Source organism: Ixodes scapularis, unplaced genomic scaffold (genome assembly GCF_016920785.2).
Source record: "Ixodes scapularis isolate PalLabHiFi unplaced genomic scaffold, ASM1692078v2 PGA_scaffold3__209_contigs__length_174095766, whole genome shotgun sequence".
Classification (NCBI taxonomy): domain Eukaryota; kingdom Metazoa; phylum Arthropoda; class Arachnida; order Ixodida; family Ixodidae; genus Ixodes; species Ixodes scapularis.
In genome coordinates this window covers 120,258,060-120,330,148 of record NW_024609868.1, presented here as the reverse complement: position 1 = coordinate 120,330,148, position 72,089 = coordinate 120,258,060, and the positions used below count along the sequence as shown (strand labels likewise).

The 72,089-nt window shown below is 44.4% G+C and overlaps 1 protein-coding gene and 1 pseudogene across 1 annotated transcript; one reads left to right on the top strand and one right to left on the bottom strand.

The window, feature by feature from the left end:
• The first annotated feature begins 19,563 nt into the window (after positions 1-19,563).
• On the top strand, positions 19,564-59,501 carry LOC8036043 (protein obstructor-E). The gene is made up of 5 exons (XM_029990612.3): positions 19,564-20,037; positions 52,467-52,676; positions 55,430-55,618; positions 57,208-57,406; positions 58,994-59,501. The coding sequence occupies exons 1-5, from the start codon at positions 19,998-20,000 to the stop codon at positions 59,097-59,099; spliced, it is 744 nt and encodes a 247-aa protein (XP_029846472.1). The 5' UTR covers positions 19,564-19,997; the 3' UTR covers positions 59,100-59,501.
• Positions 59,502-71,427: 11,926 nt separating this feature from the next.
• LOC115329084 overlaps positions 71,428-72,089 on the bottom strand; it is a 16,031-nt pseudogene continuing 15,369 nt past the window's right edge.

The window sequence follows — 72,089 nt, the reverse complement described above, 5'->3', positions numbered from 1 at the left end:
TTTCCAACCGTACTTTGTTGAGTGCCATTGGAAAAGCCAGATGTACACGGCTCTTGCGCAACTGTGAATTTCATGCGCATAGTTAGCAAATTTGCAGAGTGGGGCCGGTTTGTTTTTGTGAATTGTAAGCTAATTAATGGTATTCCAGCTCAAAATCTCTTTTCGGCGTCAGTTACACTCACCTATTTTGAAAAAAATAGAATTCGAAAAATATAAAATACATGCCACAACTAACACTCAAAATGTTTGGTGCTGTGCGGCAAAGCCGCTATGACGAAGACGTCGGCTCGCTCCGAGTGAAGGTTTGTCGTAGCTTTTCCCGTTTGGGGGTCAGATGTTACTCGACGTTTTGCCATCACAGGTTAGTTCAAGTCACTGCAAAGTTCGAAGGGGAGTTTAAAAAATAAAAAAATTTAGTTTTTTTTAAATATCGACGCCCAATCTTACGACTTTTGGAAAAATCAGCTGCATTTCCGCGTTAATAACAAAAAGAAAATTGACGGTGGGCATAAACGTCTTACATATTCGTAAAGAATCTTTAAAGACGCGCATTTTGGTATGTTTTGTAAAGTATTATGAAAGATGGTTTATTTGCAAATAAAATTTAAATGTCTCTAAAACGCGACTTTATTTCTGTGCAACCAAAAAAATCAAACATGGCATATGTTGGATGTTTTTGTTTGCGCAGAAATATTTTATTGATATTTTTAATTGTGTATGTGTTGTATATTGTTGGTAAAATGTATAGAAAAAGTAATGGTGACGTGAAAGCTTTGATAAGGGAAATGACAAGTGGGCAAATTAGCATCGCGAAATCTTCTCAATTTCCACGCCTCAAGCTTCTCTTTTTTATATCTTAGCAAAAACCAATGTTACGGTGTTCACATATAGCAGAATGTTCCTCCTAAGAACATGACTTCATATATATTTTAAAATAAACCATCTAAATTATGACCCGCACATTCACTGCATGAACTGACGTGGAATCGCCCTACAATAAAATTAATTTGAGTAGAGATGCCCTAAACATTTAATAAATAAATACTCTCCAATCAAAATTTAAAAAAAATGTTTGCCCCATATGCTTTTATGGCTGTCAATACAAAGCAGCGCCGCGGTACTTTGTCAACAATCGTGCGCCTGCCTCTCTACTTTGTTTTTGTACAAAAAGTCTTTCCTTCTCGAAAAAAGCCCTGTTTTTGGCATCATTACGGAGCCAGGACATGGGGATAAAATTTAAATAAAGATTATGTTGTAAAAATATACGCTCAAATTATATTACTGTATAAAGTAAGCCTTGTTCGTTAATTTCGATCATGCGTACAACTTGTTTTCATTCCGATAAAAGGCAATTAATGTGAAGCATGTTGAGCAGCACTAGTATATTTGCTACTGAATTCTATGCATAGTAAGTAATGGCCGTTTATAAAAAATATTGTACATCGCTGCACTGTGTGTCCGCTTTAAATTTTATATTTTTCCGCGTGCCATGCAGCTGTATTTTCGCCATCTTCTTTCCTGAAAGAATTCCGCAGAGACACTTAAGACTGCTTACTTGTAGGAATGCGAAAGCATTCCTACAAGCAGAGCTCCACGCTTTCCTTTCGCACACGGCGCTCCGGTGGTGACATCACGCTCCCCAATGCGCAGGCGCGGCGAACCCCACCGGCCTTGCGACGGCTTCCGTGACGAAGCATTGCGTTGCTGTGCTTTTCTTTGTGTTTTATTGGGAATGAGAATGGTGCTATTTCGCTCAGTCAATCGAAATTTAGGTGCCGTTACGCTCAGCCAATGGGAATTTACGTGCCGTTTTTCGCTGCTACAGACAGCGATAACGCCAGTTTCACTCTGATAATGCCAGCTTCGCTCTATGGGGAAGTTATTGCTTTCGCATTAAAATCTAGACTCTATAAAAAAGGTATGTTCTTATACCTTTTGACGCATATACGACCCCCCAAAACTTCAGTTCGACGTACAGCGCGTGGACGTCGAACTGACTGCCCCAAATATTGTGAGAGTTGATAACGGTGCGATATAACATATTAAACAAGTAAAGTACGTATCAAAGTCTACAGAAAAAAACAACAGAGATTTTGTAGTTGAGCCAAGTAAACTCCGATAACGTTTTCGCTGCCAGTCACACTTACATTAGCTATATTAATAAGTTGTTCAACTCGCCTGTCTCGCCGCTCGTAAAATTTGGTAGCGCCGGTAAATCGTCAGTGCGCTGTACATGCAACTGAAGTTTTGGGGTGTCGTATATTTGACAAGGGGTGTAAGAACATGCCCTTTTTTTTTTAGAGTGTACATGATTAGGAAAGAAGACGACATCGGGCTTCGCTGATACTGTTCGTCAAGCCCTCGTCTTTGAGTCTGGTGCCACCTGCCTGCTGACCCGGGTGCGGACTGTATGAGGGATCTGTGGCCGAGTGAGTTAGCGCGTACCAGCTCGGAGCACGTGGAGCGAAATCTCGCCCTGCGGAACTCAGGGGTCCTGGGTTCACTCCCTATACTACTCGCCGTTTCAATCTGGATGAGCATCGTACCTGCGTGCGGTCGTGTGCCGCTACTACGTGGTGCGCGTTAAATATCACAGGCTAGAGGCCGTACCGCACTTGCTAAATTGCTCATCTACAGTTAAAACACTAGACGCTCATTGAGGCAGAATAACTTCCGTCTATATAAACATACACACATTATATATTTATTTTTGCTACCAAGCACCAGGGGTGGTTATCATACGAGTCCGTTTTAGCTTAACCTTCGCATTTGGTCCCTCCAAAAGAAGAAACATATCGAAATATTCTTCTCGGCGTCCGCCGCATTTGGTCCGTTCTAGTTACATCCTTCGTGATATATCCCAAATAAATAAATAAATGGGGGCTATTCAAGGTGACTCTGCTGTGACTTGGTCATCGAATATGCCGGAAAAATCTTCTTCATGCATCGCCCCCCCCCCCCCTTTCAACTACAATACACGCATGCTCTCAGATACAAACGCACATGTGCTTTGATGCGGTTTGGCTAATGGTTCATGAAATACTTCAGTTCCGCGCATAAAACATGCGGCGAGGACCAGGCCCCTCTCGTAGGGTTGTCCGGAGTCGTCGCTTGGGCTAGTAGAACACCGAACTGCTCCTCTGTGTCAAAGCGCGGCTTCGTGTCCCCCTCTTCCTGGGCCGCAGGAGGGCGCACGCGGACTCGTTACCCCACCCCATACAATATTTCTGTTTTCTCAATAAATTGGGCAGCCGCCCCCGCTCTGAGCCGTCTGAGCCTATAGAGGGCAGAGAACTGTTCCTCGTGCCATTCGGTCATAGCGCAAATAGGACCAAATGAAAATATTCTTAATTGCGAAGAATCGGGTTTGGATGTTTTGAGAAGATTCAAACGGGAAAGTCTAAACGAGAATGAGGCGAACTGAGAAACGGCAAAATGCGAATGGGATGTTTCGACATACACTCGGCCACCCGTGCTAGATTCTCATAATCACAACATGGAACTGACCTTACATCGTCTTACAGGTCGGTGAAGGTGTGTTCGTTCTCTCGCCTTTCGTACGCCTCTCATAGCGCAGCCTGGAGCTACGAAGCGGACAAATGACGGAACACGTCCTGCTCGACAAAATAGGCCACACGTCTTGGCCTCCCAACATCGGCAACGAAGTCCGCAGGTTTTAACGAACCCTCGGAGGTAGATGTTGACGACTGGGTCAAAAACTGCAAAAGGAAGAGAGAATAGAATCGCTGGGACGTCAGTTTTCAGCTAGCAGACGTTGTATTTTTTTTTCAAGGACACCGCGCTTCGCTAGATCGATAACCACGTGGAGACCATCAATTCTTGGGGCGGATTTAAGATGGCCTTCACGGATGTCTTTGCAAAGCCCCGACACCGCAAACAACAAATGTATAACTAGCTTTTCGCCGCAATCAAGGTTCATCTGAAGCCTCGACCTCATACATCGAAGACGTGCTTGGCCTATGACGCCAAGTCGATCCTGAAATTTCAGGAGACCACACAATTCACCACCTCTTTAAAAGGATTTTCCAAGAGCTATTCTCCATCATCGCCCCGAAATCACCGACCAATGTTGCGTGGCTTTTCTCAGAGTATCGCCAGTAGGAACAACTCACCACCACTCGAATCTCCAGAACCCTTTTGAGCGACCTCTAGATGTTTCCTAAGCAGTGACCTCCGACTCAAGCCTCACATCGCTTACCGGTACAATCATACGCGAGGAACTCCGTGGCTTCGTCGCCCAGTTACAGCCACCATGATATCTCTCTCAACCAAGTGACGACTTTTACGGAATCAAAGAAGTAATTCAAATATGCGCGCCGTTTTTCAGCCTACAAAACCGACCGCTTCCTATGCACCTCCAGTACCCGCCTCCATTTCCCATCTCCTCGCCTCAGCCGTGCCCTTCCAGTCATGTCTGCCGAAATTCTCCGACATGCCAGGCACAGCTCAGGACATGTGTATAAAGAACTGAGCACCAACGCACCCAGTGTTCCATTACTGTCAAGCGCCAGGACACATTATCCGATACAGTCGTCAGCGAACGAACAACACGACATGATCTTTTTAAATCAATCGCGCAAGCTTCGATGATTCTCCTGTTCGTCGAGACGCTAAACCCAGCCGAAACACCGATACCTTTTTGTAAGACCGTTATCTATCCAACACAGTCAACGATAACCAGCCTTCAAGTGACTGTCGCTCTCACAACCCTACAGGTGCACTGCCATTCCGCCGTACTCACGCACCATCGCCATACCCGTCACGCCACCGTTTCGTATCACCCTTGAATGCCGCCGACCCTATGCCTTCTCTAAATTCAGACTCAATATGGCGACCCGCAGCTACAGTGGAGGTCAGGCTACACATTCATCACTTAACTAGTATCCTCTTTACAGTGATACAAAATCCGATCGTAGTAGAAATTAGGAAGCAGTGCTTGACCGCCCAAGTAGACACGGGAGCCGCCAAGTCTTTCATTCCCTGCCGCATCTTCCGCCGTTTACACACAGTACTTACTCTGACTTTAGAAGGAGACTTGATGCGATTCGGCAACTGTTATTTGGTTTTGCCTCTTGGACATCCGATACATTCGATCCACATCGGCGAAAATCGTTACATCGTAATTTAATCACTCCTGCATCACCAATATTATATCGGGATGTGATCTTCTGTCCTCAGCAGAAACATTTATTGACTTTGCCAGCCACGAATTGTTCCTCAAAACTTCTGACGTGGCCAAATCTATTTGTGAACGTTCTGTAGTCGTTCATCTAGCTGGAATTGACGTATTGCTTCCACCACGCTCCGCCGTTGTTGCCTGCCTTGTGCCTACACTACTGCTCACCGGAGTTTTTGGTCTTGTTGAACCCAATTCCACATCGCATGCAACAATTGTATTGTCATATCTCTCTCCTTTGCCACACTGGCCAACAGAGAACTAAACCACTGGATAACAAATGCATGTTCATAACCTCAAATCATTCCACCTAAAAGTCGGGTCGCCACACTGCGAAGCAACAGAATAGGCAATTTTGCCTCTCTTTTGACAATCATCTTTGACAAAAAATCAACGTCCTCTTATGATTTCACGAACGTTGACAAAATGGTAGACTGCCACCTACCAGTGAACCACCGACACTTATTAAGCCACCTCCTCAAGAAGTGAAAAGACATTTTCGACTTTCACTACCGTAATCTGGAAGAAACATCATTTGTCAAACACCATATTGACACTAGCCTCTCAAAACTAGCCAGAACTAGGCCGCGCGAAATTTTTATAGCAGAACGTCGAGTAATCAAGACACATACAAATGATATGCTTCAGAAGAATGTAATTGAACCATCGCCAACTCTATAGTCGTTTCCCTTTGTTCTCGTTAAGACAAAAGATGGACCTTACAGAAAGAATACAAAGTTACAAAGAAGGGCGTGTACCCCATGCCAAGCATAGACGACACCATCGATTATTCAGGAATCGTTGCACTCTCCGTGAATCTCCAAAGAGGATACTGGCAAATTTTTCTCGCCAGTGACGATGATCCAAAAGCAGCATTTGTTACTTCAGATGACACGCATAATATACGAAATTCCCTGTGGACTTTGTAACGCTCCACTATATGTCCGTGCAACCTTGGCGATGACATAGTTTTTTCTACTTTTGACGAGCACATGTTCACACTCCGAAGAATCCTTGACTCTTTCCCCACCGCTGGCTAGCAACTGAATTCCGAAAAGTATGCTTTCGCTGCCCAGCAAATTAAGGTATTGGTTCACTTGGACATTTCCGTCGGAATCCGCCGAAACCCGGACAAATGCAGGTTTTTAATTATTTCCTGCACCAAACAAACTCAACGACCTGCGGACTTTTTTTTTTCAAATTATGCACTTACTTTCGTAAATTCCTTCTCGGATTTTCTGATGCCGCCGAATGACTTAATTGCTTACTTAGGTACTGCGCGAGTTTTCAATGGGGCAAAGGGAGACACAAAAGCAAAGCAGCAAGCGCCTTCTAATTCCACGAAACGGCATTGACTTCCGCTCCGATTCTTGGCCACTTCCTCGAAGGCGCTGACGCGAAAATAAGAACCGACGCCAGCAGCCACGGCCTTGGAGCAGTTTTGGCTCAGACCATACAAAATAAGCAACTCTTATTGCTTATACTAGCAGAACTGTAAAAAGCTCAAAACAAAAGTTCTAAAAAAAAAGCAATGCAAATTTTCGATCATATTTGTGCGATTTCTTATCACAAATAGTAGCGGATCTCAACGCCCTCTGTTGACTAGCCGGCGTAAAAGACCCCACCGGTGTCCTAGGGTGCTGGTCCTTCAACTCCCAGATCACACTTTCACCGTCGTTTACAAAGCTGGTGAACACCATCCTGACGCGAACAGTTTGTCACGCTGTCCGCTCCCAAACCACACCATGCTACTAGCACGCCTTGGCACAGTGGATAGCGCTGCGAACATCGGTCACATGAAAAAAAGAATGGTGTTTTGCGGATATATTCACAATCGGAAGTTAGTCAGCCTCAAGCGGCGTCTGGTGTCTCATCTGTAGATGAGCAATTTAGCCAGTAAAGAACAACCGCTAGCCTGGGGTCTTTAAAGTGCACCACGCAGTAGTGATACACGACCGCACGCCGGTACGATGCTCATCCAGATCGAAACGGCGAGGAATGGGGATTGAACCAAGGATCCCTGGGTTCTTCAACACGAACTTTCGATCCACGTGCTCGTGATCAGTACTGGCGTGCGGAAAAGTCAAGTGTGCGCTGGCCCACTGGGCCACCGATCCCCCTGGCAACATTGACATCCAAGGAAAGGTACAGTCAGACGCTTCGCTGCAACCTATCATTGGTCCCCTGCAAGACGCGTGCACGAACATTACTACACACACAAAAGGCCGTACGAGCATATTCACTTTTCGAGAAAAAGTTATGTACAGCCGTAATTATGACTTACAAGAACTATTATGGTTACATATGATTCACAAAATTAGCGCAATGGACGAACAGAGAAAGGAGTATACAGGACAGAGCACTTTGGCAAGGCATGTAGTTGGGCTAGTTGGTGGTACATACTGTTTGGAGGGAACAGCGCAAAAAGGACGTAGGATGAGGTCGAGAAACACACGGACAGGGGGCTGTCTGTGTGTTTCTCGACCTCGTCCTACGTCCTTTTTGCGCTGTTCCCTCCAAACAGAGCACTTTGTCCTGTCTACTCATTGTTTCTGTGTTCGTCTATTGCGCTAAGTATGTGTACTATGTTTAAGCAACTAGGCCATAAAACTATTTTGTTACTTTTGCATCTACGCCATCTTCAAAAAAAAATAAAAAATCGTCCTGCGCACCACGACGACCCACCGCTAGCCACCTCGAATTTGCGAAAACGTTCCTCAGAATTCGCACAAAGTACTTTTGGAACGGCATGCAATGCATCATCGCCTGATACATTAGAACACGCCACCAATGCCAGGCACAAAAAAAAAAAAAAAACCTACATCAAAATAACAGGACGTAGAGCCGCATGTGAGCTGTTGTATACTGAACATTTCGAAGCAACCCGAGACTGAGGAATACGAAAGTTGACACCAAGAGAAGAGAAGGAGAACGAGAAGGAGAACGCCAAGACAAGAGAAGGAGAAATAAAAACCAAGACCTGCAGGTACATCAGTCCTATTCTACCTCCCAACTATCAATTTCAGCGTATTGCTACAGGCTTTATCCGTCCCTACCCATCCGTCGCTATGACTAGCAACTGTATAATTGTAGACATAACAAAACCTGAGACACCGGAAGAAGGAAAAAGAAGGACGAGAAAAAGAGGACTACACAAACAACGTCTCCGCTGAAACAAAGGCGGTATAAGCCGCAACAGCGCGCGAAGTTGCTAACTTATTTTCTTATTCCATCTTACTTTGCCATGGTGCCCCATAATACATAAACACCCAACACAGTACTCCTTTTATGGCTTGAGGTCCTTCACGAAGTTCTACGTCTCACCAATTCCGTTCACGGCAGAAGTGCGTATCATCTGCAAACGAATGGCCTCACCAATCGTTTAAATCGCACGTTAACCAACACGATCACAATATATCTAGCAGACGACCACATAAACTGGGACACAAGCCTTCTTTCTATCTGTAGCGCACGCTTACAACGCCAGCCGCCAGGTCGTGACAGGATACTCCCTCTACTACAGTACATCGCACGAGAATCGACTCGATGGTTACACAAACGAAGTCCTTTATCGTGCAGAAAAAACAAGACAGCTTGCCAGAGTTCACATGCTTCAGTCACAGCAACACCAAAGGCTTCAATAGGCAATGCCTAAGAGTGATCAATCCTAGAAAGTTGGCAGGCAACAAAGGACTGATTTGGAAATCCAGACGTTTCGCCGGGGAGCGGCAGAAACTTCAGAAGCAATTTATCGGCCCTTTTAACACCCTACAAGAACACCTTTCGACTGCGAGGTTCGTCGTTGAACCTCGCAGTTCGACTACAAACTGCGAGGTTGCTCCAGGCGCCCCGCCTCGTGACCAACGATCCAAGTCAACCAACACCGTTCTCGTAGCCCGACTACAGTCGTCCCACCGCCAGTCGCTGTAACCCCTCCTGACGTCTGCCGGTGGACTGGCTCTTTTTCTGCCGGGGGAGGTAACTGTTAGGAAATAAGACGAAGTGTGGCTCCGCCGATCTCGCTCGACTTGGCTGGGGATCTTGGAATCTGGGGCCGCCTTCCTGCCGACTTGGCTGCTGACTGACCACTTGTGCTACACACTCATAATCGCTGCATTAAACCAACTTGACATCATCTTGCATTATATACGCTCACGCTGAGGCGTGTAATTTTTTTTACTTCAAGAAAACTATAACTGTGTTACTGTAGGAATCTGTCTCAAAATGGCGGGTCTAATTTTATCGCGCCGCGTTGGAACAAGGCCGTGGATCTATTCGACAGACGTGACGACTATTCCAGTTTGAAAAAAAAAAAAAAACAGCATAATACATCACTTTCCCTTTAGCTGCAGTTTCCCGTAGTTCGCTTCAGGCATACAAAATGCTATTTTATTTCGCCTTTCTCTACCCTCACGATCATTGAACTTATTTTCTTTTTGCAGCTGAGCGGTTTTTCCTAGAGTGGTAACACGAACTCATCTTTCTTTTTTTCTGCAATTTTATTAAAATTATTTTGGGCAGTTTAATAATTATGTTTTTTCTTGAATAGAGTACAGTATTCGCTGTCTCATGTTTTTTTTTCGTACAATTTCTGGTATATTGCTTGAAAGTTCTAAACATTTATATGGTTATTCAATGACTTTAAGAACTTTTTGTTGTTCATTCAGCACCTGAAGTTCCTTTTATTATTTAAAATAACATTAAAAATATTTCATCAACCTTTCAATATCTTGAAACAGAATCTTAGGCATGACCGGAGAGAACTATGCGTTTCCTGAGTTGAATGGGTGACAATCTTGCAAGACACTCACTTTCGCTTTGAAATGTGCGCTGCACGGCAGTCTTCCGCCCCAAATAAAGAATTCTAGTCTTGCGTTGAACTTCATAGAGTTGTGTTGCGATGTCATCTCTTAATTACTGTGGTAACTCCAGGCAACGTCAGTGTCGAACCTAGGGTGACCACCTTCCTGCTAGTTAATTGCGGGACACGCGGAAAGGGGAGCGGGGAGGAAATTTATAAACACGGGTACCACGAACCGAAGCTCTGTTAAAATATTTAATATCCTGTGCTGTCTATACACGTGCAAATTGTATTGTAGCAATTAGGCCAAAAGAGTGCGCTCCCAGTAATATTCCTTTAAGCCAAATATGTTATTTAATGTGTTGAAGTTGAAAGCAGAAAAATCAACTGCAGCAGAACGCAATGCAAAAAATGAAGTTAAAAAACAGTAAATTTTTTTCGCGTTATTGTTTCTTGTAAATGCTTACTTTTATCAACATGGTCCTACACATATGTTTTAACATTATGTTGTTTTTCGACCGTTCTGAGTTGCAGGCTTTTTGCTTGTATGACTGTCTTCACTAAAAAAATCCACAGCAACCCTTTCGGATTGACACAGCGATATGGAAATAAATACAATATTTTATATTTAAACTTTCGGCGAGCAATCTTACGATAGTTTTCCACCAAAGGGAGAGGCACAACGGTGCATGCGCGTCGGGTCTCCTGCAAGAACGACAGTCGCTTCCCGCAGTGCTTAAATTGAAAATGGTGTCCCACTAGGATCCATACGATTACCAGCGACCTCCGCGCTTCCCCGTGTCCCCTTGTCCGGCAGCGCATTAACTTGAAGAGTGAGTTTTACGACAATGTGAAATGCGGGACATTTTAAAGATGTTGGTATTTCTTGCGGGACGCGGGACACGAGCCCTCAATGCGGAACTGTCCCGCGAGTCGCGGGACGGGTGGTCACCCTAGTCGAACCATGGAAAGTTTCACGCTAATTCAGCGTGTGGTAAAATTCAAAATAGCACATCACCTTTGTTTTTGTTGATCACAACTACTAATATTTTCGTGACGATCCGTGTTGTTTTTGGATGACAGTCTGCTTGAAACACCGCTTCACCACCCTCGTAGCATCGAAACAATTCGAAAAATAGCTTTCTGGCACTTTTTATACTGTTTTGTTTTCTTAATAATGATATACTCATGGTTTTGAGATGACGTCTATGTGGTAAATCTATGAAAACGCATAATAAAAAAATTTACATTATACGTCTTACATAATTTTCACTCATCTGTCACCCCGCAAATTTAATGCACACAATAGTAAGATCGTAAGAAATTATATAGAACTGAATTATTTATTCTACCAAACAATGTCGTGTCTGTGTGGGACTTCACATTGACATTTAAAAGTCTAAAACAGACAGGTAAACTACGCATAGATTTCTTTAAGTAATTTGTCCAGGTTCTGCTTGACAAACTCTTACTAAAAGCACCTTCATGAAGTATAAACTAAAGTAGTATTTCATAAATACCTCCCTTCTTATTGTAATTTTATAAGCAGATCAATATACAGCATGGTTCCGCTAAAATGCAAGACAATATTAACAAGGTGACGTGGTACAAAGAAAATAAATTAAATAAAGACAACAGGACCCTATGTTTTGTTTTAGAAACCCACGGAGCAACGTTTTCATGAAAGGGTTCAAATACAAAGCGTTCACATACAAAGCGTTCATATACAGGAACGCTTTGTATAAACATCTTGTGGGAAAATCAAGAATTTTAGTTTCTGGTAAAATGTTCAGGACAAAAAACTTGCGAACACCTCATATAAAACCAACATATTTACCCTGTTTGCTAACGCTAAGATTACTAATAATTACCCATTACTCTATAAAATCATTGCGTACTTCACTCAGTTTTGAAGACCATGTTTGCCTGCTGGGAAAGTAAACGATCAAATATACACAACAGCGTACATTTATTTTTCAAACTACTTAGAAAGCAAGATATAATTTATAACAAATAATAAAGTCAAATATTTACTCTAGTGATAGTTGTATTTTTTTTTTTGCTATTTATCGGTAATTAGACATTCACCCATTTCGTAACCTGCACTATACCAATGTTACTTAACACACTACTTTAGCGATTTAGTGAAGAAATACACTTTCAAATATGAAGGTTAAGGCCCGAAATCGTGCTCGACTATTCGTTTGCACTCACAAAGTACAGAAGACAACCAAAGCATGCAAGTACTGTAAGCGATTTAGTTTTCGCGATGACCTGATTTTTCCGAATTTCGTGAATCGCCTACAATTCGCGAAAAATAGGTCCCGAGAACAATTACAGTAAAATTTATACACATTTGAAGCTATATTGAGCTCCCACCGCGTAGCGAAAATTAGGATCTGCGAATTATTCCAAAACTTTAACTTTGATCTAAATCGCGAAATATTGAGCTCGCGAAAAATAAGTCGTTTACATTATCTAGATTACATAAAAAACCTCTCACAGAAATATTACAAACCTCCTTATTAAGTGCGTTCAAATGGCGCTATAGCATTGGTTATGAGGAAGAAATGAGAAGCCAAGATGGTGGTGAAGGAAAATGAAGGAAATATTTGTATTTGTGTATAAACAATACGCTGACTAAAAAAAAATGATAAAATATAGAGCTGTATTATTTAAACATATCATGTACACATTTTATTACAATACATTATTGTACATTTTACTATGCACACATTACTTACTTTATTTGGGATGTAAGTATGATATTAAACCTACACAAACCAAATAAAGTAAAGAAGGAAATTACAATTGCATGGTTCTTTTATTTTGGCTTCAGAAAAGTATGTGATACAGTATATGTATATACGTGTATTGAAATCGTGTTTCTTTAAAACTCTTACGAGACCCTACGCACTAGCCGCATAAGCTTAGATGGTGATTTGTGTGTGTATGCGCGATCTTTGATTTCTTATAAGATCTGATTGATTGAAAAAAACGAAAGACCCCGAATGAAAAATAAATCCATCAATGTAACCCTGTTTGGCAGTCAATGTTTTCTAGTGGACCGCTGACTGTGCCTGACTGTACGTCAAGCATGTATGACTGGCCATCAAGTTGCTCTGACCGACAGTCAAACTCCAGTCAGGCTCCGCTTGTGGGCTTTCTGAGGGTATCCTGGTGGCAGCCGGCCGCCGCGAAATGCCGTCAAGATTTCTTGGTGGCGATTCTGATTGTACATCGATTGTCTTTGGCTGGACGTCAAAAAGCTTTGACGATCAGACAGACGTACGGTCAAAGGACGTATAGTTTGTTCGGATACCACTAATTTGTCAAATCTATGAATACGAAAAATAATCTATTCTCGAAAAACGATTTCGGGACGCGAGCCCCGAAAACCGCTGATGATAGAGATATGACAAGCAGGGCACCCGACAAGCCTGATCAGAAGCCCGCCGAAACCCCGAACACGCCGCTTTCTACTTTCGCTTCGCCCACAGAGGCTTCGCCGAGCTTCCATGAACGATCACTCTCGACTCGTTTTGTTTGCACGCTTGCTGCAACCTGTCAATCCTGCCTGGGCTCTACAATGTCTTATGTTTTAGTACAGTGGTTCTCAGCCATGGCAGTGCCGGGGACCCCTTGCGGACCGCTGGCAGTGATGGGGGGGGGGGGGAGGGGGGGGGGACGTTAGTAAGTTAACACATCTGGAGCATGAAACAGGTGCCTTTTATTGCTACGTAGCAGAAAAACATAAAACAAAGGTGCCACATCACTTTATTTCGGTCAGTTCATCAAAACGTGCCAGCTAAAAAAAAAAAAAATTTGTTGAGGGTTTTCCGGACCCCCATTTGAGAACCACTGTTTTAGTAGAATTTCTCCTCGACAAGACCCAGTCTGTCGTGAGTCCCGACTATGTGAGTAACTTTAGCGGTGTAGTTGAAGACGACAAGGTGTACCAGGTCTATTGGGCCGGAGACGCGCGAACGAAAGGAGGGTTCTACGACGCGAAAGTACTCTACATTGCAGGTGAGTAGAACTGAAGTACAGCGATTGATGTACGACTGCTTTGCATAACACGCTGAAGGCTTAACTGCATATGTAGCCAAAGCATTCTTTAGAGCGGTGACTCATTGTCGGAACCTCGCGCTGCAATACGGAAATGCTCTTGACTTGGTTCGAGAGGTTCTGGCTCGAAATTTTACACCTTTCTATCTGGTGTGGGCTTTTGGCCTTACCGTTCTGTCGAAGCTCATTATTATTGTTTCATGAAGAGCGCAAACAAAAAGCATCCGCGAGCGTAGTTCAGGTATGTCAGCTGCTCGTGTTCGTCCGTGGAAGCCAGGGCTGTCTGTCGTTAGCAGAGAGGCACTCACTTGATCAAATGACATTTTAGCGAACGCCCACGTTTCATCGAACGACACTTTAGCGAATAGTCGGACGCCGCGAAGCGGCGTTTTCGGGTGGGCCAAGTGGGTTCATCTTTTTGTAATGAGCTGCCGCAGACTGCCGCCGCGAAGCGGCGTAAAGCGCAGCGCCACGGATGGGTTAACGCGCGGCCCCGTTATTCGCTAAAACGTCGATTCGCTCAAATGTTGCTGTTCGCTAAAATGTCATTCGCTCTTGTGATGTGAACCCGTCCTAGCATGCATGCTTGCTCTCTAGCTTCAACAGAGTCGCATTATTTTGTGAATTAAAGTGTATACGGTCGTCCCGAAAGGTTGGTTCAGACATCGAGGGCGTTTCTCTGAAACATGCTTAGGGAGCATGTGGTCCAATTTGTAAACGAATGTCCCTTTTGCCCGAAAACGCAAACTTCAAAAGTGAAAAAGAAAAAATTAAAATAAGGGCGGGTACACACTTTTCCTGATTTTCGATGTCGTGAATTACGTTCATTTTAAGGATTGGTGAACCGTTTCACAGCCATGCCAGATGGCCACCTCGGCTTGTGAACCATTTTATAGCCATCCAAGATGGACACCTCGGAATGGGAGCTTTTATATAGATGCTGCCCTTGATGAAATCCCCATGGCAGTGGCAGTCAGACGTCATCTGATGGACCATCAGGGCACGGTCCACCAGGGCTGCTGACTGGCAGTCAGTGTCCCAAATTACGTGTGTTGATAGAATTTTCAATAGGGACGTTTACAATTCCCTGTAATGACGAATTAAAGCGCAGCCCTTGAGGAGGAGGGGGGAGGGTACGCAGAGGAGGGTGCCGTGACGTCTGACGTCACGTCACGTCACACGTGGCATTACACGTGACTTCGCGTGTGACGTCAAGAGGCTAAAAGTTTCCGGCTAAATCAACCAACTCACCCAACTTTTCATCTCATTGGCGGAATATTTTTCTGCTAAATTTAGCGGGAAAATATTTGCGCTAAATTTTCTAGGGAAATTTTCCCCCCAAAATTTAGCGGGGAAATTTTACCCTTGTGACGTCACACGTGACGTGACGTCTGACGTGACGTCACGTGTGACGTCATGAGGGTAAAATTTTTCCACTAAATTTGGCGAGAAAATGTTTCCGGAAAAATTTTAGTAAATATTTTACCCTCGTGACATCACACGTGACGTCACGTCTGACGTGCCGTCACATGGGACGTCACGAGGGTAAAATTTCCCCCTAAAGTTACTGGGAACATTTTACCCTTGTGGCATCACATGACGTCACACGTGACGCCACTCAAACCGGGAAAATTTAGCGGGAAAATTTTGCTCTCGTGACGTCACACGTGGCGTCACGTGTGACGTAATTATGGGAACCTCCCAGAATGCAACGCGCGGTTACGTTGATGGCGTCGCCGCTCAAGCCGGAAACGGGCGCCTAAGAGCTGCGCTCTAAAATAAGACTGGATTCTAAATTCAATGCATGCTTTGTAAATTATTGACGTATGCTCAAATGATCCCCAAGGATTTGTATTTGGCCCATTATTTTTCTTAATTAATGTTAATGAATAAAGACCGTTGTTCATTAACCTGGGCAGCTCAGTTAGACTGGGTTAAACTCTACCACAACCAAAATTTATTCAAGAAATGTTCAATTGATCATTATACAACGTAAGCGCCGTGTGTATAAAATGCAAAAGTTGATTCACTTAAATATTTCATTTCAATTCATTTTTATTGACTCCCGCTTGGAGAAGGAGACAGGAAAAAAGCTACATTACGTAGCTTAACAGGTACCTGCCTCCCATACAGACTTGGACAGATCAGTCGGCACTTGCAAAAAACAAGAAAAAAACATACAGAACATTATACAGCTTTTGGTGTTGCTATTCTTATTAACGAATAGCAATTAGTTTTATTAAAATTATAAACCAGCAAGCCACTTGCCCGCTCAGGAAGTAGCACGCTTGTATGTGGGAACCGGAGCACATTCGGAGGTCTTAAAATGTAGATATTTAAAAGAAAGAAATTGCACAAGAACGCATAACAATAATTTACAATTAACCCAGGTTCGTGCACAATGTATCTTGATACATATCAATGTAAATTTCACGAATCCTTTGGCATTTCACGAAATTTTACATTCCATTCCAACAACTAACAGTGAAAAACAGAAGACACCATCAACAAACAATAGCATTCCAGAATATGTCTATTCATATTAGTCAACATACTTAACATGTAAAGTGATTCCTTAAACGCAACTTGATTGAAAGGCAAAATTAACCTTTTTATTTTTTCGTCTGCTTTCGAGGTAAATCATTTTGAAGGTTTTCGGGTGCATTGTTAAATGTAGCAGGATCCTAAACCATTTCAATCTTTTTCACAATTTTTATATCTTTAATGGATTGCCTTTTTGTTTGTCTAAATGTTTTGATCCTGTTGACAAGTTTACTGAATTATTTGGAGTATTATTTTTTGTTAATACAGAAAATCTAAAATCATTTTCAGGCGAGAATACTGCAAGCGCCATTTACACTCTCGTTTGTTCCTGGAGATTAATATTTCAAACCGTAAACTGTATTTTTAACAACCATTAACAATTGAATAAGCTCTTGTTGATTATATCTAGAACATGTCTCAGAAGACGTAGTTCTCTGGCATATGAAAGATTCTCTTAAGGACTGGTGCACATCGCACCTCAGTTACAAACAAAAACACTGTAAGACCGCCCCAAAAAGCAGGTTTTTTTTTTAACAATTCAGATATACTATTGAAGGGTGTTTATACATCGGAGAGTCTGAAAAGGTCTGGAAGTAGCTCGAGAGTAATTGTTTAATTCTGTAAGAGCCGATAATTGATGCCTGTAACCTTTTAGAAACCATCTTTCTGCGTTTTGTCGCCGAAACACGTTTTCTGATGAGCGAGCGAGTCAAAGCTCATAACTAAAAGAGGCGGTTACTTTCGCTAAATATTTTTCATATCATTTATCATTGATGCATGATAGTATTGAAATCGGTCTATAACTCAAAAGCACACTATTCACGACTGTATTACCAATTATTTTTGAAGAAGTCGGAAGTCTGCAGCTTTCCTTAACTTTATGGAACAGCAGCAATGTTTGATGATTCAAACGTTTAGCGGTTAAATAGTATCTAATTTGAGTATTGATTCAAAGACTGTATACATGATAGCTTATATATATTTTGTAGCATAATATCAGATTACTGATCATGTGAAGAGTAGCGTCCAGCTCACCGTACAAAACTCATATTTCTAAACCAATTTTTCATGATGATATTCCTTCTGTTCTTCAAGAGTGCCGTGAAGCTCAGTCTAAGCACTCTGTCATAGTATAAAAAAGCTCAAGACAGGAATATTTATATAAAGATGAAAGTTGATAATGTCACTTCAGTTTTGTAATTGAGATCTAGAGTGCACGTGATGGTTAGCCGTATTTAGGTTATTATGGTTAGTTAAGATTACGGACGACTTTCGTGGAAACAGAGAATTCATATTAACGCGGCATGACTGTATAGCATTTTACGTTTTAACTTCCCTTTAAATATAAAGAACATTACAGTAATGCTTAGAACTACACGCAATGCATGCTACGTTAAAGTTCAATCACAACCTTATAAATTAGTTACGAACTTTTCTGGCAAAATGGAAACCCGTGTCACTCAGTGACTATGGTAAAAACTTGAGTGCCTTCATTAATATATTTGGTGTCCTTGGTGTATTTTATTTATGCGATGAAATATATCATTGAGAACTAAAGAATTCAAGTAAAAGTTTTTAGACAGCTGCAATATACAAATGGAGGTGAATCGCAATATATTTTTACTGTACGAGGAGGTTTAAAATATTAAGCCGATTTGTTGAATCGTTCCGTCTGCAAAGCATATAATCGGATGCATTGATTGAGAGGTAAATTGAAACGTTTTGAGGGAATAAAATGAATGGCACTGGCTGCGATATTTTCTCAGTGCATAAACGTGTAAAAATGTTATTTTAACATTTCATAAACTTGACTCATCATATGCACATTACTGGAACCTTGCAAATAAACAAAACGTCTTTTCTTTTTTCTTCCCCGATAAGTTGGTGTGTTCCTAAATGTAAAGCAACAGTGTAACGCACAGCATTCATTTTATGCCGCGTGTTCTATATTACTCTTACCTAATTAAGAATTATTATCAGTGCTCTCATAAATTAACTCTAGAGACTTTGGAATCGGGTAGCGCTCTCTATTCATTATAATGACAGCCTTAGCTTTCATGCCAGGAATGAAAACCGTGAAGGCTTGGCAAGTATTACACATCGGAAGAAAACAATAGGGCTATATATTCTATGACAGCTTAAAAAATGCAGTGCGTAACGAGTACCAACCATCCTCTTATTCCTCCATTAGCCAATGAGATTGGGACATTAGCTGAGACGAATGCCAAAGGACGAATCATGAGGCGCGAAAAGCGTAAGCATAATGAGTCACACCCTGCGAGGGTAGAATGTTTGCATGGACAAACGGAACCCCGTTGTTAATTATATTATTATTTTTTTCCGTTCATCCTCATTGATAGTGTTATTGGCCGACAAATATGTGAACAATGGGCATATCACAAGCATCGATGAGGTAAAACCAAGTGTAAGTCAGACTGTTCCTTGCAGTTTCAGTGGGACACAGGTTGCCAGCACCCGAATCGATCTAGCAAGATTCCCTCTTCTGGACGGGAAGTTCAAAACCACCAGCGTGATCACCTACAAGGCAAACACGTAAACTAAGTTAAGAAGTTCTTCACCAAGCACTTTCTCTAGATTGCACCCCCGTTATCTTGGAATGGTTCAAACCTACTTTTGACCTCTTGGGTGAACATGCCAAGCGTAGTAGTTGTTCCCACGACGCGTGACCATCCCTTGTAGTTTCTGCTCTTTGTGAGGTGCTTTCTCGCTAAAAACAATCAAAACCGTTTGGTAGACTTGAAAGCTAACATTAGAAAGCCTTGTCAAAGCAACTGATGACTACCGTAGACAAATCGCAGCTTTTGGCTCGCGTTCTACCCTCGCTGCGGTCAAACCAACGCACGTTTTGAGGAGGAGGTAGGACAAGACGGAGCGAGTCACGTGAGCAGCCAAACGGATCACGGAAGGGATCGGCGGAACCACCTAGGAAACCAGTTGACAGAGCCCGACTCGATCGGCCGGTGCGACAGTGAAATCAGTTGGCCAGTGCCCTTCGAGCCCTCGGCTGGGCGGAGGTGGAGCTGCGGCAAGGGCCCTGCCCGGGTGTCCGGCAGCCGCGTCCTTGATGGACCATCGCCACGTCGGACGGTGGGATGGCCGGGATGGCAGCTTGGCCGGCGACGCTTATCGTCGCCCCATCGGCGCGACGACGATCTCAGTGGCCCTGCATTCTTGCGTGGAGAGCGAGAAAGAAAGCGTGTGGGGGCGCCCTCCGCCGCTGTCTATGGCCAGAGAACGTGACCAGCCCTAGGCGGCGCTGTCCTGGTTTTGAGGCTAACTCGGAAAGTGAACCGGTATGAAAAGGCGGCCACCGTGGCAGGAAGCCGTATTACGTCTCTTGCCAGGCTGCTCTGCTGCACGCTCGCCATGATTGCCGCTCTCGCTCTGGCTGCCCTGCTGGGATCCGGTAAGTCCCCGCTTGTCGGAGCTGCCCGGCACCGCAGGGTTTCGCCCGCGTCGTTGTACAGTCGCCCCCTCGGCGCTTCCTCGCTTTCCTCCCGGGTCTCGTCCTCCTGCCCCCGTCGATGCACAAATAGCCGCCGAATCGACGCTCGTGGCGACCCCTTTTTCGTCTTCTCCGCTCAGCGTGGCCCAGCACCGGAGCTATGGAGTATTGCCCGACCAGCGTGCGGTCGACTGAGGTTACTCCAGCACATGGATAGCTCTTCCACTCATTCACCGAGTTTTAATGGCGGGCTAAGAACGGATGACTGCAAATCGTGTTCTCGAGTAGTATAGTATCAAGATTCATTTTAAAGCGACTATTGCTGAGGTCCGGTGCGGAGAAGAGGCCTGCTATCTGCAAGCTGAAGCTTCAGTAGACGTGAAACGACTTTAAAACTGAGGCGATGCCCCAGAACCGCGCGGCCACACCTTGCCCTGGATACTGCAATACACATTCTTTCATCCAACAGGTGGTCAGTCTCTCGCGTCCTTGAAATGACATCCCGGCTCAATAGTGGATTGATTTCAAAAGCAGAGCGTGTTGAGTCATGACACGAAATACGCCATACATCCACTTCTGTCAGATTTGTGGCGGACTACAGATGTTTATTCTACCAGAAGAACGCGGGCACATGCGGCCCCGTAAGTTGGGCTTTACGTTATACCAGCGTTTGCCGGTCTATGTGATTTTATAAAAAGAGGGGTGAGTATTGTGCCTTTTCTGCCGACGCGTCGCCAGAGACCAATGCGGCAATATTTTATCTATCTGCTCCACTGCTGTAACGTAATTCAACCGCTGATAGCTGGAGATTTCTCAGTACCAGGAACTCGGGAACCTTGCGGTCAAAACGTTTTACTCAGGTCAACTGTTATAGCTCTGCACAGGTTATATTTCCTTGATGCATGCGCACTAAATGTCAATCAGTCACAAAACATGAATCACACTGCCGTCAAAGTGAACTTAAGACGTGTACTACTATTTCTACCACACTGGCCTCTGTCGCACCACCTTATATCTGACACGGTTTCAAAACCTTTAACAGTAGAGCAATTTATCACATTTGCGTAATATTTCGCCACTAAAGAAATTTAGAATACCACGTATATTTAAAAAAATTAGAGACAGCCCGCTTGCTCAGTTGGCCGCTCATATTTCCAACATCAAAAACCACAAACGAAAGATGTACCTTCACTTGCAGTATTTCAATCCGCATTCAGCGTATTTCTGCTCAAATATCCACATATTGTTTACGACACAGACTTGATTACGGTTCAAATGCTTAATTTTTGCTCGCCGGTATTTGCAAGCAGAGATAGAATTTTAATGAGTCTTCTCCTTTTGAGAATACACAATTCTACATGAGAGGTGCATGCATTCTTTCCGAAACTTTTTCATTGTTTTTATCTGTTTCATACAAGTCTATACTACGCAGGCCCTTTCGAAATTTGAATTCAGTCATTCCAATGTGTCTTTAAACTCTCGCTGCCCATTACCTCAGCGTGAACGAGGCCCGCACTGCTAGCTTCCACTCTCTTTACTGCCTACGCTATTCCCACCGCAGTCGAATTCCCCGATGACGCCAACAACTACTCATCATGAATCAGCAAGGGCGCTCTTCAGACGCCTACGCTAGCGCCCTCTCGCGTATTTCGCGAACCTTTGCATCACGGCCTATCCCACGCATGGAAATGACTTAATTTGCGTTGCAAAGTGTACTTGGTTTCACGCACAATTGCACGGCGGCAAAGCTTTGCTGTTAAACCGTTGTCATCCAGCGGAAATCGATCTCTTCCGCTTCGTGAACCAAAGGATTAAAATGTCACCTCTCATGTCCACGCTCCTCGATGGTGTTGCCATGCTGTCTAAACCGGCGACTGTCCACTGAAGACATCAAAGCTGACTGAATGGTTGTATAGATCGCATTATGTCAGGTCACGTGACGTCGGTTTACCCGCTAAATTTAGCGGGGAAACTAGATTGGCGTCTAGGTCACCAGACGTGAATTTTCCAGCAAAACTTAGCGGGTAACTGAATTGGTGCATAAGCCACGTGACGTCAATTTCCCGCTAAAATTAGCGGGGAAACTGAATCGATGTTTTTGCCACAAGAAGGGAATTTTCCTACTAAATTCAGCAGGGAAAGTGTGTTAAAGTATAGGTGACGTTCCGTCAATTTCCCCAGGGTGTCTAGATCACGTGACGTCATCTAACGTCACTTGACGCTACCTTTCCCGCCAAATTTAGCGAAAAATGCACGAACGGACTGACGGACAAACTTTTGGGATATGGGGGTGGGGCGATAGCGTTAAAAAGCTTTTCATGCTTTAATAGATAACGGGCTTGTGTCCTTCTTGCAGTAGACCTTAGGCGTTTAGCGTCTTCGAAAAAAACAGGCAGTATATACTCCGCTTAATAGAGCCCGAAGTGTACCGTGACGGCGCCCATAGTGTTTCTGCATCTGCAATCAGGGGCTAAATAAATTACGCACAGCGACTGCGTATGACCCTGGGAAGTTTCTGTGCGTGATTTATTCAGCCGAAAATAGTAAACGCACAAAGGTGACGACTGACGTTTGCCGCTGCTGATTTGTATCCATCGGATCGTAGCGGTGGCTGCGGTTGGACTCGATGTGAGCTCGTTGTGTCTTTGGGGGACATTTTAGTTCCGAGCTTTTAAATAACGTTGATGATAATCGTAATCCCAATGTAATGTTAGCAGTAGCAATGTTATAACAGTAATAATAACAATGAGTTTGCATACACAACTCCCGAGGGAGAAAGAAAAAAGCGGTTTTAGGCAATTCGACGAGCTTTCGTTCTCTATAAGGTGACGGACAATAAAGGTGGAAGGCAGTCAGTGAAAGAAGTGCTCCAAACGGATTGTCTTGAAATGCATACGAAGGGAAGCGCTCCAATCAAGGCACATTCAACTATATACAAAATAATTAGAAGTGCGAGTAAACAAATGAAACAGGAGTTTCAGGTAGCTTAACGTGCGCCACTCGTCTTTAACCTATAACGTTTCCTGTATATCAGGTGCGACAGTGTCAGTTTTTCGTATTAGCAAGCCTGCAGGTGCGTACATTTCGAGGTTGAAACGTTGAACCAAACAACGCCATTCTTATTAAATACGGTAGAGGTAACTTCATAAAAACGTTTTGTACGCTTAAGAAGGCGTGACCTTTCTGTTCTCTCGAGAACAGTGGGGCTTCGTCGGTAATGAACGGTTCGATCACTTTCGGCCTTGTCATCATACCTTTAACGGTCGTACCTTCGAGTTGGTCGTGAAGTTACCAGAAACTCTGCCATTGTAAATGCTTTTTTATTTATATACATTTTTTTTTATTTACAACGCGAAAGCGTGAGAGTAACTGCCTTAAGTGCAACTCCAACAACCGTCCGACCTAGGGCGCCTCGATTTTTATGTCTTACGGTGAGAAGAATCCTTGTTGAATTGAGTGCTAATAGCACGTGTCAAAGCAAGCTCTACCCGACATCACCTTTATGCATGCCGCACCCGAGGCTAAAAGGGTGAGCTTATAGCTTTGGCACGTGCTCTTTTTGGAATCTGTGGATCTTAGCCCTGTTGCAAAGCAAGGAGCCCCCGCCTGTCGCATCTGCTGCCATACATGTTAAGGTACGAAGGAGAGAAGCAAACCTCGAGCCGCCAAATACTTTTAAAATGGGAGCCAACGCTATGCGTTTCCGCCGAGAAATGATGATAGCGTGAGTGAATTTCTTAAAAACGTGATAAACAATCACAAGGGAAAGCCCAGATGTCATCGGAGTGCACAAGCGCGTGTGCCAGAAAATACCTTAGCGCGGACAGAGGCTCCCTTTTTGAAGCTAGGGGAGGGCCCTGAACAAAACAGATTTTTATAAACAGCCGAATCAAGCCTCACCGTCGAGGGAGGTTACTTAATGGCGCTCGGTCAAGGGCGTATCTTCGAGGACGTCCGTATGTACACGGCCGCTCGATCGCTCCCCTTGTATAAGCCAGACGGAGTGCACCTCTTTCTCGAAAAGAGAAAAACAGCGATAACAAAGGTGTCTCGATCAACGTATTCGATAATATGACGCACCGTGAACAAAACAAGAAACTTGCTATCTATGCAGTAGAGAGAATTATTCATTCGCTAGCGCAGACGCGAATGCGTTGCTGTGAAAAAAAAAAAAAAAAAAGAAACAAAACATCTACACCTGCAGCGGAGAAAATAGATACGACAGACCCTACTTCGGAGCAATAGACCCTTTAAGAAATTCAGTGCGATGTAATGACTCAGAGTCTAACCTTTCGCATGCTAATGGAGGTAAAAGTCTAGTGTCTTATCTGGCGTCGTCACTACCTACGTCAACGGCACGCAGGTATGTGCGCTTTGCCGTACAGTTCTTTCTCTCTGTTTGCCGGAGTAAAACTCTCGATAAAAGTTCCCACGTCGTAGGGGTTAGGAGCCTAGTCTGTTCCAACAGATTTTCTGCTCCCGAGTCATAAATGAGCGCAGATTCCGGATCGCTTGTATCTGATTTATGGGTTTCATTAAACTAACCTCTAGAATGACCAGGCTTTGTTTTGTTTCATCAAGTGCACGTAGTTAGCTTCTTCCTTCATCGGCCAGCAGTAGGCTGCCATTAGTCTGCCGCAGATGCCACACTTTCAGATGGTGATAGTTATCGACGTGAACAGAAAAAAATTTGGAAAGGGTCTATAGAGGTGCCGTGATCTAACAGTCACATTCGCGGTCAGATTTACCCGACGGCAATAACAGTATTACCCCGATTAATTCGCAAATGAATAGCAAACAGTATATACCCGTTAGGTAAGAGCTTATAGCACCATTGTAATCAAGTCAAGCAGTAGTTCCAATAAATTAGTGTAAAGAAGACCCATTCAAAGTTACCACTGTAAGGCCGCAACGTTATGCGAGGATAACTTGAATATCTATAAGCTGTGGCATACGTAAACGTGCCCAGTTCAACGTGTCGACCCACTGACTGTACCCGAACAATGAGTGAAATACGCACAATTCACCCAAGCTGAGCTTACAAATCAGTACTTGTGTGCGGCAAAGTGTTCGAAGAACGCGCGTGCTGAACGCGACCTTGAAATTGTTGACGAGGAAGGCGCTTACCCCAGCGCCGTCTGAAGACCTAGAAAAAAAAAAGCACTGGCGCTCTTCAAGGGTGGCTGACCCATCGGTTCTTGCTCCGCACGACCGAGCACGCGATGCAAGCGGAGCTACGATTATGCCTCCCGTGTGAAAACAAAGGCACTCATTCATGTCGACTCCTCCAGCCGGGCAAGCTAGCGTACAAGGATAGTCTCAAGACTCGAGAATATCCACATCACGCACTTTCATGGAGCCAGTAGAGCTTGCTAACCTACCATTGTTCGCTTAAGACACCACGCCAGACAGGTGTTCCTTGGGCTCATCACAGCGATTTGTCACTTTCTCTTTTTGCCATTTTTATTGGTTGAGGTGAAGTGTAGCAGTTGTGTTTGAACGCCTCATACTGCTACTAAATTTAATTAATTGATTTACTGGGCGAATATACCTAGGTTCCAAATGAATAAGAGCCTCTGTCCTTTGCTCAGCAATGTTACTTCGTCAGTTGAGAGTCCGTATAAGTTGACTTTACAAAATAAAACTTCAAGCTCGCTCGTTTATGTACCACCTTTATCCAAATATTCTTGTTAACTCGAAGCATACATTATTTATTCACATAATTAAAATGAACCGATGAGCAGAGCGCGGTGTGTTTTTTATCAATCTACTTCACAGAAGCAAGTCCCACGACGCACTGCTCTCCTCCAGTTCGCATATCGGTCCCATATAATGCAGCTCTTTACGATTGCCTTACTCTGCATTAACCTGTTTTTCTGCTTCGTGTTCCAAGCCTATCTCGCATTCACCGTTGATTCCTTGAAAAAAAAAAAATGTAAAAGACGTGCGCTCACAACGTCTTTTTATATTTCATATGCGAGCGAGTACTGTCGGACCGAGTCTGCTAATTTTGTTTCCTAGTGGGATATGTTAATATTGTGCGTTACTGTTCTTGTCACATAAAACTTTGGTTAACGTGAGGTAATAACTGCCTTGTGCAAGTGCGGAACACGGAACTTTAGCGGGAAGTGTGCGATTTCGTTTTCACTGCCCTTTTGGACTTTACGAGCAGGGTACGCTGCATATGTAACCATGGTTATGAGCCTCTGTTAAGTACCGCCTGTGGTTTAGGTTAATTGTTACTGGTTTTATGCTGCTTCCATCGCATTTAAGTTGTTCAGGGGGTAAAAATATTTTGTTTCTATTATTGTTTTCTTCACTTTCAATGGTCCTTACATCGTCAACTTTCATTGGTGAGGGGTCAGTAAGCAAGACAGTTGTTAATTTTAGACGTACATAATGTTGACAAGGAACGAAAAAGGGGCAGACACCGCGTTGTTTTTCCTGTATTCAGTTTCGTTTTCTTTCGTCTTGTGGTTTAATTTCCCTGTCAGAGCGACACCCTATTCTCCTTTTAGTAGGGAGGATTTATTTCCATAAACAGAATAATATGTCGTGCGAAGCGGCACCATAAATGCCGTTTTTCTTATAATAACAGTTTCGGGAAAGGAGCTTGCCGACGTCTTTAACGTTCAAAAAGGAGCCCTCCTAACTGCAGTATATGCCCACTAAACATAGATATATCGCGTAAAATTTTTGAATAGCAGGAGATACAATTTTTCAATGCTTTCCAAGTCTACGCAAGCAGGCAATTATTTGGTATTTCCGTGGAGGCTGCCAGGCATATCCGTAAATTTCCACCAGTTAGCAGCTGACTGATATCTGGTTATGATGACTTCTAGCTTCTGGCGAATGTTTTGTATTTTATTTCTAGGCCTTTAAAAATGTCATTTTTATTACCATCAGTAGCGTATAATATTTATAATGGTCTAAAACGTCTAAAAAAAGACTTATCAGCGCCTCAAATTTTGGTTTCAACTGGTGTAGTCCCTGACAAGGTGAGGACGGTGGGGTGGAACTTCAGTTGTCTCGCCTCCGCCGCGAACTTCCTACCTTCGACAGTGCTTCTGCGTCTCATGCACCTCGGGCGCGCAGCCAAAGCCCGACGATAGCCTCCTATATACTGACAAAGCCTGGAAGATCGCCACGAGTAGCGGCCGCCGAAATGGAAAAGGTGGAGCGGCAGACAACTAATGAGAGGAAAGCCACGTGACCGGCGCCCCGCTGCGGCGAGACGCCTAAACGTGCACTTGTCCTGAGCGAACAAGTGTGTTTCGGGTCCTCGGCGCTGCAAATGCTGTGAGCTGGCGTCCAGGTTCCCCGGAAAATGGCTCTTTGATGCTCTGTGCTACCAGATCCTTGCGCTCCCAATCTTCGACCGGGCACTTTATGGCTCCGTCGTCGAAATGCCAGGCTTTGTGAGTATAGAGGAGGCTATGACCCGACGGAAGGCCTGGAGTGAGTGCTGGAGGCCGCGCGTGCCAAAGGCATGCGCCCTAAAGCCCCTCGATGTGTTCGCCTTTGACTTTCAAGGAGCGTCAAATGCGCCAGTGCACGAGTCCAGTGTCTTTAGTGGCCCTCGGAAGCAAATGGCGGCGCAGCACTGAAATGAGCGGCCCTTGGAAGCGAATGGCGGCGGAGCACCGGCTCGTGGCACGTGTTTTCCGTGTTTCTACATCAATGGTTGGCGGTACTGGTAAACGAGCTGTGCAACGACATTGGGTAGGAATATTTTTTACTTTACACCAGCTTCATGGCACTAGTGGGACCCAAGAATACTCGAACGCAACACCACTGACCAAGAAGCGTCTTCGTCGCGGCGGAATTCAAAGGATGAAAGCGGAGCCTTTCTTTCAGTCTCTCCTTCCAAAGCCGCCTTTAGCTCCTTCGCGAAATTTAATGACGGAGCTGTGGGGACAATGGCAACAGTACGATCCCCGGGAATGCGTCATCAAGCTTTGCGGTGACGATATTCCAATGCTGCTCACATAGTGGACGCGAAGACGGCGTACGCATTTGATCTGGGTGACGCCTCGACATGCATTCGGGTAGTGAGTGGCCCGTGTCCAATCGCTGCAACGACAACAATAGTCGAGCCATAACAATGTCTGGAACTCAACGCGTGTCCTGTGCTTTGCCAACCCCAGCGCGTGGCTATAATCAACATTGGCGGCATATAATCGGCTCCATATCACGTGGCCGCTTGTTCATGCTGCGAGCTGAGGGGTGAACGGTTAATTTTTTTTTCTGAAACTTCTATTGTGTGGGGTGAAAAACGAACGCGTTTTTTTATAGGTTATTAACGTCAGAGATCCGTTATAAGCGGTATTTGCGCAAAGTACAAAAATTGTTGCATCGCCCCTTTAGAGAATGCCTCTATCAAGGGGCCTTAATGCGCCCCAGCAATTCTCACTCTCTGAGTGAAGAGAGCGGTCAGTGCTAGGGTGCCTTAGTGACCTTCTGTTTAGAGTGATGCCACCCTTTGTAGTACCCGATGCCGACGGCACGTGCTCACGGAGAAAATACAAAGAAATCGACGAAAACAAAACGTCGCCATAGCACAGTCAGCGCCACAGACGCGTGCAGGAACACGCTCTTTCACGCGCTTCTGAACAAAAAATAAATGTAAAAGTGGGAACAAAATGGTCAGATGTCTCCACCCTAAGCAAAGTGCGCATGAAGGCACCCTAGTCACTGCTAAAGCAGCCAACATCAGTGCTAGATGGTATTTTTTCGGCCGTCTGACAGCAGTAAACTTATCAGTCCTTCTGCGAAGCCTTTACATCTTAACCAGAAATTACACTCGCCAATACGTTTTTCTTGTGTGTGTGTTTTGCTTTTACGATCCATAGAGATAAACTTTTTTGTCACGAATTTTTTCGTGACGTCCAGCTGCAATGTCTGAGCGCGTTCCATCGATGTCCCGTTGCGATAAGTCGACGAGGAATGCCTGGCTCATTACTCGAGTCGCTGGAAGACACTGCTTCAAACATTTGGCAATTCGAGAAACTTCCTCAAGGACTTTCGATAATCGCGTTCCGGCATCGGGGCACCGGGGGATTTTTTGCCTGTAATTTAAATAACCGAAACGACACGTGAAGACCTTGCGCACTCGAGGCACTTCCAATGCCAGATAAGGGCCTTCGACAACGGCCTCTCAGACAATGATTACATGTATTACTCGGAAACCAGGCATTATCGCACTTTTGCCGGGGGTCGATCACTTGTTCCTGTGAAGGGCAACACTACTTTCTTTGTATGCGTGATTCAAGTGTACTGTGCCTTACGACTAATTTCCTCTAGCTCTTAGTTAAACGAAACAAATTATTATTACTGTTATTATTGTTTTTATCATTAACATTATGATTATGATTCTTTTCCAACGACAATGAATAGGTTGCCTCTGCACACTATAATAACTATTTATTGATTTTTTGATTGATTGGTTGTTAGACTGAATATAGCAAACAAGGAGAACCCATATATAACACAAACAACATCGGACGTAATTTACACATACTTAAAACAATACACAATATTCACGAAGAAGAGATATCGTTGCTTGAAATTCAAAATAAACTATCCCCGAATAACGTACGGGGGGTGACACGACACTGTCAGCGACAAACTTACAGGTACTTTTTCGTATTTCACTCGGACTCAGCTTAAAGAACAGGCGAAGTATACCTCTGAGATTGATATCTTGAGTGGGCACTTCACGTCTACATATTCTAAAAAAAGAATAACTAGGCGGCGATTGTTTTTTTGAGCTAGCAATGATGGGCATTTTATACAATCGATTTTCCGTATAATGAAAACATCACATGTTATAATATTTGTATTTATTAATCTAAATCAACAGCTGAGACGATGATTTTATTGTGCTTACTGAACATGTTAAGAAGTCTACTAAAAGTCTTTCTATTACAAAGAGACGAAAGTACCGTGCAACAGTCAAAGCGCTTGAAGCGCAGCAGCACTTGTGGAAGAAAAATGTCCCGAGCAGGGTGTCAATACCTCGCAGCTTCAACCCCACTATCTTGTCCGTCGGAATACAAGCTTTGCACGTTTCTGTAGCAAAAGCAGGCATTACCTTTTTGTCGCGACAGAAGCCACATTCAAGTACAGCTCTAGAAAGGTAAAAAAAACCACATGGAACAATCCGCTCGTCAATCCTAAGTATCGTCCGCAATCTGAGTTCATTTAGGACTCTAGGTCGTCACCTCCTCCTCACTGCTTAATAGCGCTTACTTCCAGTTAACGACATCAATAATCACGTGAGAAAAAAAAAAGCGCCTGTCTCTGTTTGCAGTCATCATGCCCAACAAGCGGCAAGGACAACGTTGAGAGATGTTCAATCAAACTTGGTGTCTCGACGAACTCGGCCAAGCGATTGCCTCGGAAGCGAGCGTTAGCGGGAACCCCTCGACATGCGGGCCAAGGTCAGGAACGTTGTCTCCGTCCTTTCTACGAGATCGACGCGGGGCTCATATAGACGCAGGAATGTCGGTAGCAAAAAAATGCATTTTCCTCGTTCCCCCGTGCTTCGTTCTCGCGTGAACAGAGGAACTAAGATCCCTTACGATAGACTTGAGTCGATTTATCCCTCCGCTACACCGACACAACACTGTTTAAAAACAAGCCCGCTCCGGGAGAGGGGAAGCTTCGGCGCATGCGCAGTGACGACATTAGCGCCACCGCTGTGTCGCTGTGACGTCAGAGGATCGAGTTGCTGCGTGGTCACCGACAGTCTGAGAACCAAAGGCTGTGCCGAGTGCCGTGCATCTCATTATCGTCCGGCAACCAATCGCGTTGGGGCACGAGCCAATAAGAACGCCAAAGAACCAATCACGAAGCGAGGAACATAATAAACCGCGCCTTCCACTTTTGAAAGGCCAACAAACAGACAGGAGATTCTGCGAGGCAGAAGATCCTCCTAAGCCTGGGGGTGGAGGAAACAGGCAACGGTGGACAGGCTAGAAGGGGGAGAGGAGGAGGCGGGGGAAAAATTGAAAGCGCGAACTGGTCCGTCGTCTTTAAGGTCAGAGGATGGGGTTGATCTGTTTGCGAAACAAGCTTCGCCGATACGGCCAATCAGGAGTATGAGAGTTGGACTTTTCTTGTGTGTGTGTTTCTTTATTGTTTTGCTTTTAAATGCTTCGTGCTCATTTCGTCGTACGAATAGTAAAAACTAGACTATGCGGGTAAAAATTAAGAAAGTACGGGAACGTCAGAACGCCGATCTCCACTTGAAACGAATAGTGGGTAGGCGCAAAGCTGAACTTTGACTCTACCCGCTGTTTGAACGCAAGCGCCAAACGCCGGAAGCCGGCGTTCAACGTTTTGACGCGTTCGAAGATTGGGTAGAGACGAAAGTCGCTAGTTTGGTGCCGACCCAGTCATAGTTTAACCAGTGCTTCGTATTATGACGTCCAAGCGCTCTCTCATCTCTTGCTCTCCTTGAGTTTCTGCCCGTAAAGTTACTGACCAAATAAGAACGGCAGGGCGTGTTTTTCAAACGCCCGGCCCCCAGCAGGTGCTCCATGCCTTCCACCGTGCTTTGGTCTCACGTGCACGCTCGTGGTGCAAGAAACGCCGAAGCGTTGTCGAAAGCAGAAAGGTCGCGCTGGAGGCGGGACAGTTGAAAGTCCTTACAAAGAGTTATGGCGCAAACAAGCTGGTGAAGGTTTAACACTTTAGACAAAACCCCGAGACTGAGGGGAAGGAAGGACAACACAACACGAAGTCTCAAAAGTTTTGAGACTTCATGTTGTGTTGTTCCCCCTAGTCTCGGGGTTTTGTCTAAAGTGTGAAACTCCTTCCTGCCGATCTCGCCTCTTCATTGACTGTAGTGTACGCCTGCGAAGTGTAGGATATTACTTTGAACTCCACGGAAAGATATTCGAACCGGCATCTGAAACGTCTGCCAACTTGAACGGTTCGTACATGAGCCACTTGGAAGTGTGAGGTTATCGGATGGCGGGAATTTCGGCCTGGATGGTAATTCTCCACCTGGGCGTTCGTGCGCCGGAACTTTACATCAAAGCGGCCCTCACGTTTAAGTCTCGAAGTGTCAGGAGGTTCCGATGTGTAAGCGTACGACAGCGCGAAGCAGATCCTAGTCTGGCAGCGCGGCAACGACGCACGAAGTGCTCCACATTCGAGCTCGGAAAAGAAACAACAACAGAGAAATGCGCGGGAACCAAGAATGGTTCCCGCGCGCGGGAAACAGCACGGCCCAGACAGCGTCGGCTTGAGGACCTGCTTGTCGGTGTTTGGGGCTGCACGAGTGGAGGGTCTTTCTGTTGCGCGGGAAAGCGCACGCCCACGGTCGTTCTGGAGATTGAGGCGCAGACACCGGAAGGCAGGCGACCCGAAAAAAAAACTGGAGTGCTTCGAGTGTCACGCCCCATGTGTCATGACCCGCCTCTGAATGTTGCAGGAACGCCGCTGAGACAGCTCCTCTCGAGACGCGTTTCCAACTTTGCTTTCGACCTCCTTGCGCACCAGGTGCTACGCCTGGTTTTATGCACTAGCTTCAGCCTTTTTGCGCGTTCCTCCATTTTACTCGATTTGAGAATAAACTAACGAGCAAACAAAAATACAGCAGGATAGAGGTCTAATTTTAGGTGTGGCTAATCCTGCCAGTTTCGCTGATGCATTTTTTTGTCTTGGGGTTTTCAGGGTAAAATAAAACCATTTGAATCCTTTAAAACTTGGGTTTGGGCTAGTTGGTCCATTACTGAATAAAAGGTTAAAAAGCGCGAACAAACGAGGACAATAAAGAAACACGGACGACAGGACAGGCGCTTCACTCTCAACTGGTTTTTATTAACACCATTGTCACCTATATATACACATTGCCCAAACCACATCGGATTCAATCGCGACAATCAGAGCCAACCTTCCAGAAACACCATCTCACTCTGGAGCAAATTTTATTGCCTCTTTTTGATTTTTATTGCCTCAAACGAGGACAATCTTTATTGTCCTCGTTTGTTCGCGCTTTTTAACCTTTTATTCATTTGAATCCTTTTTCCAAGCTTCTCTCGTATAATACGTATTTTATGTCCGAAAACGTTTTTGCGAGTGTACTTATATATAATCTGAGTATATCTTACTTACATTGACACGAGTGATTAGTGCACTCAAGTGTGAATACTTACCTTGATAAATACATTTTTTAAATTAAAATACAAAATACAAAATTCAAAGTTTGAGTAATGTACGTACCATAAAAGTTAATCTACACTGTGTTAATTTCTGCGATAGTCCGCACTGTTCTGCTGTATCAAAGGAAGTTTGCTATTAGAGTCCCCGGATTTCCCAACTCTTCAGCTAACATAAAAATAAATGTCAAGTTCTTATGTCCCAGTGTTTGTCACCGAGTAAGCTTTTCGAACTAGTAGTGCTAGTGGGTTAGGATGGTTTTGTGATTTCCACATAATGTGATAAAAAACAGGAGTGCTACAACAAAATGCTGCAAAACAAGATCCACTAAATGACAGCAGCGACTTAATTCGTAGATCACAACACGTAAAGAAGGGCACTGAGACAATTAAGTTTAAACATCACCATATTAAATACTTTCCTAATATTATGATTCGACTTTATTGTCAATGAACATGAACATTGAAAATAAGCAGCTGACGAGAGCCTTCTTTTAGGACGCTTTTGTTTCTTGCATGAAAGTAAAATGTTGTGAAGCGAACTAGCACCGGAAATTGCGCTCATATCAACTCTCTCACTACACATTCAAAAGCAAAAATATATTGTGAAGCTTACCACTCTTAACTAGTGCAGACGCTCACTATACGTATGGCATAATAGAAAGGGGCAGTTACATTCCAGTCCGCAATACGTAAAGAACGTTTCAACCGGAAAAATTAAACTGCCAAAGACAGCTGGTCCAATCGACGCAATCCCGTTCCTTGAGAACGCAGAACTTGAACGAATTACTAAAAGTTACAAAATTAGGTTTTATGAACTAACAAGAAACGCCTCTGTATTCGGTATTCGGCAACTGACATATGTCAACGACATATGTCAGTTGACAGTTAGGTTTACTCCGGAATAATAAAGATGTTCTTGTATCTAATTTGATCGGATACATTTTTAGTAAAATAGGAAGCAAGCTCGAGACCGCGTTGCGATACGTAAAACGTTCAACTTATTCTAAAAAGATACGGTTAAAGCTCTCCAGAATCGTGCATCATATTCGGGCCTGTATTATTTTATTCAACATTATGATACCCACGTTAACATATGAGCAAAGTAAATTACTTCCCACGTTATATTTGTTTTGAAGTATGACATAAAGTAGCATATTTTCTTTGTGCTACCGACCAAAAATAGTATTAATTCCGGTAGAACCGTTTTAGTGTCACGCGTATTGAAATGTAGAGTTTTGATTTTTGGTATTAAAAAAAAAGATGGTCGACGATTCAGCTGATCTGGTGACAATACTACTTCGAGGAAAGTGTCGCTGAGATATCTTGCCTAAAGTTCCGAAGGCCAACTGCGCACAAGAAGGAATCCAACGGGCATACTTTGATTTACGTCCTCAGTTGTCTTAACAGGTATTTGGTAACCCCCCCCCCCCCCTTCCACGTTATGATACCTGCAGTCTAGAGCTGCGGTTACACTGCCACTTCATCGCACAAAAGACAGTCTGCGGGCACCGTCTGAGGCGTGTTTCTTTCTTGTAGGGACGGTCACATCGGTCATACAAAACACTGGTTGCCATGGAGGTAGGAAGCTTCTGGATTCTCGGCTGGTGGCGTCATGTCACCTTGAGAAGCTTCCTACTTCTATGCTGGTTGCAGGTATGTTCTAAGCCCACATATATCTACGAAGCGCATATGTTTCGAACATACTCGAGGGACGGATAATTTTGTCACGGTGTCTACAGCTAGCACAGTGTCTGCCGTATGATATACGAGCAGAGTTAGTTCGGCTTACACGTACGGCCCTGAGCTTTGAGGCTCCAGCCAAGGACAGGATGAGAACACAGGGACGTCTCTTTCGAGTGCCCCGCCTCCACCACAAGCTCGTTTCCTTCGGCCCTGCATTGACTGCGCGTGAGTCCTCGAGGCCCATAATATGGCTAAGTGCTATCGAAGGTGGGAACCTCGCTCTGAATACGGGTCTATACCGAAAGACGTCTCTGCTTTTCTCCTCTTCACGGTGACTCTAGGGGACTGGCGGCCATAGCTGTGTGCTCTGAGGTTATGCGCGTGCTGGCAGTGAGTGTTTGCAGGGATTCACCCTTGGCACAAGCTGGTGGCGACTTGGGAATACTTTCTCTAATAATCATCCTTTTCAGAATTGCAACTCCCCATAAACTGGAAGGAAACTGAACTCACGAGGTCCTTGAGATGGCCTCATCCGCAAATCCCATTCCGAGTGCGCCATTACCTCCGGTGAAGCAGAATGCGATCCTATTTCAGAGCCGAGTTTGAGCGAAGCGGCGAAAAAGAAGTAAGAAAACTTCCATGAAGGGGAGAACCGTTGAGGAGATCACCGTTTCCGCGTTTCCATACTTAAGCAATTTAATGGTTGACAATAGCGCCTCTCTGGAACCGCAGCCGCAATGCGCATTCCTGTCGAAGCGGCTGGCTACAAAGAGGAAGACAGGGCGGAAGTGCGCGAGCGGGTCGGGCGAAAACGCCGCCCAGAATGGCGCGGCGGCGGCGGTGGTCTGGACTATTATGGCCCGGGACACCGCAGCCCTTGAGGCCGCCTTTGGTCCTCCGCTAATGGGGCAGCCACGCTGCTCGGACCCGAAACTGCAGCCGGAACGCAGTGCCAGGAGACGCTCGGACAATGTCGGCCGATTTGAAGAAACCAGCCGCAGTGTCCTCATCCCCATCGGCCGGTTACGCCCTTTCTTCCTTTCAACTACCGAGGATGTTCGTGAAGAATGCGACTACCGTTTACGAAGAAGCCAATGACGCGAGCACACCTCAAAGTGACACTATGACTTTCAACCTCATAGGTATAATTCTGTGTTTACGGGTGTTTATCTTATATTCTTCAAATTTAGGTATATTTACTTGGGGGATTTCTTTCTTCGGTCTCGCTATTCGTCGGTGCCTCTTTTTTCTTTATCGGCGAGATATCGGCGTCTATCAGGGATTATGTTGTAACAGAGAATGTATTTCTATAAAGTGTTTCTAGAAAATGACCTCCTCAAAATATTAACACGAGAAGTCGGGACAAAGCGGCACGGCTCCCGAAGCAAGAAGTTACCTCGCGTATAGTTCGGTGCAGGCTATGTTCCGGGTGAACACAAACTTAAGCCGTACATGCAGATTTCTTTCCATGAAGTTTGATATATATATATATTTTTTTATTATTATTCAAGGACGCCTCTAAATTAAGGTGTGTTTTTCAATTTTGAGAAGCCGATTTTAGGATTATATTTTGTGCCTTATCGGTATGTACAGAAAACGCGAAGCCCTGTTCATAGGATAGCCTTCCAAGAAAATCACTTTATTAAATTCAGATTAGAAGGAGAAAAGTTATAAAACTAAGAAACGGGGAGCTTGCACCAATTCAATAATGCTGCGAAAACCGGCATGGTTTGGCGGCAAAAGTCCGAAACATCTTAACATAATTCATTGCACGATGATGTAGTTGAAAGCAGACCTTTCTAAAACTTGTCACTCGGGCTGATCGTGCGCGCCCAGTAACTGGTATTGAAAAAGATGACATAGCCATCAAACTACCATTAAAATTTTCGGTAGTCCAATAATTACCATTACGTCATACAGCGATGGTGGCGCTTTGAGGTCGGTTTCCGGTACTTTCAGTATAAATTTGAGGGCGAAGAAAGCAGGAACTCACAAGGGATAGTTTGTCGTTTTTCTTAAGGCGTGTCTTATTGTGTCGGGGAAATATATTCGCTTAGCTTCAAGTTGTCCTGAGAGATATATGTAAGGTATCGAGAGTACAGCCTCCTCTGGGCTCTATAAGCCTGCTCTGTCCGTCAGTGATCGTAGCCGCGATAAGGAAACCCTCCACCAGGCGGACGCACTATCATTCGTGGGAGAAACACGTTTTGGGGTTAATTTAAGGCAACTATGTCCTATAATAACTATTTCTGGACATTCATCATTCATCTAGGGCCACTTTCAAATAATGGAGATCTCGCAGACTACGTGCCAAGCATTTTAGCGCCTGAGTATCAACGACGCAAGACCATTGTGAGAGACACTAAATGACAGGATGAAAACGAAAGCAATGTCTTTCAGTCGTTCTGGCTCTTGCACGAATTTCCTACCTTCGATCACTCTTCCTCGTCTTTTGAACTTCGGGCCTGGACGCGCAGCCAAAGCGCAGTGGAGTGCACCAAGTGCGTATACTGGTGGCAGAGTAATCCGAGAAAGACGCCCTGTCGATCTCATCTTGTAACTTACTATAACAACTAAAAAATGGCCGATTTTGGTTTTTTCGCTTTCACTCATAATATTTTCACGCTCAGTGTCACGGCTCCGGTACGCCGTTTTTCTCCAGCACTCAACGCCTTTAACATTCCTGTTTATAAAATTACTTGAACGTAAAATATGTTTTTCTATATGTTTTTATTCTAGGTTCCAATCCGGACTTTAGCTGCATCTTACTTGCACCATGGTGAAGCGAAGCCCTTCTGTTTTACATCTCAATATCTCCAAGCCTTCAAAATGTTTGCCAGATTATTTCATCCTTCATAAAAGGTTGAGACAAAAACTGCCGTTGTTGTAGAGGTCATGCTGTCCTGCTCACACGTGGGAGTCACTTTAATGTAGAAGTTAAGTTTTGTCATCTAAAGAGCTTTGTTCGCACGCTAAGGGTCGAACGCTTCCAGAAACATTTTGCGACCCGGTAAACGTCAGTAAAAGAAGTACGCAGACCCGAACCGACAAGCCTAAATATGTTCTGAAATACGCATTTCGACCAGAACACTAAAGCGCATGTGCGGTGCTTGTGCGGACACGTTGGACTCTTTGCTGCCATTAGTATGTATAAACATATCATGGGCTTCTTCAGGATGAGTCAGCCATAAGGCCGTGAGGCAGCTGATGATCATGGGCTGCTTCAGGATGACTCAGTCACAAGGCCAAGATACAGCTAATGTGCAGCGAAGCAAACATATTAGTATTTTATAGCTTCCATTTCCACTTCTAATGTAGTCATATTTTTCACCAAACTTTTGGTTAAGGAATAGTTTCGAACAACTTCATCGCCTTTGTGGCTCCATACCGAGCAACCAGGCATCTTGCCGTTTCCTCTTAGAAGCTGGAAATGTAACAAAAACTACATAACATACTTTGTCATGTTAATAATACTGCAAATACAATACCTTGACGAAAAGCCTAGAGAAATTATTAGGTAATGAGAGTCCCTAATTCCACCTTAGTATCGTCCAGCATTGTCGGTTTCTCTGCCTTACGGCGGCCCGCTCTTAGACATGATGCTTAGAAAATGCAAATACATTTTAATACAAAACAACAATGGAGATGGGGTATAAGGGCCGAAAAAACAATAGGATGTAGTTATGTCGCTGGATCATGTATGTCGTGCCTTGTACGGGAAGAAACAAGTCTTAACTCAAAGTATCCTCTGAAATGTTTCCAAGCTCGCTTGCTACTTAAAAATTATATAAGCACGGTCACTCGTAAACAGAAGGATAAAATCTTGAAAGGAAAGAAGTCCGACTTACTTCGGTTAGCATGCAGTTCTCTTGCTGCCCATCTCGTGTGAACTGCTTGTTAAGCATGTCGCCTCCGCCCACCTAACGCACCAAGAAGCTTATATGTCTTTAACTTCGACTAGGAGCTAGACTATCTTCAAATCGGAACGTGCACCGTCAAACTTACTTCAGCTGGTCCCTTCGTTTTTCCGCACGCGGCACACCGTTCATTTTTACCCCAAGCCCCTGTGCAGCGAAAGGTGGGTGGCCCTATTTTACCAAGCCCTTACTGCGGTATGGTGCCGAAGAGGGGGCCTAGCGAAAGGAGGCCTCTGCATTATGGTACCGAAGAGTAGGTTAGGTAAAAGGAGGCCTGGCGTAGCTGCCTAACAATGCATAGCCCGCTTAGACAAAGCCTAGCGCCCTTGGGAAAGTTGAAATAATAAACCTAACACTCTACATAAAGTCACAGTATAGTCCGACAATTAATACATAAACAGTATACACAAATTCCCAGTTTTGTGCAATAATTAATACATAAGCATTATACGAAATTCGCTCTAAATTTCAAGGAACAAAGCATAAGCAATATATCGGAATTCGCACTACAGTCCGAATTTTTATATATTGCTCACGTTTTGTTCCTTGAACTTTACTGCAAATTTTGTATAACATTTACCCTATTAAATCATATAAAATACAATAGCTCAAATCCAGTCATAGCCAAGAAAAATGCAAATGTAATATTCACGTTTTGGAGCGAAATAATAATAATAAAAAAAACGTGGGGAAATTGCTTGTAAAAACTTCAAGGCCTAGTGTTATGACGAGCTCCGAGCGATCAGGTTACTCATCTACCATTCATTTGGAGTTTCTCTTTCTACACAAAACTGTTACTGGGCACGGAGAGGCTCTGGAGGTTGTAAAGAAACGTAGGCTTGACGAGGCGCCACGGCTCACGCATTCCACGCGATTCGCTGCAGTCAGACAACATTTTGCTCCCACGTCGTCGCCGCATTCGGAGACGGCGGCATGATGTCATCCAGGCAACCCTCGGACGACTCCAGCTGTCTAGGCCCGTCCCACACGTACGGATGTTGCATCGGTCGGGTCATCTGGCCCACCCAAGTTGGCTCTGCCGATCCTTTCTGGTCTGCTTCGCGCATTCGAGATGGCGAAGGTCATCGTACTTGGCACTGCCCTTCTCAGATTTTATCGCCACATTATGCCTTATCGATTCTCTTGGAGTAGAGAAGTTTAAGTACTCTCGTCTCTAAACAACTCGTCATGCGTTCTTTGCTCTTCCCACTTTCAAGAGGCAAAAAACAAGCTTTTGATCGACTCAACTCTCTGACGTCACATCACTGGGGTGGCGCTGCTGTCTGTGCTGCTCGTGCGCACAAGCTTCACTTCTCCCGGATCCTTTTTCCGCGGTTGCGCAGTGCGAACATCTGGTGTGGGAAAACAAGGGCTTGTTTTTAAACACTCTTTTCGCGTAAAGCAATACCGGTGACAATGATCGTATAGCGCTGAAATTTCAATGTCACCCAAAAGACAAAGGCCCGGATTAGACGACACAGATGCCTCAGCGTTAGACCGAGACTTGTCTTCAATCAGTGAGGACTCTCAGCAGTGCCCTGATGCTCCAGTTGTGTTTAATCCGTTCTCTGCGATTTTTTTCTGTGGTGCATTTTCACTTGTAGATTGGTGGGTGGATCCGCGTCGGTGGCAAGGGGATTTTGAAGCCGGGTAGCGAAATGGACGCGTCGATGGCGGAAATTGTGTATATGAGCCCCAGTCCTATCCAGACTTTCCGCCAGTGACAAGCGGTTTTCGCCCCCCGGCTCCAAAATGCACTCGTCGCCGGCACGAATCCGCCCGCGAATTCGCAAGTGTAAACGCACCATTAAATGACGTAAAAAATTCAACTCTCCTGCTTTGTTACATAAGAGGAACATTATATTGTTGCTTGTTGTTCGCAAGGCATGATCAAAACTAGCGGTAATTTATCTTATGCCATAAATCAACATCGTGATTGGGAGAAATAAGCGATTGTGAACTTTCAACGCACCTTAAATCCAGTTAGGATTGTTGTTCTTGGCATAGAATGAATGGAACCTTGTTCTGAGCGCGCTCTACAAACACCAACCAACAATATTGCGTCCCGTGACACTTAGCGCTTAAGAAGGGTAGGAAATTGTTTGTGTTCATGCTTCTTGCTTCATTATTATTAATTCGGTGTTTTTATCGCCATAAATATTGGAATTCTTCATACATATCAGAAATATAAATGTTTTTAAACAAGATTTGCATCGTAGCTGATACTCGCCAGAATTCAAAGATGGCATGGTTGAGTAGAGAAAATCAGAAAAGAGGTTCACTTATTAGACAATTGTTTAAAATATATAAATTATTTTAATTGTCAAAGTTGCTACCCTATTCTTTATTTTTTAACACGACACACTGCCACTTTAATTGGATGAAACCTCGCAATTAAAAATAGCAAGTTATTTGTAATTGAATAGAAACCAGAAAACTTGCAGATACTTAGAGAGAAAACGCGCGTATCAACGGTTTTCAAAGGATCTATGTTGCGTTTGTGAGGCAAGAAGCACACAAACCCCTCTTCCGGTTTCGTAGCAAGTAAACCAGCTCTTACGTTTCTGCCATGAACTAGGAAATCATTTATTCGCTCTTTCCAGCACTTATTAGAGATCGGCTGACACAATGAAAACGCGAATTTCATGCTTGATGCGAAATCAAAAAGCAAAACTACGCAGGCGAGATGGTTAGGAAACATCATAATCTTAGCCCCGAGACAAGAAGCTCGCGTGCTGTTGTCCGGTATATTACTCCTCCTAGTCTCGGGATTTAAACTATTGGTTTCGTTTTTTTTTTCTTGTTGTTTTTTTCGTTTCTTTTTCTAAATGGAAGGCGTTGGATTCCAGTTTTTTTCTGATTTTAATACCAATTTGGTTTTCACAGAGGTCGCAAAACCTATATTTGTGACGGCATTTGTAGTTCCTGCTGTAGTGGTTATGGCGTCATTCAGAAGGAGTGACGCTGTAACGCTACCTTCGACCTGCTGCCCTTTAAATGAAGAAAACAAGCAACCAGGAGTGGAAAAAGCGGATGGAGACTAGAAAAAAAAAAAGATCCGTATGAATGTTTATCGCTAGATAAGAGAAGAGAGAAGATAGCTGTTGCCATTTATGTTGCAGCGGCAGACACACTTCCTGACTGATGAATAATGCAAAACTAAAATATATATTTCGAAAAAAAAAAACGTTTATACTTGTACGGTGAATTATTACAAACCCAGTGACTTTCAAAAATGCCTCCGGCACATAGGCTTCACCCCGAAGGCGAACTTTCACTTCCATCCATTTCCTTGCACCTTTTGGTTTCGTGTATTTGTACGGCATCTTTCGCCCTCTTTCGTAATACAGAGGCAGTTCCGCCAGGAAAGCCCTCTATTTAAACATGACGCGACGCCGAAGCGAGACTGCCTCCTGGAGAAGCCGGCCGAGCTCAACCTTATTTGTCTCGCCTAAAACTAAATTTGCATCGAAGACATCCGGAAATGTATGTTTGCGGGCCATCCGCGATGGGTCACGGCACCGAGAGTTCCCCGGGGGATGTATACTGCTCGGGCCATTTCGCAGTCATTATTCAGTAGCGTCCGCACATTAGCCTCGGAAGCTAATCAGGACGCTTATAGTGCACGCGCGCCGTCGAACCGGTAGTGAAGGAGACATGACAGCGTGCTCGCGTACGCGCGTGTTGGATCCGGACTTCCAGGCCAATGCAGCTCGTGACAAGAGCTTTCCCGTCTGCAAGTCGCTTTTTTCTTCAACGAGGAAACGCGGAGACATTCTAGGTCGCACAACCCGGGGCTCAGTCACTGAAGGATGAGAACGGCAGAGCGTCTCTTTCGGATACCCTGTCTCCACGAAGCTCGCGCAGAAAGCGGGACAATTCAAAAACCTCAATGTCGTTCTCGCCCAGCCAGTGGCTATAAGCGTCCCTCGATGTCCGGAACACTTGACGAGACCCGCATTCCGAAGACCGCGGCGGCAAGACGATCGGTGCCTCGGACACTTGCGACCGGTTCGCTGCTTGCGGTGCCTTCGACAGAGATGCGGTTTTTGTCTTCGGAGGCCGGTGAGCGTCTCGGGACGCTAGAGCGAGGGCCCAAAGGAGCAACGAACGCCCCCTCCTCTCGCCGCCCGTGTCTCAAGGGCGCCCGGACTTGTGCCGTGTCTGGACGTGCCACGTCTCTCGCCTCCGGTCTCTGCGCCCTCGTCACATCGCGGCGGTTTCAAGGCGACAGGTTCGACGAGATTCCTCGTGGTCTCCTGGCTCGCCTGCTGGTTTGTCGTCGTGCCATCGACGGAGACGGCGTGTGCAGTGCGTGCGCAAGGCCTATTTAAAGTTTCCTGCGAGACCAGACTAGCAAGGTCCTTTACGGAAGCTTCCTCTGCGGGGGTACGCCAGCAGCAGCGCTAGGGAGGTAGGACCGATACAACCCCCGGCCTATCTCGGTGACTCAGCACATCTCGCTTCGGTGACAAACAGTATTGTATGTGTTGCCAAAAAAAAAAGTAATGGAATACGTTACTCGTTACTTCCAAATAAAACGAACGCTTTACAGTTACCGTTAGCAATCGGAAACAACCCATGCTACTTTTTTGTTAGTTTATATTTATTAACTAAAACGTTTTGCAGTTTCGACGTTACAGGGATGCGTAAACGCAATGTTAAATAAGAAGCATTTTGTTTATGTAGAAACTAAATATAATTTCCTTATCTGTATTACGGTTTCATTTATATAATCACGATAGTAAACACGATGAAAAACGAAAGAACGCAAGGTTTTATTTGACTTAGCGCCTATAGAAACACGCACACAAAAACAATGCAGTGTAATTCTTTTTGAAGGCTTAAGAAGGTGTAACGAATAACGTGACTACGTTATCCATTAATGGTTTGAAAACGTAACGAGTACGTTAAGACGTTACCAACAAAAGTAACGCGTTACATTTAACGCGTCACATGTAACGTTTCTTGCTACGTGTTACCGCCAACACCGCTGGAACGGTGCATAGCTCGTGTCCGAGTCGCAAAAAGTCCGGCCCGTCCCTGACATTTTTGGCAGTTTCTCACAACGATCGCATAGGCCGAGGTGCCGAAACGTTAGGATACTCGCCGAAATCTAAGCCTCCTTACGCTGGGAAAAGAGCTGCGAAAAATAAATTTGTTTTAAGAACATTAAATGCTGGCAAAAGAAACGTAATGACTGCTCACAGTGTAAAATTATTCCGGAAGAAACGATAGAAGAAACCTTTATGTTTGGAAAGGGGTCTGCTATTTTTTGAAGTCACGAAAATACTTTTAATAAATCTGTGCCTCGCGAAGGCGCATCCGGCGGCAGTAATTCTGTTTGTGTTTTGAATTATTTAAAAATAATATCTCGAATCCATACCACGCAAGAAGGAGACCAATTAATCGAGTAAGAAAGCAAGACGACAAACAGAGAAGTCCTTCGAGTAAACAGTATTTCGATCTAAATTGTTATTAGCACAAAAAAAAGTTTGTCTCCTTTCTATATATTTTAAAATAAATTTGTAGGCCTCACATTTTTTCCCCTGATGGTATCTCGGAGATGCGGGGAGCGCAGTGCTAACACCAGCAGCGCCCCCTAAATAATAAATGGCAAAAACAAATTGCCAGCTGATTAACGTTTTGAGGCAGGAAAATGTTCCAGCAGTACGAATGCTAAGTGTACATCATATTATTTAAAACGTTAAATGCGCGAACTGAAACACGGACGGGACAAAAAGACATGTATGTATAGGACAAGGACTGGCGCTTGTTCGTGTGATCCTAGCTTCAGTTCGCGCGTTTAACCGTTGAACTAATACGAACCAATTAGACCCAACCAAAGTTTTATCGCATTGCATATCATGGCCGGTATTCGAGCTTTCTTTCGTTTAAATACGTGAATAAAATTAGGGAAGCTCGCGAAAATAGATTAATACCATGAAAGGTAATAATAACACAATTGTCGAGAAGACTAACGGCAGGAGCATGATCAATAACCTCGCGATCCACATTCTGATTCTGTACGTTCCTTTCCAAAAATACGGTCCTGGATGTCTTAAAAAGGTGAGGGTACGCAAAAGATAAAACACAAGACAACTCTATTGCTATAACTCATTAAACGTTACTGTATTTTAGCAAAAAATGTTTCCTAAACCACGCGTTAATTTCGTTAATAAATTCGTTGTACTCGCGGGACCTTCGGATCCGCCCACTCAGGAAGGCCGCCATGTTTGAAAGGTCGGTGACGTAGTGTGCCTCGTCTCTTCATGTATCATGCTAATATTTGCTAGTGGGACTAGTGGCGCGACGGCGCCACTCCGGCCGTTCTCTTGCATGCACTCGCAGACATGGTTCTCCTGGCGCCTGGGCTGCTTCGGCCGTCAGCTTCCACGTTTCCCTCGTTTGTTTGAGACGCTGAGGTGTACGGCATTGCTCGCGTCGTTGGAATCTTTTGTTTAGGCCGACTAGGGGCGAGGAGCAGGCTAGGAGTCAATGAAATGCAAGTTGCAGCTTTGTGAGTAGCGTGCGAGCGATAAACGAGGGAGACATCGTTCAACTATAGGATTACAATCACGTGGTTCGTGGACAACATATTGTAACTACTATGGGCAAATTACGTCAGAATCCCGCCAGAAATAACAAAATGGCGACATTGATTTTTTTTTTTCAACTACTAGAGTTTGCAAAACAGCGAAACGTGGTGCTTATGCTATTAACATGCGAGTGTTTCATATCGAACCTACATCATTTTTTTTAATTTGTTTTCACTGTTTTCCTAAGTCAGAGTAAGCAAGTAGCCCTCGACTGACCGGAGATGTAGAAGCCCCTCAGTCGGACCGCAACACAGCCGCGCTCCTCCGGCGTGTTTTGGGGCCCCGCTCCCGGAGAGCGTGGCGCCAAAATGCGCGGGTTCGGAGTCGACGTGGCTTCAGATTCAGGTCAACCGGGTGCGACAGCACAGTCACCTTGCGCCGGTGAAAACGCGCGAGGCAGCTCCACCGAACTAGCGGCGGCGCGCGCCGCTGTCGCTGACCTAGAAAGGGGACCCCAAGGCCTCCGACCTGCCGCATCCCTGGAGAGGGGGGAGTGGGGGGCTTCTTCCAGAGCAGGCCGGTCACCGACGAGAAAGCTACGCGACCTGCCCTGCCGTGCCGGAGCGGAAACCGAAACCGTGCCCCCCTCCATCTATCATATCTGCTTCTCGTGAGGATTCCTTTCCCTTTCACGAATGAGGAGCGAGGAGATATTCGTTAACGAAACTCGGTACATATACGCCGACAAATACTTTTTTTTGACAAGTTGGCGGAGACAAACATGTAGTGAGACGAGGAGACTGGCTGCTCTCTGATTCACTCCCAGTCTGATCACAGTCAACACTACGACCATATGAAGCTGATCAAGGAACGCAAAAAGTGCACCGTCGTTTTTGTGCGGTTTCTATCCGCGCTAAATCAATCACTCAAAGGATGCTTTCAGTGTTTTTACAATACTGAAGGCAGCGGAAAACCGGGACTTCATTTCACCTGGAGTCCGGGCGCAGCCCACGCTATGAGCCGATGCGACCAGTGAAGCTACACGTCAAAAGCGCAACGTCATGGCGTTGGTCGTGTTTCTACACGTGTTCTATCGTCGCAAAACCAGTCGTGTACAGGGAAAGCCTAGTAACTTGAGCATTCAGTACGTGTGTTCATGCTGTTCGTGCCTTCGTCTGTGCTCAGACATATGTGATGAAAGGAAGTATGGATAGGAGCACACGGTGGTGTCTTCGTCCCAGTCCTTGTTCCTTAGCGCTTTCAGTTCTCCCGCGATAAGATTGCCTCGGGAGTTGCTGCCCATTCTCCAGTGTTGATATTCTTTAGTTTGTACCGCGTATGTGACTACAGCTCTGCAGTAGGTCAATATTTCTATTCCATAATGAAAAATCCGAGACTAGGTTTTTCACCTTCATCAATAACTTTGGTTGGAAAGTGACTCGGGATTTGATTCATAGTTATGAAAAGCCCCTCAATATAAACGTTTTACTGGTATATTATTGGGTGGTGAACGAATCAGGGAAGAGGATGCACGCAAATAATTTCCACTGACAACAAGCTAGTTCTGTGGCTTAGCATGACTTCTGAAGCATCGTTCGTGGTAACAACGCCTTTCTTAAGATTCCATCAGAAAGACTCGAAGTAAAATGTAATAGGTCTAATTTTCAAACTAATGAAATATACGCGAGTTTGTGTATTGCTGGGGGGGGGGGGGGGGGGGGGGGGTCCGCTCGATAACAAAAGCTTTCACATTTGAGTGGTGCGGTTATCACGTCGGTTACGCACCGATAACAACAAAAAATACTCAATTCATATTTTGTTTTGTCCGTTTCACGAGCCCCAACGATCGCTTGAATTTCGCTCTGCTGTGTGACCTTGAATATTTCGGAACCGGTCTTTTTGCGCTGCCAAACATTAGACTCAAAAAGAAAAAAAAATGTTTTTGACTGAATAGAAAACGAAGGAAATCAAATGAAACCGTTGAAGCAGCGCGTCATTTAATGAGGTTGCTGTGATCTTCAGAGCTTACAAACTCCCTATGCATGCAAGCCAAGAGAAGTGCATTTTGTCTCAAAGGGGCGAACGGGATGCCATCCAGACGCCAGAATGCAAAATTAAATTTTAAAAAAGCCTCCCAAACAGATATATATGTTCACGTTCAAGGTAATTCTTGTTTTTACTCTCTACTAGGTGTAATACAGTGAGAAAACTGTCAGCTTTTTGGCGTTTCTATTTTAGGCTAACTTTTATAGCAAAGTAGAAAAAAAAGGCTTTTGGCTGCTATCACTCTAAAAAATTCCCGGGCGTCTACTTTTCCGCACAACTCTCGGAAAGTCAATCACCGCAACTTACGGAGGCGGCTCAGCGAGTTATGATGCCAAAACATATGTTAAGACCAAAAAACGCAGTTTGAGTTGTGACATTAAGCAATGCAAGCGTGACATTTTGCACTTCTTAATGTCACAACTCAGAGTGCGTTTTTTGGTCCCGACATATGTTCCTGCGTCGTCATTCGCTGAGGTTCCTCCGTAAGTGGCGGTGATTGGCTCTTCGAGTCTTGTGCGAGAAAGCTGACGCACGAGCTTTTTTCAGAGTGTACTGCATCGCAGTGGCACTTGCTGCCTAGTGAGGTATTTAGCGTCCAGGGCACGAGCCCTGGGTCTAATAGCACGGTCCCTAGCGAGCAGTTCAGAAAGCGCCACCACCACAGACTTCAGAGTAGATGCGTTCCTTCTGTTGTACTGCCCAGAATTTGTAACGACCAGGAGGAGAAAGATTAATGTGTCGGTGGCCAGCCTTCGACGATTCATCAAAAGCCCACCATGATAGAGTTGGATGCCCACCGATTTCATCGACAAAAATCGCTAATACTGCAGGGTTCGCCAATTCTTACGGTGCTGTTTTAAGAACGCGATCACTCCAAGCTTTCACCATGCCCTTTACACGAACCACTTAACTTGTAGTTCGGAACTGGTATTAAGTAGGAATCGTAATTACTGAAACAAACCTGGTCGTGACGGCTTAGGTAGGAACATAGCTTTGTATTTTATTCTTAGGACTACAAAGCTATGTTCCTATACCTACGATGCCGCGAGGCTCCGAATTCAATGTGACGCAATATTTTAGATTTCTGATGGGTCGCATGGTTACAGAGGTTGAGGAGCACTGTCCTATGTGCTATGCAGTGTGAAAAAAATGTGTCCAACTTAGCATACTTTTTTTTTTATTATTGCAACTTCCATGGATATATCCGGTTCAAGACCTGTAATATACCTTTATATTTTCGGCCAATTATTTTTTCTTGGAAACTTACTTAACCAGCAATCAAGAATCCGTTATCCTTCTGTCTCGATACAATATAAAAATAATGTCAGAGTGCCTATCCTAACTGCATATCATGCCTAAATAGAAACGCTTAATTTTAGCAGTGCATATATTCTCCCATACAGCACGTGACCCGCCGTGAACATTTCCATAAACTACGCATTTGACATCCAAGGAAAACCATGGTCATATCTTTAGCGGGGCGTATATCGCGTGGCCCCTTGAAAACTTCCTTCCCGCAGTTTCTGCAACACATACGTATTATTTTTAAACCCGGAAGCAGCAACGGCTAGGCTTTCAAGCGTTTGGATAAACTTGAGAAACGCACGCGTTGAGGCATTCACCCTGAAACCCTATTAAAACGATTAATGTGCCGTTGACACATTACTCAGGCTCAAATCCAGATACTCGCAAAGGAAGACATTTAAAGACTCGTCGCGAGTTTCCTGGTTTTATCGTCTCTGCGTCCTAGAGAAATAGGTTTATACGTTTCCTACAAAGAATCTCATTCATATCTACGAGTATTGAGTCCTGGAAGAGATGTAAGCAAATGTGAGCAATATCGAGAACGAATTTTTGTCTATTTCTTTTTATCTATGAGCAGGCGCTATGAATACGTGGGATAAATCTTCTAAGATTTGTATATTTTGGGAAAAAGCAAGTTTCTTTTTAAGGCAGTAAAGTTACATCTGTTAGCACGCAGCCTGAAGCTAAGCAGTTTTACATTAGGCCAATCTGCGACCGGTTTGATATTTCGCTTCATCTTGATTTAGCAAATAATTCCTTGGTACACCGAAAACGTTTCAGTCTCATGCCTCTCGCTCTTGCAGTCTGTTTTCGTTCTTGTCTTTCACGTGTGAAACCAAATGTTCTGATAAACCTAAAGAGAGAGAACGCCAGTACTCTTTTGATGATTTCAGAATTAGGTTTGCTGGGCGACTGTTGGTAAGACTAAAATATCTTGCAGATTTTTGGTTTTTTACCTTTTGTACCACAAAATCTGCAAGCTTATCTTCACACGCGCTTTGCTCTTGTGGCAGCTGTGAAATAATTCGCACTATCGACACTTCGTCTAAAGAGCAAAATGCAACTGGTGGTTTCATAATTTATGAGCATCAGTACTCACACGCTATGAGTTCAAAGAATATAATAGAAGGCACCCGGAACCATAGCACAGGGCCATCGATTGCAGAGTCTATACACGTACTCGTCCAACTTACTGCAGTCTAAAGATCGTTCCGTGTCTCTACTTACCACAAACCTGGCGTGGAGTCGCTGTCACTGCGATCCATGGAGGGCGATCAGAGATTGACAAGTCTAAACTTTTGTATGGGTGTTATTAAAGTGAAGGGGTTTATGCCGCAAACGCTGCAGAAGCCAAGGATTGCCTGTTTGAACTAAGCAATTGCGAGAGGTGTCGGGACGAAGAGCAGGAGCCTTCACTCACAAGGAGTTATAGATTGGACGTAATTTTTGAGATCAAACATTATCTTATTAATGTCTTTCGCCAGCGGTCCTTCAATAGATCCCCTTGATTTGTCCTCCGCTAAATATTTCGCGATGCTTATCTGCGGGCCTTGCTCAGTGAGTGTTCAATGACTCGAGTTGGTTTGTCCCTTTTAAAGATGTCGTGCGACCATAGGGCTGGAATGCTCATCACTTTGCCCAAGTTTACTTACACTTGCGTGTCCCAATTATACTAGAACAAAAATTAATTGACCAAATAGTTTTGTCATTGTGGCTAAATGAAAGAAATCGGTCTAATCCTTTGTGTTTGTCGTTCGCAAAATTCGATGACATAGGCGCAGGGATCGCAACGTTGACGTAGTAGCGTGGATTACTCATTGGTTTTGGTTACAGTAGCGAACTGCGGCCCATCGATTGAAGACTAACACCGCTTGAGAATGGAGTTCGGCTCGTGGCAATCAATGCCTCGGAAAAAATGTGGGTCCTGGCTTATGTTAAATCACCGGTATGTCTGGAATAGCTGAACTCTAAGACCGTCTGTAGCTGAACTTATGTCTTATCCTTTGACAATCTCAGAACATGGTTATGAATTAGGAGCACTGGCGGCTCATAATTGCATCCAAATCGTTTGGATGCTTCTTTTCTTTCTGAGGTGAGGGGGTGAACGCTGCTCGTGTTTGACTCACTCTTTTTGTTCTTTCTTATGGGTGACGCTGTATGGAGAGAAAAACTAACACGTGTTTCGTGGGTTATGAATGTGAAGACTTCATTCCGAGCAGTATTTATTAAAATTAATAAAAATTGTTCCACTGCACTTTTAGAAGATGTTTCATTTTATTCCCTTTAACTTTGTTCAGGCATAAAATCCGTAATGATGCTTAGTAGGTAACGCCAAATAGCAATTAAAACATCTACCTCCTTCGCCATACTGAAATTTACGTTATGCTCTTCCTAGTTGGAATGGCATTAGAGCTATGCTTCGATGTACTCTCTTTCCATTTTGCTGGAGGACTAACACCCATGTGTTCGTCTTGCCAATGGCTAAGACCTTGAGAAGTCTTCACTATAGAATACCGCGTGCACGTGTATACCGCGTGTGAATTTGGTACCGCGTACCAAATTCGTAATCCAGATTACTGGCACGTACCAACGTGTCGGCTAAACACTGGAAAGGAAATGTTAGCATACCGAATCCCAAAGCTTCTAAATGTATTGCATTCTGAAGGTGTGTTTATAGATAGATTAACTCTGGGCGAATTGCGCTCTGTCATGCATGATTTTGAATATATGGATTGATGTGATAATATTTTTCTTAGTTTAAACGTATGTTTTGTGTTGATTCACGAATCTCAACTAATAAGGTGCTCAGTGACGTTTTCTATTTTTTTTTTCATTGTGATTATGCACGCTTTTGTTTGGATATTGATATTTCCAACGCTTCTGCAGATTGTACTGGGGCCGAGAACTCGTGAAGTCTCGTAGCGCGGCTTTTTTTCTTAGCTGCACCATTAGGTGTAATAAAAATACACTGTTATTAATATTTTTATAAGAATAGTTATACTTTCATAGTCAAGTTCAAATCAATGGCTTCCTTGTTTTAAGTAATTTTTATTGTGCATTAGAGTTTCAAAAATACCAGAAGTGAACTTTGTTTAAGCTGTATTTCGTTATATAAAAATAGCATAGCTGCCTCTTCGATTTTTATACAATCTGCCACTAAATTGACTTCACTATATCTTATTTTTAATTAAAATCATAAATCTGTAGCCTTTTTACCATTGTTTCCGTACAAAGTGCTGTATGCATGTGTTTGTGTTTTAGAGCACAGTTCTTAGGCGTCGTTTCCGGCTTGAGCGGCGTCGCCGTCGGCGTAACCGCGTGGTGCATTATGGGAAACGTCCCAATGCCCCGTGCCGAAACGTCACACGACGTTTTGGTGGAAGTCTCGTGCCGAAACGTCACCGTGACAAAACGTCACGGTGACGCTTCGGCGGAAATTACGTGGTGAAACGTCACCATGACGCTTCGGCACCGTCCCGAAACGTCACGTGACAACGCGCGTTTCGCGCGTGAAAGAAGAAGGAGGGGAGGAGGAAAGGGTGCGGTTGAGAAAGAGAGGCGTACCCTCCCCCCAGTACCCTCCCCTCCTCCTCCTCAAGAGCTGCGCTATAAATCGGCGTTACAGGAAGTTGTGACCTCTTTCATTCTTTTCTCTCAAAAATTTAAGCTATCTGGCCACTTCTCAGAGTGCGTCGACTCATTGCTGTATCCTCTGCTTGTCCTTGCAGTGTCCGCCCAGCGCGGAGATGATTTCAACTGCCCAGACCAGTTCGGCTTCTATCCGCACCACAAGAGCTGCGACAAGTACTACGCGTGCAGCAACGGAACGGCGAGTCTCAAGACGTGTGGCAATGGCCTGGTCTTCGACGATGTGGATCCGCTGCGCGAGAACTGCGCCTACCCCTTCTCGGTGACCTGTGGGGACCGAACGGACCTCGGTGAGTTCGTCGCCAGTGGCGTGTCCACCGGCCCAGAACTGATGTTTGCATAACCACTTTGATTCAAGGTTCTTAGGCACGCCCAGCCTCGCATACGTGTCTCGCCGGGCGAGTGTATCGGGGACTTTCGTAACCAAAAGCGTCGCTGTTGTCGGCCTTCTACAATTGGTCAAACGCTCGCTATGTCGTATTTTGTGAGACCAATTCTGCTTTCATCGACAGATATAAGAGTAATATCAGACTGTCAACCTCGATGGTGTCAGTTTAAGGGAGAGATGACTCCAAGGTCCGCCATGCCTTGTACACACCACCACCAAACGTGTCGTTCGCAACTGATGATAAGCAGCCAGGATCACAACGCGTGACGTAGCGGCGAGGCAAATCCTGGTTTTGACGTCACCAATGAGAACCATAAGCCGGTGCCACCGCAACATATCCGAGCTAATACCTCGCATCTTGAGTTTGATGCAGTTGGTGGCCTTCACTTTTGCGAACGGTGTTTATCTTAGGTAAGCGTAAGGGCTAATACAAGAATGAAATCACCGGCATGCTTAGACATACGTGCCTCTCAGGTACCGAAATTCCAGTACTGACCGCCTTTGTGGCGTGGAGGCTGTGCTTCTGTCTTCAGAGCGCGGAAGTGGGAACTTGAGCCCTGGTTGGTCCCTTCCTCAAGGAGTCTTTGGGGCATGGCTCATGGCTTCAGTTGCTCGAAATCATGATCATACCCGTAGGATGTTGAACTACATACATTGGCGACTACAACAAACACTTGTATTTGATTCCACGGTCTGTTCCTGGATTGTCCCAGATTGTAAGATGATAATTAAATTTCTCATCATAGATGAGGCTGAAACAGAAATCAAATTTCAAAACGGTTGAACGTGTGACATCTTCTTACATGAACCATATAGTGGTATATAGATTACAAACGTCTTTGTTTGGAGAATGGAAGCGAGGAAGAGTTTTGCGTAATAGTTTGTGGTGCTCCGAAAATGTACTGACGTTACTGATAGCAGTAGAACATTTTCGATAACTCCAACAGTAGTGAACGTCTCGAGGACAGTCCTGATAACTGCTAAAATGACCATATGGTTCTTTTCGGAAGGAAGGAGACCGCGTAAACGCCGAAAGGCTTATGCAATTTGCCCCCATTGGGCAATCGATTACGAGGCCAGCATTTTTACGGCAGGCAGCGGACCAAAATAGCCGCGTTTACCCTCCGAACGTTCATGGTGGGCGCCTTAGGCAGGTGCTACGTGCGCAAAAATATTTCTTCACCTCGTCAATTCCTCCGATATCCTGAGGAATCCGAGGATCGGTGTCCCCGTGTGCATCGTTGCATTCGCAACGGCTCCTACCGGCGTGCCGTACAGCGATGTCAACGTGCGATTGGGACCCCTTTTTCCGAGTGGCACCTCGAGGGCGAAATGATTGTGGGGAAATCCTCGCTCCGGGCTCGGGCGATCGAGGCCGTGCCTGTGAGGAGTGGACGAAGTGGGTCGGCCGTTTTGCGCACTCTGGTGTCCGTGCCACCACCACCCGACGACGACGACTCGCGGAGTCTCGCCAGGGCCCAGGTGCAAAACGCCCTTATCTGACGGATGTGGGCTAGAGAGAGTGCCGACCGAACGGCCGGGTCATCGGCGGCTATCTGCGGAGGATTGCAAGTTTGCTCGTTAGAAGCGTAAGGAGGACGAAGACCCGACATCGGTAGCAGAGACCCCGCGAGTAGAGAGATAGATTCGATAAGTTTACTCTCGGTGGATGTTGTGAAGTTGTACCGACCTCTGGCGTCTTTAAGATGTAATATGTGTATCTGGCCTCACACGCGTTATTCTTGTTATTGTTTATAGACCAATAATGTAATAAAACTGTCAGCATACTCTGTTATCCTTCCAGATTGCGAGGCAGCAATAACTAAAACTCCTAGAAAGCAAAGTCGTAGTAGTCGATTTTTACCTGCTGTAATGAAAGCCAACGCGGGGCATAATGGGAACATGCAGCGAATGAAACACGTGCGATTGTTTTGGGAAAGAATGTGAGCTGTCGATGCCCCATCAGTGCCACAATGCATTTTCTTACAAAGAGCACTGCTCTGAGCGTGCACGATGTACATGGGCGTACTTATCTCTGCTTTATATTAATCTGTTAAGAAATCATCTTCCTGAAAACGGCAGGTCATAACGTGTCTCATTGAACTGTTCAACTAGTAATTGGTGTACTTTTTTTCTTACACTCCAAGAAAGGCCTGCGCGTCTACTTATTCGCAAAACACTCGAAGTGCCAATCTCTGCGATCTACGAAATCAGCTCAGCGAATGATGAGAGGGAACATCTGTTTAGACATCAAAATTAAGTCTGCACTATGGCATTACGCAATGCAAGCATGACGCTTTGCATTGCGTAATGCCACAGCGCAGACATTATTTCTAGGTCTAAACGGATGTTCCGCCTCATCATTCGGTGAGCTGATTTTGTAGGTCACAGATATTGACTCTTCGAGTGTTTTGCGCGTAAGTACGCGCGCAGGCATTTCTTAGAGTGTATATATGACCTTTGCCTGTCGTCGCTTCTGCGTAGACTTTAGAATGCTTCCATATGGCAGCCAGATCTCCCGCTCCTAATTTTGTTTGAAGCAAACACGTCCTGCTAAAGCTGCCCAGTAGTTGATAATGCAAAACGCACGACAAAGGCCGACCCAACTGAGCTTTTCTTTGCTTACCAGCAACACTTCATTTTTGTCCTGTGCAGAGCCCCCGATCAGCACCCCCAACTGCCCGCGGCTGTACGGCATTTTCCCGGACAACAACAACTGTCGCGTCTTCTTCTCGTGCTGGAACGGCGAGAGCTCCAGGTACGAGTGCCCTCCCGGCCTCGCCTACGACAACGACCAGCGTGTCTGCGTCTGGGCCGACATGGTCGACCGCTGCGACCAGCGCGGTAAGTCACGCCCTCGGTGCCGTTACGGCATTCTATTTTCTGCCCAAAGGGTTGCATAGCAATGGCTCAGCACAATCTAGATAACAAGGGCAATGACTCTAGCAAAACCCTTATGCGGAATTTCCACGTCATCTCTTGGAGGGCAGCGCGGGGCATACATTGGACACAAATGCTGCGCCAGTGTTCACCCGAGACTCGTGAAGCAGCGCTCGTGCTCACTATGTTCACCGCGCTGACCTCCCGCAAGTGACGTAACAAACTTAACACTACGGCCTTGTGAACCAGAAGCTGTTGCTTCATTATATGGCGATCATGAGGACACTTGCCACACTGTGGATGAACGCATCGTTACGGTTGGGTCTACACCCTTCTGTTCGCCAATGAGCCGTCTTTATTCGTATGTCTGCCACAAGACCGTTACGACGTTTACGACTGTTACGTCATAACAACGGCCTACAAACTGTTTTCACGTGGCGGTACCTCTATTGCATTTGGGAGTTACGTTGTTTTATTCGTTGACTGAAAGGTGCAAGAAATGGGTTCCTTCTGCGATTTCTTGTTTTTGCCCAGCTATTTCCTGTTTATAGTAGTTCCTCAAAAACTCATAATCTTTTTTTTTTTCGTTGACCAATTTTATAATACGAGAATTTAACGACCGTCCCGAAGAAATGGTCTTCACGAAACGCTGTAACGTTTTCGGAAATTCGTCTGCAACTTTGCCGGTGAATCTTCTCCGCAGTTTCACCGTTCAATTACATGTCTGCGATTTTTCGTTGATACCACTTGTCGGGTTTGTAAATCTCTGAAATATGGCGCATAGCTCTGTCGATGACGAAACTCAACAACCACCATCATAAATGTTTCTTGGTCGTAGAAACTCGTGCTTTCTTGCCCGATCGAAGTCGCGTCGGCGCATCCGCGGATGTTACTTCGGCCGCCGCTCTTCGTCAAGGCTTCAAATAACGGCCAGTATAAGTGAAAATCCAAGACCAGTCCATCCTTCTTCATTTTGCCAACTTTCATTACTCGCCGGTTCCTCCTGGTTTTCTTTTTTTTTTTTTTTTGCACATTCAAGACTAATGAATGAATGAATAAATTTATTACATCAGGATGGCTCAAAAGACTAATGAAAACGACTACTGTAATGAAAAGTTAACACTCGAGGTACTAAGCCAAGCACAACAAAATGTATACTGATCTATGCCGAGTCTAACGAATAATATGAACAAGCGTGAAATAGCGTTCGCACTGACTGTGTTTTAGAGTTTACATCGCGGAAAATCGCTATATATTTTTTTAATGAAGCAAAGAGCCACACGTATTGCGTTAAATAAAATGCGCAAACATAAACGGATTCTGAGACATAATAATCGCATGACTTTGAGAAGTACTTGTAGTACTAATGGTTTCTTGTTTACCTACTCTAGCTCTCTAATAAACGAGACATTATTCAAACGTGTTCACACGTCAAATAATCTAATTTAAAAGCGTTGAGCGTCAGCTGTTGCTTGTGTTGCTCTTAAACGTATCTATGGATGAGGCAGCGCGTCAAAATCCTCTATACCATAAGCACCTCCATTGCCGTGCAGAGGTGGCTGAGGGCTTCGTGTGCCCGGACCCTGCCGACGTGGACCAGCCAGGCGTGTTCACCAGGCACGCCCACCCGACTGACTGCCGCAAGTTCTACGTGTGCATCGAGGGCCAGGCCAGGCCCTACGGCTGCAGTCTGGGCACTGTCTTCAACGTGGACTCGCTCCAGTGCGACGACCCGGAGAACGTCCAGGGATGGTGAGTGCCGGCAAACGTGGAAGCGTTCTCCTCCAGCAACACTTTCTTTATCAGAAGGCCGGAGCGCTGCATTCTCGGCGTCATTTAACGGAGGCCAGCGCCAGGTACAAAGAGGACACCGGTATTGGGACAAGGTCCGGCTGAAACTCGTGTTCTTACCGACTGAACACGAGTTTCGGCCGAACGCAGATGCAGCTCTCGTGTCCCATACGTGGATGATGGAGCCCCACGGCCTTGTTATGTTGTTGTCTTTTTACGCCTAGGGGGTGTGCCGACGTGGAATATTTCTGTTCTTCAAGGTGATAATGATGACTGAAACTAAAGCTTTTATTTTTTAATGTAAAAAGATTCGCACAAATCGCTTTTGAAATTGTGTATTTAACCCAAAACTAGAGAAAGGGGGGATTTTGACATTGGAAGAAAAAAAAAAAACACGGAAAGACGGCGTCTCTAACACAGCTGTATACTTTATTGAATCACCCTCCATATGTACACAAAACCACACTGTAGAACGTACATCCTGTTTTTCAAGGACGATCACAGAGCCCGCATGAACACACGAAAAAGAAAAAACTACAAAACACTATCAACTTTCGATCTGACAAAAGCTTTTGGACTGGTGTGGTTCTATCTCAAGAGTCCACACTCCTAGAAGAGACAATGCTTTTAAACGTGACGCACAAAACTGCAGGGTTGACCCACATTTCTCAGCCATACCTCCACTAGACCGTTTAGACTAACCTTTAAAAAGTATTTTCGAAAGCTTGGAGAACGCTGAGAAAGGAACTTTTTGGCGTGTGGCGAATTTGTTACTTTCCCATCCGAGAAAAACTGTTCCGCATACTGAAGAACAATATTGTGCTCAGTCTCACTGCGGTGGTTCTGTAGGTAAAAACAATCAAACGTGCGCAAAAGTATTCTTTAAAAACTCAGCAACAACCTCCGCAGACATCCAAAAGTAAATCTATTATATTTTTTTAAACATTGACTGGCTGGAACATAAACTTTCCGCAACCCGTTTTAAAACATACCTTTATCCAGCGTTGTTTTAATGTGCAGAGTTCTGCACTGTTTACGTAATATAGCAGACGAGATTAAGGTGAAAACAAATATGCCCTAATTATCGCATTATGAAACTGCCTCGAGGGAGAATTAAATAGCTCAGGTATGACGCGGGATTTTCGCTCAAAGTGTCTGATCAAAAATGAATAGATGTAAACACTGATTAAAAGCCTTTCAAGATTGTTTATTACAAATAAAACTTATGAACGATTCCGCAGGAGCCCACGAATTTGCATAATCCGCGTGTGTAAATAAAACTTACGCATTATATTTGTTTAATGCAAGCATGTAGCCGTTCATAACTCATACCAGACCCAGGTGCAAAGCGTGTTTATTTAAACAGCTGCCTCTGCACGCGTGGCTCGCCCAGGCCAAACCCATTATGGAGCTGTTGCTGAGTCCTACGAACCCTGCATCAAACTTGACGGACGCAATTAAGAAATTACATGCAACTCTAACGTATTGTTCAGTGAAACAGGGGCAGTGCCTATCCCAACACCACACCGTGTTTCCTTTCTATCGCAGCGAAAACTACTATGGTGACCTGGACGTGAAGACGCTGAAAAAGGCCCAGAACCAGAACCCCAAGAAGGGCGGCAAGTCTGGCTCCTCTTCGTCCGACGACTCTTAGACGAACGGCTTCGAGAACATGCTCCTCATCAGTGCCGCGCTCCCCGGCCGGCCCCGAAACCTCAGCACCGGTGCTGTAACTCCGGACATTCGCAGCATCAGCGGTGGACCTCCTGGTCTTGCCGACACCTTTGTCCCGGTCTCGACAAGACGGAGCCGATTGTGTTGTTTTTTTCTTAATTTTAAGGTATCCTCTCTAGATGTAAACAAAATATGCCTATAGCGAGGGTAGGCACATTGACAACTGAACCTCTACGCTAGTAGGCGTTGTTGAGGGCAAACTGAGAGAAGGGGACGCTGCTGGGGTTGCGGCTCACTTTAATAAACACCTTCATCAGCTGGCGATTCAGTCAAGACGGAAGAAAGCATTTTATGTCATTATAATAAATTTTATAGTCTTCGGCTGGTGTCTCGTGCTTTCCTTGAGAAATATATCAGCCTGCACACAAGTGGCTCGAATTCTCGTACTAAGCACGGTAGGAACGCTTTAAACAGTGTAACTTTCGCGAAACGTTTCTGTTTGTTTTGCCAAGATCCAGCACAACCCAATACGAGTTTGAAGTTATGTAATTATTAACGCCTCGAAAAGGTATTGTTACTATTTTCACCACTTCTTTTCATTACTGCAACTGTTTTCGCCAACATTGAGGTGAATATTACACTCACGATTTACGAGCGGGCTCTTGTTGAAACTAAACCTTATTGGCTGACATGAAACTTGTTATAAAAATGTATTCCACTACATTCAAGTAAGTCAGAAACCGCGAAGTGAGGCGACCGTCTGGGCCCTTCTCCCAGAAGACCCTCATCTACCAAAAAGTTTCTCCAGGGCGTCAAGTGTACAGTGACGCTGCAGACCCACAAGAACGGTGATACCACCTTCGTCCAATACCTTGCAAAAAATACGACACATGTTTTCTGCACAAAAAGCAGACCTCCAAATATCCGACATCTGTTTTGGTAGTGTAAATACCTAAAAAGGGCACAGAAGGAGAGCCCTCTTAGCATTCAAGAAATCAATAACCAACATTTAAAATTAACATCACCCTACCGCATCAGTGCTGCCGAATCATAGAAAATTTACAATAGGGCAGAAAACATAGTTCCAGAAGACAACAAAAAACTGAATTGTAACACATGTAAAAGGCGCGGAAATATTTTTATCCTGTCGCTTCGGGTTTTTGTTTTTATGAATCGAAATACAGGGTGATTCAAGGAGACGCCAGGCTCTTTAAATCGACCGCAAAATTCGATTTCTTAACCTATCACGCTACGACTTTGTGCAGCGTTGCCCACAGATGGTGCATTTTTTTTTTTTTTAAATTTGCAAAGAGCGAATTTACCCGAGGAAAAAGTAAAGAAAGAAAAAGGCTTAGCTCCTATGGAAACGCAGCGAAGCGACCGGTTTTCAAACAACACGACGCCGTTTCGCACGGGAGACAAGAGATGGCGCAAGCGGTCGCGACGCCAACTGCCGCCAACGAACGAGCATACGACGCTGAGAGCCGGCGTCTTTAGTAGACAAAGAACTGCACTTCCTTGTTGTTACCGCGTCTGTTTTTGCTTCTGCGACTGTCGCCGCCTGGGGAACGCGCGCCGCCTTTGAGTCAAAAAGATCGTACGCTAAAAACGCCGGCTCTCGGCGACGTATGCTCGTTCGTTGGTGGTGTTCGTTGCGCCATCTCTTGTCTCCCGTGCGAAACGGCGCCGTGATGTTTGAAGACCGGTAGCGTCGCTGCATTTCCATAGGAGCAAAGCCTTTTTCTTTTTTTACTTTTTCCTCAGGTAAGTTCGCTCTTTGCAAATTTTACACAAAAAATGCAGCATCTGTGGGCAACGCTGCACGAAGTCGTAGCGTGATAGGTTAAGAAACCGAATTTTGCGGTCGATCTAAAGAGCCTGGCGTCTCCTTGAATCACCCTGTAGAATCAAATGTGGCCTCTTCATATATACAGCCAGTAGTATGCAAAGCATTACAGCTGGTTTCCAGGTACGATCAGCGGAATTTAAACAAAATGATCAGGGGTTGAAACTGCGGTAGAACCTGTCGTATAGCCTTGTGAAAAACTTAAAAACAAAGAAAAGGAACTACGGCCACAAATGCCGTGAAAGCAGTGGCAGTTGTGTGCACTACACTTTACAGCCGCAAGGACTGCTGCTACACTAATTTCAATATTTTAGGAAACACTTAAAATGTCCCAACGGAATATAGAGGAACACAAAAAAAAAAAAAAAAATTGAGGGTCATGGTAGTTTTCGCACTTCGTGTTTTCCCCGCCCTGGAGCGTACCTGAAGCTGCTGCTTTCCCGAAAATCACTTAACTCAATGTATGACGGCGCTGATAACATGGTTAAAAGAATCCGTCTGCGCTGTGGCACTCAGCAAGACATTTCACCGTGCTCAGTGCTACAACGCCGACAGTTTTCGGATGTCTAATATTATTACCAGCATCCTCATTCATACCGCGCCCTCTGAAGATTACAGCGATTGGCTCCGCAAATGCTTTGCGGGAGAACAGACGCTTCAGATAGCTTATCGTGATATCTAGAGCCCTCATTAATGTTTCTGGTTTCAATGTGTGTTAGGCATTAAAAGAGTTCTGCGAAGACACTCGGTATTTCTTTTTAGAGCGCAGTTCTTTGGCGCCCGTTTCCGGGTTGTGCAGCGTCGCCGTCCGTGTCGCCGTCGGCGCAACCGCGCGCGTTGCATTACGGGACGTTTCCCCGCTAAAGTTTGCGGGGAAATTTTCCCCCGAAATTTAGCGGTAAATTTTTGCGCCAAAGTTAGGGAAAACGTTCTCGCTAAATTTCCCCGCTAAATTTAGCGCGAAAATTGACGTCACGTGACCTCAACACCAATTCAGTTTCCCCGCTAAATTTAGCGTGGAAGATGACGTCATGACCCCTTGGCACGTCACATATGAACAAGTTCAGCGGCAGGAGGAAAGCAGGAGAAGGAGGGAAGGAGGAGGAAGATGGGAAAGTACGGATGAGGAGGAGGGGCATACCCTCCCCTCCGTACCCTCCCCTCCTCTTCCTTAATAGCTGCGCTCTACAGGGTGAAACAAGGAGACGCCAGGCTCTTTTAATCGACCGGAAAATTCGGTTTCTCAACCTATCGCGCTACGACTTTGTGCAGCGTTGCCCACAGATGGTGCATTTTGTTTTGTAAAATTTGCGAAGAGCGAACTTACCTGAGAAAAAAGTAAAGAAAGAAAAAGGCTCAGCTCCTATGGAAACGCAGCGACGCCACCGGTGTGCAAACAACACGGCGCAGTTTCGCACGGGAGACAAGAGATGGCGCAACAAACGCCGCCAACGAACGAGCATACGGCGCCGAGAGGAGGCCTTTTTAGCAGATGATTTTTTCGACTCAAAAGCGGCGCGCGTTCCGCAGGCGGCGACAGTCGCAGAAACAGAAACAGGCGCGGTAACAACAAGGAACTGCAGTTCCTTTTCTGCTAAAGACGCCGGCTCTCGGCGTCGTATGCTCGATCGTTGGCGGCAGTTGGCGTCGCGACTGCTTGCGCCATCTCTTGTCCTCCGTGCGAAACGGTGCCGTGTTGTTTGAAGACCAGTGGCGTCGCTGCGTTTCCATATGAGCTAAGAATTTTTCTTTCTTTACTTTTTTCTCGGGTAAGTTCGCTCTTCGCAAATTTTACAAAAAAAAAAAAAAAAAGCACCATCTGTGGGCAACGCTGCACAAAGTCGTAGCGCGATAGGTTAAGAAACCGAATTTTCCGGTCGATTTAAAGAGCCTGGCGTCTCCTTGTTTCACCCTGTAGTTTCACATTACAGAGATTTGAAAACGACTTTCATTTTTTATTTACTTCTTTTTACAACGTTTCAGTCATTTTACCTTTCACGTTCGAAGTAACACAAGCAAAGAGCCCCCGTTGTGACAACGAAGTTTTTTGTTTAAATACTAATTCAAGCAATAGAATTCTTGCGTAAGTTCTTGCACCGATTTTTATCGATGCTGCCTGTAATAAGTAACGCATTTTTTTTTGCTTCATTTTCTTAGTTAATTTTTTCTCTTTCCTTCTCACTCTAAAAAAAGGACCATGAGTTTACTTCTTTGCAGGCCTTAAGACAACAAATCACGGTGAACAATAATAAGGTGTCAACGAATGAGGAAGCTCAGATTACGATTAGGAAAAAAAAAAGCGAGGAGCGCATGGTCAATGAGTATGACGTTTCACTCGCTGATTATTTTTCAGGTTTAATTGTTTTATTAACTTCTTCATTGGCTGGGACCCTGGTACATCTCGCCGTGATTGGCTGTGCCCATGTTGCAAAGAAAAGTAAACACACATACTTTTTCTTAGTGTACTTTTGAAGGTGCTTGTGCATGATTCTTATCATTAAAACAAAACCAAATTTGGGACTAAGTGCTGCCCCGTGGAATAAAAACACGAAAAGTTTGCCTCTGGGTGACTGTAAAACTAATGTATATATACGTCATAACTGCGCCAGATCGCCCATGCACCAAAAGCAAGCACTTGGTACGCTCCTATAACACTTGATAGCAAAAGTTTGAACTAATTCTTTTCTGTAATCAGAAACCTTCTCCGCCAGAGCCTAAAGGCAGATACTAAGCTCAAGAGCTGGCATCGTTTGATGACGCGGTTACAGCAACATCTAGTAAGTTTAAAATGAATAATCTCTCGTGATAGTTTTTGAAGAAAATTTTGTAATATGGCCCATCAAGCAATAATGAGGAAAAAGTGTTCTGCGTTCGAAACTCTAGGGTTAATTAAATAAATATAGTGTTAAAATTGCGAAATACAAATGCCTTAGAGAGACCCATAGGGCGCGACAATAAGGCAAAGTAATCGCTTAAAGCGGTGCTGAACCGAAATCTGGATTCCACAAAACACGGCGGCAAAAGCGTGCAACGGGATGCTACAAACACCAAAACATCACTCATACAGTGATATCTCAAACAAATAACCGTATTTTTCAAAAAAAAAAAAAAAAAGGAGGCGCATTTGACAGTTTTGGGTACGTCTTGTTTCTCCAAGAAGGAGAGGAAACGGCCACACGTCTTCTCCGCCTCGCCGCTTTGAGGGTGTGAAGCGAAGAGAGGAGGAAACGAGATATCTCGACGTCACGCGCCTCGTCCGCCTGCTTCAATCTCGACCTCTTTTTCCAAAAATACGGCCGCCCATTCGAGATATCGCCTTACGAGTAGTATTGTAGGGATTGTAGCGTCCCGCCTACATCTCCTGCATTGCTTTTTTTAAATCCAAATTTCGGTTTATCATCCCTGTAAGTCGGCAAACTGGTATAACGAGAGAACGTAACACACATGATAAATGCCGTTGGCCTTCCGTATTACATTTTCCAAAGCATCTTGAACTTAGTTTATAAAACAAACCTTTAATGCCTTTAATCTTGGAAGGCTTCAAGAAATGAGAACTACCCATCACACTCCTCCTGCAGAAGTGGCTTTTAGCTGTCCTCTTGTTACACGGTGATCATATTCTGCAATGTACGATACCTTGTACGCATCTTATATCAGGTCACATGGCCTTGTGTTGCAATGTAAGTTCGCCAACATTGAAGGTCTTTCCAAGCGACATCGTGAAAAGGCGACTAAGCTTTGGAGATCCAAGCATAACAGGAACAACATCAGCAAGCGGTGACCTGGAGGCACTCTTGGAGTATTTGAAAATCCAAGTAGAAATACGAGAAAGGAGTGATGTTTCTGCCCGGACCACAGAAGACAGCAGCCGCTCTCCTGAGCCCACCACAAGACATGATTCGAAGCCAACAGCAGAGCAGTTCCTCGAAGTCGTACGAAGCCGTCCCTCACAAATTGCTTTTTCTGTGACTCGCGGGCACATACAACAGAAGAGTGTAACATAAAAACAATTGTAGACGAAAAGAAGAACTATCGCGAGACAAACGCCACTACAAGTGTACGATGCAAGCTCACCAAGTACCGGTAATAATAATAATAATCAATCAGTCAGTGTTTAATATCGTGTCTAGGAACAACTAATCGGTCTTAGTGCTGGCACACTTAAATAACGAGCAAAAACACACACACACGAACACACATACACAAAAGTGCAGAAGTGGAAAGTAGTTCAACAGTCTGGGAATAAAAATATGAACATGTACGAAAGACACTCAAATCAACGAGGGAAGTCAAAAGCCCAAAACAGAGACATCACCAGGTATGAGAGCAAAAAGTAATTGGATATTGTACTGACAAACATCAAGCCTTCAACTGATCAGCCCTTTTTCTTTCAAGAGGAAGTTTTGAACAGCGTTTCCAAACTTGCTCCCGCATAAGTTAAACATATCAATTGTATCAGAGTAGCAGTTAGAACACTCAGCTGATCTTTGGATTGGGTTTAAGGGGCTAAAATGTCCAGGTATATAAAAAGATGATTGAAGCCGTGTAGGTACACGTAGAATTATGAGGCTCACTTCGGACAGAAGGCTGGGAGAGTTAATGAAGCCGTGCAGGGTCCTAAGCATAAACAACAGATATGTCTTCACCCGACGTAACTGCAGGCTCAACAAGTTCACGAGTTACGGGTTACACCTAACTTTTAAACAAGGATCACCTTTCTCAAGGTAATGATATATAAAGATGGAAATAAATTCGTTTTGGACTCGCTTGTCAGATAAACTGTTAGTTTTGGAAATGCCGTTCCAAACGACCGAGGCGTATTTTAGCTGGGATCTAACTAAAAAACAGTACAGCGCAAAAAAATAAAACAGAAACGGACCGGGTTTCGAATTTCTTCGTTATGCGAGACACGGCGCCTAACGTACGCAAAGCCAACTGAACCACTTTGGTAACGTGAGTGTGAAATATAAGGGTCGAATCCCAAACAAAACTAAGGTCCCTCAGTTCACATACACTTGACCGAAGTTCGCCATGATAACTATATGAAAAAAATATATCGTGGGTCTTGCGAGAATATGTCATTACTTTTGTTTCAGAATGATTCAAACGGAGGTCATTGTCTAAACACCGATGACCGAAGGAAAATGCGTCACTCTGAAGCGTGATTCAATCCTCTAAGGTCGATATTTTTGGTAAAACTTTATATCATCAGCGTACTGCAGAAATGAAGAGTTTGATATAACCTGCTAGACATCACTTACAGAAATATTTGAAAAAGGGAGGGGGGAGGGCCAAAGACAGATCCCTGAGGCACTCCAGAGCTTGCCTTGTACAGGACGAGGTCGTAGTGTTCACACGAACGTACGCTTGCTTATTGGACAAATAGCTTGTTTTACAAATTGTATACCGACCCAGATACTCCGTAAAAGGAAATCTTGTATAAGATGATGTTGTGGTTGACTACGTCGAAGGCCTTAATAAAAATAATAATTATAATAATACATACGTACATAATAAATTTTATTGACTCAGTGGGACTACTAAATACGGATATGTTTACGGGCACATTAAAGCCAGCCTAGGTCTTGTGGGATGACACCATAAAAAAGAGAACATAATAATAATAATAATAATAATAATACTTTTATTCAATAATAATCATTTCATTTTCATTTTAATTTCATTTATTTAGATACCATCATAACACTACAAGGTGACCGGTCGGTCGAAGCCAGTAGAGGCTTGAAGGACAGAACCCAGCAAATGGAATGTCACAGATAGCACAGAAGAAGTCCGTAGAGAACATATTTAAAACATGCATTGCACTATACGAGAAACAGAAAATAATCACCTCACAATATCCCAGCAAACATATAGGATGCGAAATATCACACAACAATACATTATTGAAATTGTACAATGAATTAAAGTGTAAAACTGTTCAATAGATTTTTTCAGTTTCTTTTATTTGTACCTTCAAAGAAGTGGTCGGGGAGTCTGTTAAAATGTATGGCACATAATAAGATCGCTTCCGCTTACCATATCTTGTGAAACACCGAAGGATTATGAAGCGATCACTGGTACGTAAATCTCTGCGGGGCACAAAGGGATGTTTAAATTCCCTACACCAGAAATGAGAAAGCACAACACATTGCAAAAAAAAGTGGATGGAAGTTAGGCAGCTGTAGGGCCTCAAAGATGTAAGCTTCTGGTGCAAGATCTTAATGATAACCGACACTTCTTAACAAAGTCCTAAGGATGCGGTCAATTTTAGTTTGCCATAATTCTGCACAGTTACCAAATAATGTGATGCCATACCTTAGTATACTATAAGCAAGAGCAGTAGCAATTGATTTTCTTACGGCAAATTACATAAACACACTATGATTGTAAAGTAAGCAGCACACGCTGCGAAGCTTGCAGAGACATGGGGTAAATGCGTTGGCAACGATATATCTGAACCAAAGAATATGCCTAATTACTTAACAGTGTCAATATATTTCAGGGAGCTACATGTACAACCAAGGCAGCTGGATCAGTGTAACAGAAATGATGAGTCCAGTTCTACACTCTTCAGTGGATTCCTGAAGCAAACAAGTCTGGTTTTGGATGTGTTAATAGTAATATAATTGTCATAAAACCAGTCCATTAGACGTGCAGATTCATGTTGCAATAACTGCAGAGCTTGGCAATAATATAATGTGACTAGAGACAAGTAAAGTATCATCCGCATACTGAAAAAAAGTTTGCACCTGTCTGTCTATGCTGGAAAAAGCGGTGGAGAAACTGCATCGTGTCGTCACCGGTAGGAGGAGCCTAATCTCCACCACCAAGAAACTACATCGGAAGAGAACTGCACCATGACGTGTCCGGTGACGTCGCCCAACAGTGGCGATTGAGTTGAAACTACATCGTTCTTTTTTTCCCTACAGGGAATTTCGGAGAATCGCCGAGTACGCTAGCGCACACCAGCTCGGAGCACCTGGAGCGAAAGCTCGCGCTGCAGAACCCAGGGATCGTGGGTTCAATCCCCGCTCCTGCCCGTTTCGATCTGCTGGATGAGCATCGTACCGGCGTGCGGTCGTGTACTGCGTGATGCACGTTAAAGACCCCGGGCTAGCAGTTGTACTGCACTGGCTAAATTGCTTATCTACAGTGGGTAACAATGTCTCCATGTTCAGGCAGACTAACCTCCTGCTGCATATATAACTAACGACAAATTTTACTTTTTGACTATGTTTGACTGCGTTAGTGCAACTTCTCTCGTGCTACACGAGAAAGAACAAAATGTTCTTTCGGGGGTTAAGTTTTCGGTGAGGTAGGAAGCAAAAAAAAAGAAAAGAGAATATTTCCCTCAAGTTGGGTTCGTAGTTGAAGAGGGGGAAGAAGAAAATCAGTTGTTAGTCCCACGGTGTGTATGGTCTTTTCTTTATGTGTATGTTTATTCTAGTTCAGCTGACCTGACCTGAAGTAGCTGCTTTAAAATAAAGCATATCTCGCTCTCTCCACCTGAAGTATGAACAAACTAGCTCAACTTAAGCCTGTTACCGTTGCTTCCTCGGCTTTTCGCTCAGCCAAATCGCTTATATGGGGTGCACTCGAATGCAAACACAATCGTGTTAATTCGTGTAAGAGTATTTAGAATATTTATCGATCACGCCGCTGAACTTGCATCGCTCGAAGAACTTCCTTTTTGTGAGCGCCTTCTCTGCTTGAGTTTGTTGGAAACACAGCCACTTCGATCCGAGGCAATCGATGATAGCGTTGGTGGCATCACCAAGTACGTGACTCACAGAGTACTGGAGAACACCAATGTTTTCGTCGCTCCCGACGGTTCCCTAAAAGCCGCCAGCGGCGTAAAAGCGTAGAGCTGCGAGGACTTGTTGTTCGACCGTCAACACACGGGGCCCTTCAGGACAACGCTGGAGCTTTCCGCGAAGTTGTCACACAACCAGCGAGTCACCCCTTTGGTCAGTTGGTATTCGCCCACAAACCTCGCATCGCTCGTCTCAAAAGCATCCCGGTGATCTCTAAAAACTCGATCCGCTGGCGAACCCAACAGTAGAGATGCATATGTCAGGGTCGCCATCTTTTACGATGCAGATTGATCTCTGGCTTCGCCTCAACCACTCAGTTAACTGCATCGTCAAAGTGCATCGTGACGACATTTTGACGTCACCTCTAACTGCATCATTTTACGAGCATAGCTCAAACTGCATAGGGAAAAACTACATTTCAACGTCATGTCACGTGACCCGAGAGAAAAGCCAATCAGTGCCCGATGCAGTTTTCTACATCATGTAGTTGGCGTTCCAGCATAGACAGACTGGTGAGCCTTGTTGAGATATCATTAACAAAAAGATTAAATATCAATGGAGACAAAACCAATCTCTGGCGCACACCGGCTTTTAGCATCAGCCGAGCACTTTTGAAATTTCATAAAGATACGATTTGGGAGCGGTCAAGAAAGAAATTTTTAAGCAATGCAGTAAATGGACCGCGGAAACCGTAATTCGACAGTTTAAAAAGAAGCATCTTATGACTGACCGTGTCAAAGGCCTTGGCGACATCAAGAAAAATTGCACATGAACATAAGTTTCGATCAAAAGCACTGTGCAGTGGGTCAGAAAAATCTTCCAGCAGTGGTTGAGTGCCCTCTCCAGCAACAAAACCATACTGGTTAGGTGACAGAATGTCGTCTAACCAGTATGGTAATGTCGTCTAACCAGTATGTCAATGAAACTGGACATTGCAAGATACAAATGCTTTTAAAAAATCTCTACAATGCAAGGTAATATAGAAATAGGGCGATAGCACTTAGGCTTGTTAGGCGATCCTCCCTTGAAAACAGGTTTCACAAGTGCGGTTTCGAGTTCAATTGGGATGACGCCAGAAATCAAGAACTCACTTATCATGGCGAGAAGTACGTGCTGAACATGTCCAAAATTTTGGCAGAGAAAATTAATGCGAATTGTGTCAACACCAGGAAATTTATTGAGTTTTAAAGAAAACAAAATGGAGTGTAAGTCGTCTATCGTGAGAAGAGGAAGAAACGCTGAGTTTGATATACTAATACTTGCGCTCAAGGCAAGCCGTTTGAAATCACTGTCTCGCGCAAAGCCCGATGGCGCTGCAAAAAGTTTGTTAAAGTCGTTCACTACTGATTGCAGATTTGTGCCGGAGTGTTTTTGAAGGGAGTCAAAAAGCGAAGCCTTCTCTCCACGCTCTGTAAAAGAATTAATCAACTTTCATGTTTCACTTGGATTAGATCTTGCCTCAAAGAATCTTCGCTGAAAGTAGCATCGTTTGGCAGACCGTATAATTCCATTAGCTTTGTTCCGAGCGCTTAGATACTCTGCTTTTAACTGCAAATTTTTTGGTGAACGACGGAAACGTGACCACAACGTATCTTTTTCTTTGATTGCAGTCATAATTTCAGAATTAAACCATGGCTTATAAGACCTTCGTTTGAAATTAACCTTTTTCTTGGCGGCACAATAAAAGGATTGAAAAACCTCGATGAAAGCTTTATAAACATTGGAAGGTTGTATGGACACCAAGAGTTCGTTCCAGTCAAAGGCAGCGACCAAAGCATCGAATTTCACCGTATCCGTAATTGAAAGACACAAACAATCGCGCCTGGTTCCTTGCTCTTCAGGTGCCTGAGCGTCTAAACGACATCCAACAAAAGTAAGGATCGGATAGTTTCTAAGTCATTACGGCGGATTTTACAGACATATCCGGAGCACCAATATCGATATGGTCAATACAGGAAACTACTAATTTTTCAAACAGAATTTCTTCTCTTGTGGGTAAGGTGATAAAATTTTCAATGCCATATTTTGAAAGTAAAGACAGATAATCACAAACTATCGATTTATCAGGTTTAAGAGTATCAATATCTAAATCGCCAATGACGCAAAATTGACCTTCCGAACGAAACTGGTTGAGCAGGCATCTAGTTCAGCAAGAAAGAGCGAAACATTTCCTGAGGGAGGCCTGTAAACCGCCAACAAAAATAAAGAAAAACCTGACAAAGACATTTCAACAGCCAGTGTTTCTGCATGGACAAGAGATATGCTGCGAGACGATAGTAACTATTTATCTTTAACGTATATAGCAATCCCACCACCTCTACCATGATCACGGGTGTAAAATGACTCCTTATACCTATCGAGAATAAATTGATCGCATTGCAAAGATGACCCACCAATTTCAGTTAGAACAAAAACATCTATCGACGCGGTAAAGGTATTAGTTACTGCACGAAACTCATCCCAGTGTTTACGCAAACGTCGAATATTTACATGAATCAGTGTTAAAGAGTTATTAGAAAGAGGGCCCAAAAGGCTGAATAAATGAACTAATGTCTGGAACAGTAAAACAAGTTGTCATGTTTTACACCAGTAGCAGAAGGTCGTTTTTTGTGCTGATTCGAATGGCTGGCGCACCTTCGGCTTTCCTAGCAAAAATCTGACAGTTCTTGGTCCACACAAAACGGTATCCTTTTTCTTTGACCCCAGTCCTCGCCAGGCAAAAAGCTCCTTATTCGCAGATGTAAGGTTGTCGTTGAAGAATAACTTTGGTTTGTTTTCTGACAGGCACAGCCTGTGGAGTCTACCACGTGCCGCCATCCAAGCGTCTTTTAGGGTGACAGAGGCGAAGCGAATCCAAATAACCAGAACTGAGTCCGGCTTTTTGGTAAGACGGTGAATTGCCAGGATAGCTGACGACTGAGGTGTTGGAAGGTTAAGTGGCCTAGCTAGATGGCTTATGACCTTCATTAAATCCTCACCATGAGAGAGCGGAAGACCATGCAGTTCCATGTTGAAACGACGACTGTATTGTTGCATGTCTTTAAGCACGTCTTTCAGTCTCTCAATGGTCTCCGACTGCTGTCTCATTGTTGCCTTAACCGTGTTAACCTCATTTTTAAGTTCTTTAACTGCTTCCTCATTTGTCATAGCCAGAGCGAGCACGGAATTGTACTTCAAGCTAAAAGAGTCAACGGTCGTTTGTAATCTTTGGACCGTGTTGCGAAGCTCTTCGACAGCTGGTTTTAACGCCAACAACTGGTCAACCTTAGATGGTTGAGGCAACAGCGTCTCCACACTTCTCCTCAAT

Coding starts and splice junctions, on each gene's coding strand:
- LOC8036043 (XM_029990612.3), top strand. CDS start 19,998: ATGATTGCCGCTCTCGCTCTGGCTGCCCTGCTGGGATCCG. Junction 55,619..57,207: donor CGACCGCTGCGACCAGCGCG/GTAAGTCACGCC, acceptor ATTGCCGTGCAG/AGGTGGCTGAGGGCTTCGTG. Junction 57,407..58,993: donor CCGGAGAACGTCCAGGGATG/GTGAGTGCCGGC, acceptor TTTCTATCGCAG/CGAAAACTACTATGGTGACC.